Source organism: Oncorhynchus clarkii, chromosome 24 (assembly GCF_045791955.1).
Source record: "Oncorhynchus clarkii lewisi isolate Uvic-CL-2024 chromosome 24, UVic_Ocla_1.0, whole genome shotgun sequence".
Taxonomy (NCBI): Eukaryota; Metazoa; Chordata; class Actinopteri; order Salmoniformes; family Salmonidae; genus Oncorhynchus; species Oncorhynchus clarkii.
In genome coordinates, this window is record NC_092170.1 from 23,274,503 (window position 1) to 23,346,591 (window position 72,089).

The window sequence follows — 72,089 nt, forward strand, 5'->3', positions numbered from 1 at the left end:
GGCTTCTGTCAAATATGAAGACAATGCTAATGTCTCATGTTTTTATGTCTACCTTACAGATGCTTACTTAATTAACCCATCTCTCATTTGACATTTTAGTCATTTAGCAGACTGTCACGACTTCCACCGAAGGTGGCTCCTCTCCCTGTTCGGGCGGCGCTCGGCGGTCGTCATCGCCGGTCTGCTAGTTGCCACCGATCCCTTTTCTTTTTCGTTTGGTTTTCTCTGTCTTGTGTTCACCTGTGTCTAGTTTAGGTTAATCAGTGGGATATTTAATCTCGCCCTACCCGTGTTCTGTTTGGTTTGCGTTTGTTCGTGCAGTTTAACAGGTGTTTTCAAGGGACTGTTTTCCCGCAAGTTAGTTTAGTCAGAGGAGTTTTTTCCTCCGTGTTCGACTGGACTGTGTTCTTGGTTTTTTGTGGCTGTTGTTGAGGTCCTGTGGCTGTTTTTGTTGATGGACTTGAATAAAACGCCCTTCTTGCAACTCTTACTCTCCTCGCCTGACTCCACACCCACCTCTCCTAGGGAGAATCTGACACAGACACTCTTATCCAGAGCCACTCACAAGATCCATTCATCTTAAAATAGCTAGGTGGGACAAATACATATCACAGGCATAGAAAGTAAATTTTTCCTCAATAACGTAGCTGTTAGTAGAGTCAGAGATGGGGGGGGGGGGTCGAGGTGAAGAGGAGGATTATTTAAGATACTGTTTGAAGAGGTAAGGTTTCAGATGTTTATTCGGAAGATGTCCTAGCTTCAGGGGGAAGCTGGTTAAACCATTGGGCTTGGACTGGGATGAGGGGTGGGAGGGCCAACAGACTTAAGGTGGTAGAACAGAGTGCTCGAGTTGGGATGTAGAGTTTGAGCATAGCCGGAAGGTAGGGAGGGGCAGATCCTCTTGCTGTTCCGTAGGTAAAGCACTATGGTCTTGTCGTGGATGCAATCTTCGACTAAAAGCCAGTGGAGTGTGCAGAGGACTGGGGTGACATGAAAGAACTTGGGAAGGTTGAAAACCAGGCGGGCTGCTGCGTTCTGCCTAAGTTGCAGGGGTTTCATGGCACATGCATGTACCCCAGCCAACAGTGAGTTGCAGTAGTCCAGACGAGAGAGGACAAATGCCTGGATTAGGACTCTCTGGACGTTGGGGAGCATGAACCTGCAGGAGCGAGTCATTGGTTTGATGTTTGCAGAGAACAACATGGTGTTGTCCAGGGTCATGCCAAGGTTCTTGGCACTCTGGGAGTGCGACACTGTGGAGGTGTCAACCGCGATGGAGAGGTCTTTGAGAGAGTAGGTCTTCCCTGGGAGGATGAGCAGCTCCATCTTGTCGAGGTTGAGCTTGAGGTGATGGGCAAACATCCAAGTTGACATACACTATATGTACAAAAGTATGTGGACACCGCTTCAAATTAGTGGATTCAGCTATTTTAGCCATACCTGTTGCTGACAGGTGTATAAAATCCCTCACACAGTCATGCAATCTCAATAGACAAACAATTGAGAGCATCCTGTCAGGCTGTATCACCGCCTGGTACGGCAACTGCACCGCCCACAATCACAGGGCTCTCCAGAGGGTGGTGATGTCTGCACAACGCAAACCCCAGAGGGCAAACTACCTGCCCTCCAGGACACCTACAGCACCCGATGTCACAGGAAGGCCAAAAAGATCATCAAGAATAACAACCACCCAAGTCACTGCCCATTCACCCCGCTACCATCCAGAAGGCGAGGTCAGTACAGGTGCATCAAAGCTGGGACCGAGAGACTGAAAAACAGCTTCTATCTTAAGGCCATCAGACTGTTAAACAGCCATCACTAGCACAGGGAGCCTACTGCCTACATACAGACTTGTAACCATTGACCACTTAAATAAGTGGAACACCAGTCACTTTAATAATGCCACTTTAAAAATGTTTACATATCTTGCATTACCTACCTCATATGTAATCTCAGCAAAAAAAGAAACGTCCCTTTTTCAGGAACCTGTCTTTCAAAGATAATTCATAAAAATCCAAAGAACTTCACAGATCTTCATTGTAAAGAGTTTAAACACTGTTTCCCATGCTTGTTCAATGAAACATAAACAATTAATGAACATGCACCCGTGGAATGGTCGTTAAGACACTAACAGCTTACAGACGGTAGGCAATTAAGGTCACGGCTATGAAAACGTAGGAGACTAAAGAGCCATTTCTACGGACTCTGAAAAACACCAAAAGAAAGATGCCCAGGGTCCCTGCTCATCTGCTTGAACATGCCTTAGGCATGCAGCAAGGAGGCATGAGGACTGCAGATGTGGCCAGGGCAATAAATTGCAATGTCCGTACTGTGAGACTCCTAAGACAGCTCTACAGGGAGACAGGACGGACAGCTGATCATCCTCGCAGTGGCAGACCATGTGTAACAACACCTGCACCAGATCGGTACATCCGAATATCACACCTGTGGGACAGGTACAGGACGGAAACAAATCCCTCCATCAGTGCTCAGACTGTCTGCAAAAGGCTGACAGAGGCTGTACTGAGGGCCTGTTGTAGGCTGGTCCTCACCAGACATCAACGGCAACAACATTGCCTATTGGCACAAACCCACCGTCGCTGGACCAGACAGGACCAGACAGGACTGGCAAAAAGTGGTCTTCATGGACGAGTCACGATTTTATCTCTTTTATATGATGGTCGAATTCGTGTTTATTGTTGAAGGAATGAGTGTTACACCGAGGCCTGTACTCTGGAGCTGGATCGATTTGGAGGTGGATGGTCCATCATGGTCTGGGGTGGTTTGTCACAGCATCATTGGACTGAGCTTGTTGTCATTGCAGGCAATCTCAAACCTGTGCGTTACAGGGAAGACATCCTCCTCCCTCATGTGGTACCCTTCCTGCAGGCTCATCCTGACATGACCTTCCAGCATGACAATGCCACCAGCCATACTGCTCTTTCTGTGCGTGATTTCCTGAAAGACAGGAATGTTATAGGCTGACTACACTTCTCGCGTCGCATGTGCGAGCATTGCAAAATAAATGTAGAAATCTATATTATTCAATTATTGCACCCACATAACTTGCGCACGCCAACGAGCGTCTGCGTTGCCAAGGGCTAAAATAGAAGTCAGTTCTATTTCTGACGCAGATCGCGCTGCAAGTCCTGCCTCTCCAATCTCCTCAATGGTTTATAGAAGCAGGTACCCACGTGCCATCTCCTCATTGGTTATACCCACGTGGGTGACTGAAAGATGAATTAGGTCGGTGGCGGTAATGCAAGTAATTTATGAGTTGCCAATCGCAATATAAAGTCAAGAGAAGAAAAAGCCTGGAAGGAGGAGAGATGACTAGAAACGATTCGGTTTTATGTGTGGATTAATTGGTGGAGTAGAGGACCTTGTGCACTTCAGGTAAAATAACCTATGCTAGGAAAAATTATTTAATGCTGTTCGACCTTTCCCCAAATTAATATAATTGGTTCAGAGTTTGTTTTGATATTTTAACCTGTGTGTCGTGATCGCGTTTCGTGTGGGGGAACAAAATACATTTATGCACAATGGCGCACGATGGTGCAAGGACGCAGCCAGTTTGGGTTCCGTGTTAGTGTTCTGCCATGACCAGCAAAGAGCCCGGATCTTAATCCCATTGAGCATGTCTGGGACCTGTTGGATCGGAGGTTGAGGGCTAGGGCCATTCCCCCCAGAAATGTCAAGGAAATTGCAGTTGCCTTGGTGGAAGAGTGGGGTAACATCTCACAGCAAGAACTGGCAAATCTGTTGCAATCCATGAGGAGGAGATGCACTGCAGTACTTAATGCAGCTGGTGGCCACACCACTGACTGTTACTTTTGATTTTAACCCCCCTTTGTTCAGGGACACATTATTCCATTCCTATTTGTCACATGTCTGTGGAACTTGTTTAGTTTATGTCTCAGTTGTTGAATCTTGTATTGTTCATACAAATATTTACACGTTAAGTTTACTGAAAATAAACGCAGTTGACAGTGAGAGGACATTTATTTTTCTGCTGAGTTTATATACTGTATCCTATACTATCTATTGCATCTTAGCCTATGCCGCTCTGACAATGCTCATCCATATAGTTATATTTATATATTCTTATTCCATCCCTTACTTAGATTTGTGTGTATTAGGTATTTGTTGTTGAATTGTTAGATATTACCTGTTAGATATTGCTGCACTGTTGGAACTAGAAGCACAAGCATTTCTCTACACTCGCAATAACATCTGCTAACCAGGTGTATGTGACCAATAAAATTGGATTTGATTTGATTTGACAAACATTGGCTGTAGAATGGTCTTACTGAAGAGCTCAGTGACTTTCAATGTGGCACTGTTATAGAATGTCACCTTTCCAAAAGGTCAGTTCGTCAATTTTCTGCCCTGCTAGACCTGCCCAAGTCAACTGTAATTGCTTTTATTGTGAAGTGGAAACGTTTCGGAACAACAACGGCTCAGCAGCGAAGTGGTAGGCCACACAAACTCATCCTTGGTTGCAACACTCACTACCGAGTTCCAAACTGCCTCTGGATGCAACGTCAGCACAATAACTGTTTGTCTAGAGCTTCATGAAATGGGTTTCCATGGCAGAGCAGTCGCTCATGAGCCTAAGATTACCATGAGCAATGCCAACCATCGGCTAGAGTGGTGTGAAGCTTGCCGCCTTTTGACCCTGAAGCAGCAGAAAAGCGTTCTGTGAAGTGACTGCTTCACCATCTGGCAGTCCGACGGAGGAATCTGGGTTTTGTGGATGCAAGGAGAATGCTACCATAATGCCAACTGTAAAGTTTGGAGCAGGAGGAATAATTGTCTGGGGCTGTTTTTCATGGTTTGGGCTAGGCCCCTTAGTTACAGTGAAGGGAAATCTTAACGCTACAGCATACAATGACATTCTAGACGATTCTGTGCTTCCAACATTGTGGCAACAGTTTAGGGAAGGCTCTTTCCTGTTTCAGCATGACAATGCCCCCGTGCACAAAGCAAGGTCCATACAGAAAATATTTGTTGAGATTGGTGTGGAAGAACTCGACTGGCCTGCACAGAGCACTAACCTCAGCCCCATCTAACACCTTTGCTGTGAATTGGAACGCCGACTGCGAGCCAGGCCTAATCGCCCAACATCAGTGCCTGACATCACTAATGCTCTTGTGGCTGAATGGAAGGAAGTCCCCGCAGAAATGTTCCAGCATCTAAAGTATTTGAGGAGCTTTCGCACAGATGCACAGTCAAGTGTTATTGATTGTGTAGCCTCAAGCAGCAAGGCACGGCGTTTGATGTCTCTCTCTGTCGGCTATTGTACTACTGTGTTGTCTCGTAGTGAACGTGTGTAGGTTTGATATGGCTCTGGAGTTGCCAGTGGCTCAGTAGCACCCTCTTAGTAGTTTTTAGACTTTCCTCTCATCACTTTCTCTCTATTTTTCCTGCTCTTTCTCAACGTTGTAATCTCCCAGTAGGCCGTCTTCCCTGCGTTGCACTCCGAACAACACGTTAGACCAGCTCTCATAAAGCTTTCCTCTTCCTAGTTGGTTCACTCTTATGTAACTTGCACTAAGTTTCTACTTGCATTAAACTAAATCCTTCAAGGTTGTTAGATGAGACTTGTTTTGATGCTCTTGTTGTTTTATATCCCATTTTCTTTCGTGGCTTACCTCTCTGGCACAACGAGAGGCATTTGTTTTTCAATAGAAAATCTGGTGATCCCTTATGATTGGAGTCAAGGAACGGGTTCATAGCTCACTTTAAAATAGTTTGTGTATGATGATATCCTTGGATGGCTTTCTATCATACGTCTTTGAATAGATGACAGGCTCCAAGGTCAGTGTAATGTATCTGCTCCACTTGATTATTTTTCCCTGCAAAGATGGAATGGCTAAGGATGAGTGTAAACTGACACGCTGTTTGAATATCCATGGAGAGAGACACAGGAGTTGAGATGGCATCAGCCGTCCACAGAGCACAGAGGGAGGGTGAAAACGAGAGACAGTGGGTAACAATGGATGTCTGTGGAGCTGGGTCTGGGTGGGTGTATGAAATATGAAAGGCCTTGTTATCGTTGACTGTGCGAGATGCAATGTGACAGTTGAGGAGCGCTGCGAGGGTGGAGATGAATTAGCAAATGGTAGCCCCAGGGACCAGCGAGTTTGGGGGTGGGGGTGAGAATGTCTGGTTGGTAGGAAGGGAGGGAGCAAGAGAGGGCTCAGGAAGGCAAACCGTCCAGTCGGCTGGATTATCTCACTCTCTCTCTCTCTGTCTAGTGGAATGGTCATCTGACCCACCAACAGCCAGGGAACAACATGGAAAAACAAAGGCCTCCAGTACCAGAGAGACTGAATAAGATAGTTGGGGGGGGGGGGGGGGGGGGGGGTGCAACTCAATATTAGGAAGGTGTTCCAAATGTTTAGTATACTCTGTAAGTTCAGGACTAAACATGTGCTTAACAAGTCACATAATAAGTTGCCTGAACCCACTCTGTGTGCAATAATAATGTTTAACATGATTTTTAAATGACTACGCCATATCTGTACCCCACACATACTGTAAGGTCCCTCAGTCCCTCAGAATTTCAAGCACAGATTCAACCACAAAGACCAGGGAGGTTTTCCAATGGTTCAGAAAGAAGGGCACCTATTGGTAAATGGGTAAATAAAACAACAGACATTGAATATCCCTGTGAGTATGGTGCAGTTATGAATTACTTGTTGGATTATGTCAACATACACAGTCACAACAAAGATAAAGGCGGCCTTCCTAACTCAGTTGCCGGAGAGGAAGGAAACCGGTCAGGGATTCCATGAGGCCAATGGTGATTTTAAAACAGTAATTTAAGAGTAAGAGATTAATGGTTGTGATAGGAGCTAATTGAGGATGGATCAACAACATTGTAGTTACTCCACAACACTAAAATAAATTACAGAGTGAAAAGAAGGAGACTTACCCAGAAAGACTCACTGCTGTAATCACTGTAACATGTATTGACTCAGGGGGTTGAATAATTTTCTAATCAAGATGTATGTTTTATTGTCTATTAATACATACTATGCTTTCGGAAAGTATTCAGACCCCTTGACTTTTTCCACACAGCCTTATTCTGAAATGCATTAAATACCTTTTTTTCCTCATCACTCGAAACACATTACCCCATAATGACAAAGCGAAAACTGATTTTTAGAAATGTTTGCTAATTTATTAAATATAAAAAACAGAAATACATTATTTACGTAAGTATCCAGACCCTATTCTATGAGACTTGAAATTGAGCTCACTTGCATCCTGTTTCCATTGACCATCCTTGAGATGTTTCTACAACTTGATTGGAGTCCACCTGTGGTAAATTAAATTGGACATGATTTGGAAAGGCACACACCTGTCTATATAACGTCCCACAGTTGACACTACATGTCAGAGCAAAAATCAAGCCATGAAATCAAAGGAATTATCTGTAGAGCTCCGAGACAGGAATGTGTCAAGGCACAGATCTGGGGAAGAGTACAGAAAAATGTCTGCAGCATTGAAGGTCCCCAAAAACACAGTGGCCTCCATCATTCTTAAATAGAAGAAGTTTGGAACCACCAAGACACTTCCTAGAGCTGGCCGCCCGGCCAAACTGAGCAATCGGGGGAGAAGGGTCTTGGTCAGTGAAGTGACCAAGAATCCGATAGTCACTCCGACAGAGCTCCAGAGTTCCTCTGTGGAAATGGAGAACCTTCCAGAATGACAACCATCTCTGCAGCACCTCACCAATCAGGCCATTATTGTAGAGTGGACACTTGGAAGCCACTCCTCAGTAAAAGGCATAAGACAGCATACTTGGAGTTTGTCAAAAGGCACCTGAAGACTCTCAGACCATGAGAAACAAGATTCTCTGATCTGATGAAACCAAGATTGAACTCTTTGGTCTCAATGCCAAGCGTCACTTCTAGAGGAAACCTGGCACCATCCTTACGGTGAAGCACGGTGGTGGCAGCATCATACTGTGGGGTTGATTTTCAGCGGCAGGGACCGGGAGACTAGTCAGGTTTGAGGGAAAGATGAATGGAGAAAAGTACAAAGAGATCTTTGATTTAAAAGGTGCTCCAGATCACTCAGGACCTCAGACTGGGATAAAGGTTCACCTTCCAATAGGACAGCGATCCTAAGCACACAGCCAAGACAACGCAGGAGTGGCATCATGACATGTCCTTGAGTGGCCCAGCCAGAGCCCATACTTGAACCTGATCGAACATCTCTGGAGAGACCTGAAAATAGTTGTGCAGCAACGTCCCCATCCAACATGACAGAGCTTGAGAGGATCTGCAGGGAATGGGCGAAACTCACCAAATACAGGTGTGCCAAGCTTGTAGCATCATACCCAAGAAGACTCTAGGCTGTAATCACTGCCAAAGGTGTTTCAACAAAGTACTGAGTAAATGGTCTGAATACTTATGTAAATTTAATATTTCAGTTTTTTATGTTTAATACATTTGCAAACATTTCTAGAAATCTGTTTTTGCTTTGTCATTATGGGCTATTGTGTGTAGATTGATGAGGAAAATAAAAAATGTAATCAATTTTATAATAAGTGTAACGCTCGTCTGTGGTTGAAGAAGAGGAGGACCAATGCGCAGCGTGGTAAGTGTCCACATTGATTGAATAAAACAATTTATTGAACACTGAAATAAAAAACAATAAAGCGACAATGAACGAAACAAAACAGTCCTCTACGGTGAAGCACAAAACACAAAACACAAAATAATCAACTCAAGGGTGAAAACAGGCTACCTAAGTATCAGGGACAACGATTGACAGCTGCCTCTGATTGAGAAAACTGTAGGAAATTAATTTAGTTATTTCTGGTCGCTAGTGTGGATATGCGCACCTGTCTTTGCGTGCCAATGCTGATTACTGGTCATTGGTAAACAATCAAGACACGCAACTTTTGGTTCTGAAGCATAGACCTAGATGAGACTTTAACAACGTGTCATGACATGGCCCTTTCTTGGTATAGATCATGGCTCCCCCCTCTCACTCTCTCCTACACCCAGTTTATGTTATCTCAAGTCGTAAATTCCTGGCAGAGACTCTCTCCCCCTTTTTATGCAGAAAGAACACAGAGCGAACAAAGGATTTCACATGGCAAACTTCTAAATCCCCAAAATGGGAATTTTAAACAAAATGCCCACTTGTGAGAAAGTGGGAATGGTCCGTGGACACTTAAGGGATGGGCATGATGAGTTTGTTTAATTTGATGACCTCAGGGAAGACAGGAAACACACATAACTATATCTCTGAATGTGTACATTTCTCAATTATGCGGTTTGCATCTAATTATTGTATAAAATGAATGAGTAAAGATTAAACTACTTGTGAAATTATGTAATGTTATGTTAAACCTTTTAATGTGAGAGAATTGTATTCCCTTTAAAGTTTAACTAAGTCATTGGCCCGCCCCCGTGAGCACAGACATGATCTGGCGTCATGGAACAGTCCTTTCCTATTGTTATGAATAAAAACCCCTCCTGAAGGCATTGATCTTCAAGGAAAGAGAAAGAGAGAGAGAGACTCGGATGAACTCTCCAGACGACGGACCGGATTCCAACAGAAAAGATCACGACACATGGGCATAAATATATTGATTGCAATTATTCCTGAATGAGTGAGCGTTCATGTGCGAAGAATTAGCATATCAATTAGTATAATTATCAACTGTGTGTAGTGATCCCTTTTGTCTTTCCCACTCTCTCTCAGTCCACACCCACTTCCCTTTGTCCACCAAGCCGTCATATTGGCTTAACCCACTAAGGAATCTTCCCTATCATTTGTTCGTAACATATCTACTGTTTGTTTGTTTATGCATTACTGTGATTATTTTGTTAGTTACTAAATAAATGATTAAGCAATATTGGTGTATGGATGATTTATAGTAAAGGCTGGGTTCGTGCAGATAACCAACAATTTACGACGTTTGGAATAGACTGACATGAGGTAAAGAATAGTTAATTAATAGAAGACTAATTGATCAGATAAAAATATCTGAAGAGTTATATTCGCAATATATAACTTTGTAATCTGAAGATTTTCCGTGTTGCCGACTTCCTAGTTAATTACATTTACATGATTAGTTTAATCACGTAATAATAATTACAGAAAATTAATTTGATAAAATAACAGTCTTGACTTTTTATGATGCCAAAGACATGACAAACGACTTGCTTGCAGTTGGTTCAGAACAACAAAAGGAGAAAAAAAAACTTTAAAAAAACATTTGTGGGGAAATTATACCACCACTGAATAGCACACTTTGGAGACTGGAAGGGCAAAGGGACATGTGCTTTGCACAGCTATAGCCCTAACTGTGCACGTGCCTGGTGCAGGCAATCCCTGATGCCTCGCCAGCTGACCTGCACCCAGCTGGTGACGTTCCAGGGCATCTACCCACCTTATGCAGCCTGACAATATTTATCTCAAACAGTTTAAATCTGACTTTATATGGTAACAGTACTTGTCACTCTGGTTTTGGACTGATAAGAAAATAGTTTTGTTAAAAATATACATAGATGTCACAATTTGTCCAGTTAATTATAAAACTGGAAATAAATTGTCACAATTCTGGCTGGAAGCCATGCTTTGTTATATTTCAGAACGGTCAGATACCTAGCAACAATGACAGGAAGCAGCCGTGTGGGGATTTGTAGGTGGCTCATTTCAGCTATTTTTTTTGTTCTTGTTTTGATGTGTTGATTGATTGATTTCATGTCAATGCTAATGGCAAAAGTTCACTAGTTAGCTAACCAACAACCGTAGCTACATATAACTACTTACATTTTGGAAGCTAATAGATTGCATTTAGTTAAAAGATTAGACATCAATGTAATCAGAATATACTATTAACATATAAATATTATTGGTAACAGAATAAATAGCAGAAGAATAACTGCAGATTAAATAATGTTCTATTGAAAACGGTGCACCCCATGTAGTTATAATTGATTTTGTATCCTATGTTGTGATTCTCACCAAATATGTTTGTGTCATCTCACACCATTCAAACCCTACAATCGAATAAACTGCTTATACCGCTCTTTTAGCCTATAGATCACATATTGTAAACAAATGATCTGAACTAAAAACTCCACACATATTTTTGAATTTCTGTGCATCCATGACAGTCACTAATCAATAGGTCTCTCCAAAAAGAGCACACGTTTTTTTTCCGCAAACTAGCACATTATCAACTTCTCTCTTTTGTAACACCAATGTGAGAAGGTTTGTGGAAGGGGAAACGGTGTTGTAGTAGTCCAGTGTGTGGTGCGGGAATAATTACAAGTGAACCTGGGGAGCTTTGTGTTCACATTGCCCTAAAAAATTAACCAGACCACGGAATTCAAGTAAACCGAACTCAGACCATCTCTCGAGATGGTCTCAGTTCGGTTTGCCTCAGGGGCTCTTTTGAAGGGTCTGGATTCCTTTGGGGTGTTTACACAGCACAAAATATTCAGTGAACCATACTGAGTTCACAAAAAATGACTGAACGGGACCAAGTGTCAAAACACCCTTAGACAACACAGAAAAACATTTGACAAACAATGTAAGGCCTCCTTGGCAACAGGTCAAAACAGGTAAGTAGAATGGGTAATTATACCAATATGAACATACTGTACATTTGCAAATAAACACGCATAGTTATTAGCTACCATGACGAAAACAGAGGCTGCATAGCTACATTTCAATGGGGCTAGCAAATAGCTAGGCTAAACACAAGACCGTTTTGAATGGCAATCTTTTTGATGTAGGAAAGTTATATAAACGGCTAAACAACGACATGAAAGTGTTCATAAAACACAAAGGAAAGTTACATTTACAGATGGTGCCAGCATACGGGCTATGAAAAACAGGATGACGAAGGAAGGAAGATGATTACATTCGGGATTGTCAGAAACAGTAGCTAGCTAACAACAACCTGCTAACAACAAACTATTTTATCTCATTCTGCGGTCGCAAAAAGCCTGTGTAGTCAGGCAGTAGTGTTGTGACTACTTATTCACTACCAACATCAAGTAGTAAGAACTCTTTCTGATTACTATTGACAAGCCTGTGTAGTAAAGCTGTAGTGTTTTGACTACCTATTTACAACCTATTTACAACCAACATCAAGTAGTACAAATCTCTAAATGATTACTACTGGAAACACTAGTTTTCCTACTGAACACAACCAAACTCTACTTGTGCATAAACTACACATTCACTACACTACTACAAGTCTCTACATAGTCACTAGTGCACAAATAGTTTTAGTGTAGTAATTCAGCAGTACTTTTCATGTAGGTCTGCTCATGACATTGGTCAACGAGTCTATCCAATTTGCTGTCATGAATGGGACCATGGGACTGTGAGTTTGATACATTTGTAGGTAGCCTTGTACATGTTTTGCCACAAAGATGAAGACATTGAGTTTACCTAGGAGATGCTGCATTATTCACCACTGTACATGTACCTTTAAAACTTCTTCAAACTTCTTCAAAACTTCTTCTTCCTTTTTTCTCAATTTCCGCCTGACTGACGTGCCCAAAGTAAACTGCCTGATGCTCAGGCCCTGACTCCAGGATATGCATATAATTGGTACCATTGGAAAGAAGACACTTTGGCATTTGTAGAAATGTTAAAAAATGTAGGGGACTATAACCCAATAGATATGGTAGGAGAAAATCCAAAGAAAATCAACCAGAATTTCTTTTTTGAGAGCCCATGCTCTCCAATGGCATGTATAGGGAAATAATTATATCTAGCTTCTAGTATGCAATTCTTATGGCTTCCACTGGGTGTCAGAACTCAATGTTCAAGGTTTCAGGCTTGTTTCTTCCAAAACGAGTAAGAATAATGAGTTTTACTACAGGGACACAGTCTAGGAAATTTGTGTATGCGTGTGTGATGAAGAGGACACGCACCTGCTAATATCGTTTTCCTATTGAACATACTTCTTTCCGTATTAAATATTATAGTTTAATTACATTTTAAGGTATCTGAGGATTTAATAGCAACCTATTTTGACTTGTTGAAACAAAGTTTAGGGGTAGATTTTCAGATTCCTATCTTGGCATGTTGAACGAGTGGATTACTCAAATCAATGGTGCCAACTAAACTGACTTTTTGGGATATAAAGAAGGATTTTATCTAACAAAACAAAACTACATGTTATAGCTGGGATTGTTTGGATGACAAATCAGAGGAGGATTTTCAAAAAGTAAGTGAATATTTAATCGCTATTTGTGTATTTATGAAACCTGTGCCGGTGGAAAAATATTTTTATGTGGGGCGCCGTCCTCAAACAATCGCATGGCATGCTTTCGCTTTAAATCGGACAGTGCAGTTAGATTAACATGAATTTAAGCTTTCAACCGAAAGCTTCACTCGCGCCCTCCAGCTTCACCCGAAGTTGACCCGCTAGCGGAACACCTAGCCTTATTAACCATCTGTACGAAAGATATTAGATTGGGCAAAACCTTGAAGGCTCTAGTTGCAACATCTTTGTTTTTCATGCATCAATGGCCACAACTTCTTTGGGAAAACCAAAGGACCTGTGATCTTGGGACATATTGTGCAATAGTCTGTAGAAAGCATTCAGAAGTGCCTTAGCCTTCACTTTCATTTAAATTATTCTTTATTGATTTCCAGATCAATTATCCAGTCCAAGTACAGCATCATATCAAAAAACAATACAAATGGTTGCTCAAAAAATAACTAAGAGCAATTGTTAGATTACAAACACGTAGCACTTTTAATTCTAATGACTGACAAGTGTGTAGTTGGCAAAGAGGGCAATAAAACAATTGAAAACAATATTATTAATCTCAAGAGATGAACTGCCACCATTATGCCAACGACTGGTCAGAATAAAAGTCAGCCAAAATGTAAAATAATTAACATACAAATATGTGGGTTAAAACTGCAATAATATGTCATGTTTTTTGATGGAATTTGAATAATCAGTTAATACTAGTATCAAATCAATAAGTAGATAAAAAGTTAGTGTGAAAAATGAAACCTTCTATAGTTGAACATGCACTTTACTCTGTGAACACAACATATTGAGAATGCTCTGTTCAATTATTAAAGGCCCAGTGCAGTCAACATTTAGATTTTCCTGTGTTTTATGTATATTTACAGACTATGAGGTTGGAATAATACTCTGAAATTGTGAAAATGCCCTTTCAGCTGTTTTAAAAGACCGCCTGCAATTTCAGCTTGTTTAGGTGGGATGAAATTTTGGCCTGCCTGGTGACATCATTAGTTAATAGACCAATAAGAAAGGGTTCCAAACCTCTCTGCCAGCAACATATAGTTTTCAGTTTTCCTCTCCCCACTCAAACCACTCCCAGATAGTAGGAGCAAAATTCTTGCTTGAGAAATTGCTCTTTACTAAGAAGCTATTTTTCTTTATTTTTGACAATTTTAATTGAAAACAATCACACTAAGATACTTAATTGTTACCCAGAAATTATTTGATATTGAAATGAAAATGCCTGCATTTGACCTTTAATGAACAAGAGGCCTTTGACTGTCAGCTAAGAGCACAGTATGTATGATTTTGGTAATATATTGACACACACTTAAATTTTGAAATATCAATTACCTCAATGTCAAAGAATGATTATCAAGTTGTATGACAAGAGTCAGAGGGAAGGCAGTCCATTTAGACATCACATAAAATGGGACTACAGTATTGAGAGTCCTAAAACTCACTAAGTTTTTCCTGGGCCTTTTTCAGGCGGTCCAGGCGTTGATGCAGGCCTGCTCTCCTGCGGCCTTCCATAGAGTCTTCGCTCAGCAGTTTGACAACATCAGCTCCGTCTCTCTCATCCATAATCTGGATACAAAGCATCTTGGCTGACTCCTTAAGCATGAATTGCAGGATCAGCATGGGCACGTAGTCTGCCAGGCGCTGGTAGACAATCTAGGTGTGGGGTGAAGGACAGATACATTACAGTAATGTGGACAATGATTATGCACAGACAATGATGCTGCATGGTAAAACATGCAATTGAAAAGCTATGTAATTACTCCTATGTATGTCTTTTAGAAAAAAGACACCACTTGAATTCTGTTTAAGTACCACATCTGTCCCTTTTTTTCTCTCCGAATTGCTCTTGTATATCCGGTATGGACTCTAACATGCGAAGCCTGGCCCCTGGGTTCTGGGTGGGGCAGTACTTCCTGAGCTTTCCCAGTGTATGCCCTCCTTGACTAAAGGTAGAATCTCCACCCCCACCTATTATGAAAAACAAACTGCTGTCAAACATACCTCATAGTAGACCCCAAGTTTATCTGGGGTCAGCTTCCTGCTATCAAATGTGGTACTGTTGAATGTAGCAGTGATGTCCTCAATTTCCTCTGGGTCATAAAAACGCTCTTCCTCAATGGCTTCTTTGAACTGAGCTTTATGATCCTTCAAGCCCTTGATGAAAATACTGTCCTGAGTGTACACCAATCGCTCCATATTGATGTATTCTTTGATTCTCTTCTCAACTTTGGTTTCCTGTTTAGTCTGGATTTCATCAATCTTACTCTGAGGAATTTTGTTGTGTGACTGACAGTTAACTACATGAATGACTCAAACAACATTATATCATTGATTATCTATTTTAACTTCACAACCATAATCTATGATGTAAAATATATTATTTAACTTTAACTCACCAAAGCCATGGATCTGAGCTGAGGATAGCTTTTGAAACAAGCTTCACACACATTTCTAAACTCTGCTTGTACCATACCTTGAGAGAAAAAAATAAAATAAAATATGTCAATAAAGATTTGAAGGCTTGTTTACTGGTCGATATTCAACATTAGGTCTATACACTAAAAAATAAGGGTTCCTCAAGGGTTCTTTGGGACGGGTGTTGGTTCTATGGGGAACCATAATCACCCAAAGAAGCTTTGGAGCTCTTCAATGGTTCTTTGTAGTTCACAAAAGGGTTCTTTGCTCTTTTAGTAATAATTCAAATGTAGGGGAGGTGGCTCATTTAGAATATTTTGCGGCATGGTTTGTGCACAGCTCTTTTTGTGCAACTGTGAGTGCGAGTGTCATTCCAGTTTATATGACTATAGCCTTTGACGGCGTCTCGTAAAAGACTCATGTACGGCCTTGTGCCAACTGAGAAAGTCTGACCAAATCATTCAGAGGTTCTCAATTCTCTCCCCAGGGACACCCAGCTGTTCCAGAGGTAGCTCACTTGATTCAACTTTTCGATTAACACAATAAAAACACCAATGGGATTTTAACAAAATTATATAAAAACCTAAAACAACTGTGGTACTTCAAAAGGAAGTACAAATAACTTTTCAGACTGAGAAAGGGTTATTTATAAACTAAAAAGTAGCGTCCTCTCACTGTCAACTGAGTTTATTTTCAGCAAACTTAACATGTGTAAAGATTTGTATGAACATGACAAAATTCAACAACTGAAACATAAACTGAACAAGTTCCATAGACACAGACATCCCTGAACAAAGGGGGGAGGGGTTCAAAAACAAAAGTAACAGTCAGTATCTGGTGTGGCCACCAGCTGCATTAAGTACTGCAGTGCATCTCCTCCTCATGGACTGCATCAGATTTGCCCGTTCTTGCTTTGCAATGTTACCCCACTCTTTCACCAAGGCACCTGCAAGTTCCCGGACATTTCTGGAGGGAATGGCCCTTGCCCTCACCCTTCGATCCAACAGGTCTCAGACATGCTCAAAGGGATTGAGATCCGTTCTCTTCGCTGGCCATTGCAGAACACTGACATTCCTGTTTTGCAGGAAATCACTCACAGAACGAGCAGTATGGCTGGTGGCATTGTCATAATGGATGGTCATGTCAGGATGAGCCTGCAGGCAGGGTACCACATGAGGGAGGAGGATGTATTCCCTGTAACGCACAGCGTTGAGATAGCCTTTCATGACAACAAGCTCAGTCCGATGATGCTGTGACACACCGCCCCAGACCATAATGAACCCTCCACCTTCAAATCAATCCCGCTCCAGTGTACAGGCCTCGGTGTAACGCTCATTCCTTCGACGATAAACGTGAATCCGACCATCACCCCTGGTGAGACAAAACTGCGACTCTTCAGTGAAGAGCACATTTTGCCAGTCCTGTCTGGTCCAGTGACGGTGGGTTAGTGCCCATAGGCAATGTTGGAGGCCGGTGATGTCTGGTGAGGACCTGCCTTACAACAAGCCTACAAGCCATCAGTCCAGCCTCTGTCAGCATATTGCGCACAGTCTGAGCACTGATGGAGGGATTGTGTGTTCCTGATGTAACTCGGGCAGTTGTTGCCATCCTGTACCTGTCCCGCAGGTGTGATGTTCGGGTGTAGCGATCCTGTGCAGATGTTTTTACACATGGTTTGCCACTGCGAGGATGGTCAGCTGTTGCCCTGGCCACATCTGCTGTCCTCATGCCTCCTAGCAGCAAGCCTAAGGCACATTCACACAGAGGAGCAGGGACCCTGGGCATCTTTCTTTTGGTGTTTTTCAGAGTCAGTAGAAAGGCCTCTTTAGTGTCCTACGTTTTCATAGCTGTGACCTTAATTGCCTACCATCTGTAAGCTGTTAGTGTCTTAATGATCGTTCCACAGGTGCATGTTCATTAATTGTTTACTTTACTGTAATTCTATTGGTCAACAACTCAGTTTTTTAATCCAAACAACTCAGATGCTTATTAAAGGTGCTTAGAGTCATTGTTCTTTCTCTTATGTTCCTGTCCTGCTGTGCTGAGATACACTCTTTCTCTATCTCTTTCTTTATTTCTCTTTCCCTCTCCCTTAAGCCATGGTACAAACCATGGATTCTTTGTCTTTCTCTCTCTCTAAACATGCTTGAAATGATGCTTTGTAATGCTTGTTAATGTTTTGTAACTTTAGCTTTATGCCTTGTATGTGAATCAATTAATTTTACAAAGTAATTAAATACACTTGTATTTAGAATTCCATTCCCAATTCCGTATTACTGTAACTCAACTATAGAGTTCTTGCATATTGATATGTATGTTATGGAATCAGATAATTCCTTTCATGAGCTAGTTGCATAGTCTTCTGAGTCGCATGTGAGGGATATATATACAGTGCCTTGCGAAAGTATTCGGCCCCCTTGAACTTTGCGACCTTTTGCCACATTTCAGGCTTCAAACATAAAGATATAAAACTGTAATTCTTTGTGAAGAATCAACAACAAGTGGGACACAATCATGAAGTGGAACGACATTTATTGGATATTTCAAACTTTTTTAACAAATCAAAAACTGAACAATTGGGCGTGCAAAATTATTCAGCCCCTTTACTTTCAGTGCAGCAAACTCTCTCCAGAAGTTCAGTGAGGATCTCTGAATGATCCAATGTTGACCTAAATGACTATTGATGATAAATACAATCCACCTGTGTGTAATCAAGTCTCCGTATAAATGCACCTGCACTGTATTAACTTAAGGGGGCTGAATAATTTTGCACGCCCAATTTTTCAGTTTTTGATTTGTTAAAAAAGTTTGAAATATCCAATAAATGTCATTCCACTTCATGATTGTGTCCCACTTGTTGTTGATTCTTCACAAAAAAATACAGTTTTATATCTTTATGTTTGAAGCCTGAAATGTGTCAAAAGGTTGCAAAGTTCAAGGGGGCCGAATACTTTCGCAAGGCACTGTATATTGTACTACATATACACATACACTACATATCAAATATTACTGTCCATTGCAGACCAGTGGAGGCTCCTCAGAGGAGGAAGGGGAGGACCGTCATCCCCAGTGAAATTTCAAATAAATAAAAATAGTGAAACATAAAAACAAAATCATTTTTAGATAAAACTATACTAAATATATTAATATGTCACCAAAGATTTGGTTAAAATACAATGTTTTGCAATGGTCTACAGTAACTTCAACAGCACTGTCTGGGCTAGCTTCCATCCTCCTCTGGAAGCTTTTTCAGTATGACATGTTGTCCATCCAATCATAGATGTAGGATCAGAGAATGAACCAAGTGTCTTGTATTGGGATTGTGCCACAGAGCATTATGAGGTTTCTATGTGTTGAGAAGCTTGGTGACATTGTTAGATAGAGATTAAGAGTGAAGTGTGATAGTTGAGTATTTTGTGGACATTATTCAAATTTCAAATTACAGGAGATGGAGGACGTATATCATACATTGTTTTCTTGGGTTTTGAACTTTATTTTTGTGTCCAGTTAGTGCAATTTATTACAATTTTCCTTGGTAACTTCAGTAGCTAGCTAGCTACTAGTACGAGTGTTCATTTTTCTCCACCAGAATGGTAGAATGGCCAACGCTGTAGAAAATGTTGTGGACTTTTTTGTTGAAGAACCCCTTTCATTATCTGGGGTACAAGGAAAAGGTGCGAATTAAAAGTGAGGGTCGACCTCTGCCTGAGATCAGTTTCATGAAGAAGGATGAAAAGATGAGAGCATTCAATACCAACTGGTATCAAATGTATAGCAGGTTAACAGAGAGCCTATCATCAAGCCGCCTGTAATTGCCCGTTAAGGTTCTTTACATGCTGAACATCTTTTCTCGGATGTAAAAAAAACAATTCAGAATGATTTGATAGCTTCCATCCCATCATCCGTTAAAAGTTCAATTAAAGAGAGAGGTTGACGCAGCAATTTTTTTCAAGTGATCTCAAGGAGGCTTTGCACTTTCCTCCGGTATTTATTTAGCAAAGATGATAGCACATATTCACGCCGGACAGACACAAGCAAAAACTCATGACATAAATGTTGCCTCAGCCTAGGCTACACCTAAACATTAGAGATTCGACATGCTGTATGGGATGAAAACAAGACTATTTTTCCGTCTGATCAACTGTAGGCTACTAATAAGAGCAGCTGCATACTGCCTACGCACCCTGTCCATCTGGTCAGGAAAACTAATTGGTAACGTTATGTATTTATAATCCATTTGTGTGTCAGGAGAAAATGTGAATGTGATCAAATTTAGATTATATTAAAAATTGGACTAGCTAGGCTGCCAATATGTTTTAAATCCAAAATTATTACCTGTAATGAATTACTCAAAATAATAGTTGTAAAGTATGCGCTGGGAGTTGGGAAGCAAGTTCAGGGAGCGCATAATTGAATAAACAAAACAAAAACCACGAACAACGCACAGACAGAAAACTGAAACAGAAACAATGACACCTGGGGAAGGAACCAAAGGGAGTGACATATACAGGGAATGTAATCAAGGAGGTGATGGAGTCCAGGTGAGTCTGATAACGATGGTGACAGGTGTGCGCCATAATGAGCAGCGTGGTGACCTAGAGGCCGGAGAAGGAATTTTGAAATGTCTGAGTTTAACTTCACAGAGAAACTCGCTGTCCAAACCTACGATGGCGTAGCTGTATTGGAATGTATCTGCTATTTGTATTTACAGCTAAGTCCCCTCATGTGCCATGATTAAGAGGTACTACTCTACTCCACTACTATTGTCAACTTTCTCCTGACATGAACTGAAGTCATGACGTCTCATCCACTGGCATATTGAATGTTTTCCCTTCCAAGCACTGAGTACCCCTATCAATTATCTCTCATTATTGTACAGACCTGACCAAAAGTTTTGAGAATGACACAAATATTAATTTTCACAGTCTTTTCACAGATATGAGTCTCCAGCTTCAGTGATATTTGCTGTTCGCTCCAGTCATTGGCAGCAGAGAACTGGAAGGAAAGGCGACCAAAGGAGGAATTGGCTTTGGGGGTGACCAGTGAGATAAACCTGCTGGAGCACGTGCTACGAGTGGGTGCTGCTATGATGACCAGTGAGCTGAGATAAGGTGGGGCTTTACCTAGCAGAGACTTGTAGATAACCTGTTGCCAGTTGTTTTGGCGACGAGTATGAAGCGAGGGCCAACCAACGAGTGTCACGTCTTGACCTTAGTTCCTTTTGTATGTCTCTGTTTTAGGTTGGTCAGGGAGTGAGCTGGGGTGGGTATTCTATGTTTTGTGTTCTATGTTTTCTATGTGTTTGGCCTGGTATGGTTCCCAATCAGAGGCAGCTGTCAATCATTGTCTCTGATTGAGAACCATACTTAGGTAGCCTGTGTTCCCACTATGATTTGTGGGTAGTTGTTTTCTGTTGTGTGTCTGCACCAGCCAGAACCGTTTCATTCATTCTCTTTGTTATTTTTGTTATTTCAGGGTTCCTTTAATAAATATGGACACATACCATGCTGCAACTTGGTCCTCTCCTTCCAACAGCTGTTAGAACGAGAGCGTACAGGTCGCAGTGGTGGGTAGTATATGGGGCTTTGGTGACAAAATGGATGACACTGTGATAGACTGCATCCAATTTGTTGAGTAGAGTGTTGGAGGCTATTTTATAGATGACATCGTCGAGGATCGGGAGGATGATCAGTTTTACAAGGGTATGTTTGGCAGTATGAGTGAAGGATGCTTTGTTGCAATATAACAAGCCAATTCTAGATTAAATTTTGGATTGGAGATGCTTAATGTGAGTCTGAAAGGAGAGTTTACAGTCTAACCAGACACCTAGGTATTTGTAGTTGTCCACGTATTCTAGGTCAGAACCGTCCAGAGTAGTGATGCTAGACGGGCGGGCAGGTGTGGGCAGTGATCGATTGAATAGCATGCATTTAGTTTTACTTGCATTTAATAGCAGTTGGAGGCCATGGAAGGAGTTGTATGGCATTGAAACTCATCCGGAGGTTAGTTAACACAGTGTCCAAAGAAGGGCCAGAAGTATACAGAATGGTGTCATCTGCGTAGAGGTGGATCAGAGAATCACCTGCAGCAAGAGCGACATCATTGATGTATACAGAGAAAAGAGTCAGCCCGAGAATTGAACCCTGTGGCACCCCCATAGAGACTGCCAGAGGTCCAGACAACAGGCCCTCCCATTTGACACACTGAACTCTATGAGAGAAGTAGTTGGTAAATCAGGCGAGGCAATCATTTGAAAAACCAAGGCTGTGGTGATTGACAGAGTCGAAAGCCTTGGCCAGGTCGATGAATACGGCTGCACAGTAATGTCTCTTATCGATGGCGTTTATGATATCGTTTAGGACCTTGAGCATGGCTGAGGTGCACCCATGACCAGCTTTGAAACCAGATTGCATAGCGGAGAAGGTATGGTGGGATTCGAAGTGGTCGGTAATCTGTTTGTTAACTTGGCTTTTATAAGACCTTAGAAAGACAAGGTAGGATAGATATAGGTCTATAGCAGTTTGGGTCTAGATTGTCTCCCCCTTTGAAGAGGGGGATGACCGCGGCAGCTTTCCAATCTTTGGGAATCTCAGACGATACGAAAGAGAGGTTAAAAAGTCTGCTGCCTCAGTTTGTATGATGGCAATTTGCATATACTCCAGAATGCATTTCAGCCCTGCCACAAAAGGACCAGCTGACATCATGTCAGTGATTATCTCATTAACACAGGTGTGAGTGTTGACGAGGACAAGGCTGGAAACCACTATGTCATGCTGATTGAGTTCAAATAACAGACTGGAAGCTTAAAAGGGAGGGTGGTGCTTGGAATCATTGTTCTTCCTCTGTCAATCATGGTTACCTGCAAGGAAACAAGTGCTGTCGTCATTGCTTTGCGTAAAAAGGGTGTCACAGTCAAGGAAATTGCTGCCAGTAAGATTGCACCTAAATCAACCATTTCTCGGATCATCAAGAACTTCAAGGAAAGCGGTTCAATTGTTGTGATGAAAGCTTCAGGGCTCCCAAGAAAGTCCAGCAAGCGCCAGGACTGTCTCCTAAAGTTGATTCAGCTGCGGGATCGGGGCACCACCAGTACAGAGCCTGTTCAGGAATGGCAGCAGGCAGGTGTGAGTGCATCTGCACACACAGTGAGGGAAAGACTTTTGGCCGATGGCCTGGTGTCAAGAAGGGCAGCAAAGAAGCCACTTCTCTCCAGGAAAAACTTCAGGGATAGACTGATATTCTGCAAAAGGTACAGGGATTGGACTGCTGAGGACAGAAGTAAAGTCATTCTCTGATTAATCCCCTTTCTGATTGTTTGGGGCATCCGGAAAAATGCTTGTCCGGAGAAGACAATGTGAGCTCCATCAGTCCTGTGACATGCCAACAGTAAAGCATCCTGAGACCATTCATGTGTGGGGTTGCTTCTCAGCCAAGGGAGTGGGCTCACTCACAATTTTGCCTAAGAACACAGTCATGAATAAAGAATGGTACAAACACATCCTCCGAGGGCAACTTCTCCCAACTATCCAGGAACAGTTTTGTGACGAACAATGCATTTTCCAGCATGATGTAGCACCTTGCCATAAGGCAAACATCATAACTAAGTGGCTCGGGGAACAAAACATCGATATTTTGGGTCCATGGCCAGGAAACTCCCCAGACCTTAATCCCATTGAGAACTTGTGGTCAATCCTCAAGAGGCGGGTGGACAAACAAAAACCCACAAATTCTGACAAACTCAAAAAGCATTGATTATGGAAGAATGGACTGCCATCAGTCAGGATGTGGCCCAGAAGTTAATTGACAGCATGCCAGGGAGAATTGCAGAGGTCTTGAAATAGAAGGGTCAACACTGCAAATATTGACTCTTTGCATCAGCTTGTAATTGTCAATAAAAGCCTTTGACACTTATGAAATGCTTGTAATTATACTTCAGTATTCCATAGTAACATCTGACAAAAATATCTAAAGACAATGAAGCAGCAAACTTTGTGAAAATTAACATTTGTGTCATTCTCAAAACTTTTGGCCACGACTGAGTCAATCACATACACAATAACATTATTACATATCAAAGATTTTACTCATTGCTTGGACTAACTCATTCTTAGCTCTATTGTCTAACTGTGTAGTGTCTTTAGTTATTGTTTTTTGTCTTCCCAGTAAAATCCTGTCGTGCACTTATCAAGCCTCTGAACACCTCAGCTCATGCCTCATACCCTCATTCAATCACTGCTGTGATCCCTTTCTAACACTGTGTAAGTAGCCCTCTCATTCCCATGAGACAAACAGAGTGTGATGTCATACCACCGAATGTCAGTTTAAATAATACCTCCAATGGCTTTCAGGACATCCAAGGCCGGCTCTTGAAGTCCAAGGATGTGCTTTTGAACTGCATGTTCATATACACAATAGTCACTGAAAGTCATCAGCTCTCTCCCACGATGTTCTTTATCATAGTTTTTTATCATGGCTGCCACTTTGTTGAGGACTGAAATGATACCAAGAACCAAGACAGAACAAACAACTCTGTGAGTGGAATACAATTGTGTGAGGATATAAAGTCGCAAGCAGCCTTACATCCTGTAAAATGCAAAGCATTAACTCTTATCAGTACAACATGCATCTTTATTTGCATTACATGAAATCTAATGAATACAGGACTTAGGTCTTACATGATCCTTTGGTGTTACTGAGATAACTATCCCACTGTTGGAATACAGGACGTAGGCAAGTATGCAGATTCTTCTCACTTGAGTTCCCAATTCTGCACAGTTCATGAATCTTCTCAATGAAATCAATTAGTCTCTAGAAATGTAGACACAACCACTTTGTAATTTATCTAATAAGAATTTAAAGGGTAAAGATCTTTCTAATTCTGTTTTCCACAGAAAGCTTATATAATGTGTATAATGGTGCCAGAGGGGATTGCTGCTGTTTTATTGGCTCTTAACCTAACGTGCTATTTTGTTAGTTTTTTCGCATTGTTTGTAACTTATTTTGTACCTAATGTTACTGCTACCGTCTCTTATGACCGAAAAGAGCTTCTGGACATCAGAACAGCGATTGCTCACCTTGATTTGGACTAATAATTTTTCTTTAATGAGTTCTTACGAGAGAGATTTACTCCAGAAACCTGATCAGGCCCTCATCCCCGTCATTCACAGGAGAAAGAGACAGAGGTTTCATGGAAGGAGATCCAGGTGAGGATCAGGCGACGAGTGGCAAATCTGCCTTTGCCATCAGTACTATTTGCCTACTTACAATCGCTGGATAATAAAATGGATGAACTAAAAGTACGTATATCCTACCAATGGGACATTAAAAACTGTAATATCTTATGTTTCATCGAGTCGTGGCTGAACGACGACATGAATAACACACAGCTAGCGGGTTATACACTGTTTTGGCAGGATAGAACAGCAAGGGGTGGCTGTCTATGTATATTTGTAAACAACAGCTGGTGCACAATATCGAAGTCTTGAGGTTTTGCTCGCCTGAGGTAGAGTATCTCATGATAAGCTGTAAACCAGACTATCTACTATGGTGGAAAAATTATGTTATAATACTTTTATTGCATCAAATGGTTGTTTTATGCAACAGAATAGAGTACTGTTAACTATTGTTTGTGTGTTCTACTGAGGATGGGCCTCTGGGAGATAACACTGACAGGAGATTTATGATGTCTTTTGGGTGATAAAACCTAAAGAGCATTCCAGAGCATTAGTTAATGTTTCTGTTCTATACCGTACCAGGGAGAGATGGTTCCAGTTTGGAGTCGGAGGGCCAGACACTGGTCTCTCTATACAATGAAAACTGTTGACACAGCAGATTCTGTCTGCTATGTATTATAGGTATCTTTCATACAGATCTTAGCCTTGCGATCCATTCTATATATCTGTTGTTCATCATGTAGGTTGAAAGAGGTGTATCTTGGCTATAAAAGACCTTTGTAATTTTGTCTCGGGCTCTCAACGAATCATCTGTGCGTGAATCGTCGACCAGCCATGACCAGCCATCATTATCGTAGAGCACTCAATCGATTCACTTTATATGTGTGCATTGTATTGACCTGCTCCCTTATTAATAAGTGATTAAAGTTTTAGGTTAAGTATAACTATGACTTGTGTGATTAGTTTGTCTCTCCTCATTTGATAGTAAATAAATTAACCCCCACACTACCGAGAGCGTTTTCATCTATATACTTTGTAGCTGACTATTTACCACCACAAACCGATGATAGCACTAGACCACACTCAACGAGCCGTATACGGCCATAAGCAAACAGGAAAATGCTCATCCTGAGGCGGCTCTCCTAGTGGCAGGGGACTTTAATGCAGGAAAACTTAAATCCGTTTTACCTAATTTCTACCAGCATGTTAAATGTGCAACCAGAGGGACAAAAACGCGTACAAAGCTATCCCTCACCCTCCATTTGGAAAATCTGACCATAATTCTATCCTCCTGATTCCTACTTGCAAGCAGATATTTAAACAGGAAGCACCAGAGACTCAGTCAATAAAAAAAGTGTTCAGATGAAGCAGATGCTAAGCTACAGGACTGTTTACTAGCACAGACTGGAATATGTTTCGGTATTCTTCTGATGGCATTGAGGTGGACACCACATCAGTCACTGGCTTAATCAACAAGTGCATCGATGACTTTGTCCCCACAGTGACTGTACGCACATGCCCCAACCAGAAGCCATGGATTACAGGCAACATCCGCACTGAGATAAAGGGTAGAGCTGATGCTTTCAAGGAGCGGTACTTTAACCTGGAAGCTTATAAGAAATCCCGCTATGCCCTCCGACGAACCATCAAACAGGCAAAGCATCAATACAGGACTAAGATCAAATCGTACAATACCAGCTCCGACAGTCGTCGGATGTGGCAGGGCTTGCAAACTATTACAGACTAAAAAGGGAAACACAGTGGAGAGCTGCCCAGTGACAGAAGCCTACCAGACGAGCTAAATTACTTATATGATCGTTTCGAGGCAAGTAACACTGAAACATGCATGAGAGGATCAGCTGTTTCGGATGACTGTGTGATCACGCTATCCGCAGCCGATGTGAGTAAGAACTTTAAACAGGTCAACATTCACAAGGCCGCAAGAACAGATGGATTACCAGGACGGACGTGTACTCCGAACATGCGCTGACCAACTGACAAGTGTCTTCACTGACATTTTCAACCTGTACCTGTTTGAGTCTGTAATACCAACACGTTTCAAGTAGACCAGCATAGTTCCTGTGCCCAAGAACACTAAGGTAACCTGCCTAAATGACTAACGACCTGTAGCACTCACATATGTAGTCATGAAGTGCTTTGAAAGGCTGATCATGGCTCACATCAACATCATTATCCAATAAACCCCCGACCCACTCCAATTTGCATACCGCCCCAACAGATCCACAGATTATGCCATCTCTATTGCACTCCACACTGCCCATTCACACCTGTACAAAAGGAACACCGATGTGAGAATGCTATTCATTGACAACAGCTCAGCGTTCAACACCATAGTGCCCTAAAAGCTCATCATTAAGCTAAGGACCCTAGAACTAAACACCTCCCTCTGCAACTGGATCCTGGACTTCCTTACAGGCCGCCGCCAGGTGGTGACGGTAGGTAACAACACATCCACCATTCTGATCCTCAACACGGGGGCCCCTCAGGGGTGCGTGCTCAGTCCCCTCCTATACTCCCTGTTTACTCATGACTGCACTGGCAGGCAGGACTCCAACACCATCAGTACAGCCCAGTACATCACTGGGGCCAGGCTTCGTGCCACCCAGGACCTCTATACCAGGCGGTGTCAGAGGAAGGCCCTAAAAATTGTCAGACTCCAGCCACCCTAGTCATAAACTGTTCTCTCTGCCACCGCACAGCAAGCGCTACCGGAGCGCCAAGTCTAGGTCCAAGAGGCTTCTATAAACAGCTTCTACACCCAAGCCATAAGACTCCTGAACATCTAATCAAATGGCCAGCCAGACTATTTGCATTTCCCCCCCTTTACGCTGCCACTACTCTCTTTTATTATCTATGTATAGTCACTTTAATAACTCTACCTACATGTACATATTATCTCAATTACCTCGACTAACCGGTTCCCCTGCACATTTACTCTGCAACGGTACACCCTGTATATAGCCTCGCTATTGTTATTTTACTGATGCGCTTTAATTATTTGTTACTTTTATTTCTTTTTTAAAGGTATTTTCCATAATTGAATTGTTGGTTAAGGGCTTGTAAGTAATCATTTCACTGTAAGGTAATAATAACCTGCTGTATTAGGCGCATGTGACAAATACAATTTGATTTGATTTGAAAGCATTTTATTCTAGATTTTCTTGTATCTAGAAACACTCGCTAGTTTCTCTGTTTATACCTCTGGTACCAGAATTTGTTCTGGGTTCTGAGATTAGTGACAATATAAACCTAATTTCAACAGTGTAACATAGATTTGAACAATTCTATGAAAATAGTATTTTGCCCTTTTTTTCCTCAGGTTTCTATGCACTCACCTCCGTCAGATAGGGCCCCATCTTTTTACGTTCCAGTGGAGGACCAGTGCTATACTTCTTCAGTTCTGTTTTAACAGTCTCAAGATGCTCTCTGATTTGGTCTGTCAAGTATGGAAGTGATGTCTGTTGGTAAACAATTCAATTAATTGATTTAGCATTCTTAGCATTGAATGTAATAGTCAATGGCAAGTTTACAGTCAACTTACCTTTATATGATCTACCAGGTCTTGTGTGAGCTTAGTGGCAAGGCATTGTGTTGTAACTTTGTTTTGCTCAAGAAGTGGACTGTAATTGAGAGGCACAGAAAAGTTTTAGTTGACTTGTGTACTAGTGAGCCAACAACCAATGTGAGAATATGTTTGTTTCCACATGCCCTTAGCACTAGTACCGCCATGGCCGTTTTGAGGCCTTTTGTGAGTCCTAATAACTCTGCCATTGTGAAAGTTATTTCCAAAAACACTTGGCGACCCATTTTAAAACCCCTGTAGGTCTAAGCCCTTAGATCGCAATTCCTATTAAGCTAACATATGGAAAAGCTTTATTCCATATGTATAATGTATAATTTAGCCATTTGATAATGACCCCTATAATTCTAATAAAATATAAAAGTTAGCAACTTAGACATTTCCTTGTTGTTTTTCTGTCCATTCCAATAACACCAAATTTATCAGAAATACAGTGTCGACATTGTTAATGCTGTAAATTACTATTGTAGCTGGAAATGGATGATGTTTTTAATGGAATATCTACATAGGCATACAGAGGCCCATTATCAGCAAACATCACTCCTGTGTTCCAATGGCATGTTGTTTTAGCTAATCCAAGTTTATAATTTTAAAAAGGCTAACTGAACATTAGAAAACCCTTTTGCAATTATGTTAGCACAGCTGAAAACTGTTGTCCTGATTAAAGAAGCAATACAACTGTCCTTTAGACTAATTGAGTATCTGGAGCATCAGCATGTGTGGGTTCGATTACAGACTCAAAATGGCCAGAAACAAAGAACTTTCTTCTGAAACTCGTCAGTCTATTCTTGTTCTGAGAAATTAAGGCAATTCCATGCGAGAAATTGACAAGAAACTGAAGATCTCGTACAACGCTCTGTACTACTCCTTTCACAGAACAGCGCAAACTGTCTCTAACCAGAATAGAAAGAGGAGTGGGAGGCCCCAGTGCACAACTGAGCAAGAGGACAAGTACATTGGAGTGTTTAGTTTGAGAAACAGATGCCTCACAAGTCCTCAACTGGCAGCTTCATTAAATAGTACCCGCAAAACACCAGTCTCAACGTCAACAGTGAAGAGGCGACTCCAGGATGCTGGCCTTTTTAGACCCATGACCGCCCCTTTTTACCTCCTTATGCCTTTTTACAGCCCAGTACTGGGTTACATTTAGAATGACTTTCAGACACCTTTGTGTTCGTCAGAGTCTCCCCTTTTCGATATTGGTGACATATTAGTTTGTAGCTCAAACAGTTCGGTCAGGACAGTAGGTTTTTTCAGAAGACCTCTGAAATTAGAACATCTGCAACAGAGTTCAGAGGACTGGCGTAAAGCTTGTGGATGTCTTAGAGACAAACAACATACACTGTCATATTCGAGAGCGTCTCATCTTTAGATGGTGGTGACTTATTTGTTTGTTGCTCAAACGGTTTGTGTTGTAAACGGTTTGTGTTGTGTTATGATTTTCTTGTGTAGAAAACTACCACTTTCACAAGCCCCATGTCATGCAATAGGTGCAACTTTATTTTGCCAGGAAGATGTGATTGAGCTGCAGCCACTACAAGAAACGGTAAGTCTCTAGCCTGAACACACAGGGAGACCCAAAAAACCTACTCCCGTTGCATCTTCTATATTTTGTGTTTGGTAAGAAAAACCAGGCTTATCACTTTTGTTTGACCATGGAATTTAAAGATAACTATTTGTAAATGTTCAATTCTCAAATGTAAGAACAGTTGATAAGGGCAAGTTAGCGGATCTCACACTCAGATGGGAAATGTCTGGTAGTTATGCAATTATAGGAGACCTTTGAGACCAGCTGGGATGACTGACAAACAGTGACAATTAAACTACCTAGACAATCAGTGACTTTTATAGCTGACTGATATGTTAAGGGTAGTGAAAGCAGCTGATGCTGTGGCATTTTAGTGATCAACATTGACCCCCTGGTGTGAAATGGGGATACTAAAGTTACCTAAAGTGGTGGTGGTTTTTGAAGAATTCCATTTCCAGTCGAGTGGCGTCCGCCAAAGAGATCTTCTGGTTGATATCATTCTGGCCACGGCATTTTACGATGATGTAGCCCTTGTTCAGGTGAACAACTTGGCCATTAACAATTTTTAAGATGTCTGGTTCTGCCCCTTTGTCAACCAAGTCTGGCTTGGTCAGAATTGCTTGTAAACACAGAACGTATATATTAAAAAGTAATTTTCATGAGGGAAAAGGGTGAGGAGTTCAAATAAACAGTCGTGATATGGTGAAGAATTTACCCAGTGTCCTTGCACCTTCTGGATCCACTGATTGTGCCATTCTCAATGCTTCAGTTGTTGCTATGTCAACATTGCATGGCACTACAACCAGGTTAATGGTCTCTTGTTTCTTAATAAACTTCAAAATAAGACGTCTGATCTAAATGGAAATGAAAGGCAAACATTGGTAAGACTATTATCTGTTGAAACAGACTGCTTACATCTGTCAGCGATACTTAGTGAATCTGAGATAAGGAGAACTTACCATTCAGTTACTGTAGGGCAAGACATGACCCAAAACACACTGGAAATGCATCTAAAGAGTTGAGTGCCAGGCTTGATGCATTGATGGACAAAATACTAACCTTTAAATTACTTTAACATACATTGTGTTAATTTGTCCAAATACTTAACTGCTTCAAATGAGGGGTGGGTAGATACATAAAGTGCTTTAATTTCTAAACGGTAAAACAAATACATGAAAATACCCTGACATAAAGATGACATTCTGTACTTGTGCCTCATTTTCGTCAAAAACAAAGCCACATTCCTGGAGTATAAAGCCACTGTCCAAATAAATGTGGAAAGCACTGTATATGATTCAGTGAAGTTAAGGTTCAAAATGCACACTGATTACAGATACATTGTCTATATAGAGTATCTACTTCCTCCTAACCCACACTCATAATAGTTACATTGTCTACATAGAGTATCTACTTTTTCCTAACCCACATTCATAATAGTTACATTGTCTACATAGAGTATCTACTTCTTCCTAACCCTCATTCATAATAGTTACATTGTCTACATAGAGTATCTAATTCCTCCTAACCCACATTCATTTTGAGACACTAACCTGATCACCAATATCCTCTGGTTGGCCTGTGACAGGTACTCTGGTAATCCCAGGTAGATCAATAAGTGTGAGGTCACATACATCAGGAGAAGTGATCTCCAGCGTGATCAGGTCATCACAGATCCCAACACCATCTCCGGCTAGAGTATTTTGAGCTTTAAAACAAGTAATTTGGCAACGTTATTCACCCCTGTGAATTTGACATCTAATGAAACCTATAAGCCAACACAAAATGGCACTGTACTGTATATTGTGGGGAGTATACAGTGAAACGCTATGCTTTGAATTCAGTTGAAACTTGCATACCAGTTTTGACATGAATCTCAACCAATGAGGGGTCCTCAAAAGTCTCCACTACCCCTTGATAGCTGATCTTTGCCTTCCATTTTCCTCCAAAACACTTCCTTAGTTTCAATTCCAATGGACACCTGGTGACAATACCTAAGAGAAAATAGATTTATTTTAAATAAAAGTTGCACCCAATTGGAACATGTTATGATACGTGTTATGCAATATAAGAAATGCAGCCTATAAATTGTAAAGAGAACATTTACTGATCTGCCTGATAAAATGATGCAGTAGCAGATGCATGACATGTTTCCGCTCATGCAGCGCTGACTTGAGGAAGACCCAGTTGGGTAGAAACATGTTTCTTCATGCATCTGCTACTCTCTACTCAAAGATAGTTTTTAACTGATCCATCTTACCACTTCCTCTGGGTAGTGCCACCCCAGATAAAGCCTCAAGCACTGAGCTCTTCCCTGAGCTCTGGTCTCCAACCACAGCAATGGCTGGCAATGCCAAGTCCTTCTCGATTCCGATCGATCTCAGAAAGTCAATGAGTTCGATGAATGGTCGCACGTGTCTATCCAAATGGCTGTAGAATACCCCCCTTTGTATACCATCTCTATATTCGCAGATAAATAAATATACCAAGCAAATGTAGGAAAACCAAGATATGTTTGATCAAATTCAAAGCCAATCAGTTATGAATGAAGCTGGAAATTAAGTCTTAAATTAGAAAATTGCAAACGAACATGGACCAATTGTTTGGATTTCAACTTACCTTTCCTCATCCTCAGAACCTGCATCTGGTCTATGCATTTCTTGATGAAACACACATGCACCAAGAATACATGTAAGGTTAGATGTTATTTGTTCTTTGGTTAAAACTTACAATTTCCATAACAAAAAAATTGACTTACTCAGTATTGCTCAGCTGTGTTTGTCAGAGTAGAAAGAGCACACTGCAGAGAACTGTCAGTATACCTTTGTACTGCAACAATATGCGAAAAGGTTACAACCCTAGAATGGACACAGTCTGTTGCATCATAACAATGTCCAAAGTACGGTAAATGAGTTGCTTTATATGAGCATCTTATATGAGCATCTTATAAAGGTGCTGATTTCAAAGAAATATAAACTGGATGCTCAAGTTTACAATAAAGGATGAGGGTCAATCTATGCACTTATCTAGATCTGACCACTATTCATTCCTATGATAAAACGATTCAGTTTTATCATTGGAATGTGATACCAAACAAGGCAACTGTGTGCATTATTATATATGCCTTGCGAAAGTATTCGGGCCCCCTTGAACTTTGCGACCTTTTGCCACATTTCAGGCTTCAAACATAAAGATATAAAACTGTATTTTTTTGTGAAGAATCAACAACAAGTGGGACACAATCATGAAGTGGAACGACATTTATTGGATATTTCAAACTTTTTTAACAAATCAAAAACTGAAAAATTGGGCGTGCAAAATTATTCAGCCCCCTTAAGTTAATACTTTGTAGCGCCACCTTTTGCTGCGATTACAGCTGTAAGTCGCTTGGGGTATGTCTCTATCAGTTTTGCACATCGAGAGACTGACATTTTTTCCCATTCCTCCTTGCAAAACAGCTCGAGCTCAGTGAGGTTGGATGGAGAGCATTTGTGAACAGCAGTTTTCAGTTCTTTCCACAGATTCTCGATTGGATTCAGGTCTGGACTTTGACTTGGCCATTCTAACACCTGGATATGTTTATTTTTGAACCATTCCATTGTAGATTTTGCTTTATGTTTTGGATCATTGTCTTGTTGGAAGACAAATCTCCGTCCCAGTCTCAGGTCTTTTGCAGACTCCATCAGGTTTTCGTCCAGAATGGTCCTGTATTTGGCTCCATCCATCTTCCCATCAATTTTAACCATCTTCCCTGTCCCTGCTGAAGAAAAGCAGGCCCAAACCATGATGCTGCCACCACCATGTTTGACAGTGGGGATGGTGTGTTCAGCTGTGTTGCTTTTACGCCAAACATAACGTTTTGCATTGTTGCCAAAAAGTTCAATTTTGGTTTCATCTGACCAGAGCACCTTCTTCCACGTTTGGTGTGTCTCCCATGTGGCTTGTGGCAAACTTTAAACAACACTTTTTATGGATATCTTTAAGAAATGGCTTTCTTCTTGCCACTCACACGCCCAATTTTTCAGTTTTTGATTTGTTAAAAAAGTTTGAAATATCCAATAAATGTCGTTACACTTCATGATTATGTCCCACTTGTTGTTGATTCTTCACAAAAAAATACAGTTTTATATCTTTATGTTTGAAGCCTGAAATGTGGCAAAAGGTCGCAAAGTTCAAGGGGGCCGAATACTTTCGCAAGGCACTGTATATATATAACAGCCTGCCAGACTGCTCGGAGGTGTCCGCATGGCCCTAAAGCACACAGTTGCCTTTCATTTCCATTTAGATCAGACGTCTTATTTTGAAGTTTATTAAGAAACAAGAGACCATTAACCTGGTTGTAGTGCCATGCAATGTTGACATAGCAACAACTGAAGCATTGAGAATGGCACAATCAGTGGATCCAGAAGGTGCAAGGACACTGGGTAAATTCTTCACCATATCACAACTGTTTATTTGAACTCCTCACCCTTTTCCCTAATGAAAATGACTTTTTAATATATACGTTCTGTGTTTACAAGCAATTCTGACCAAGCCAGACTTGGTTGACAAAGGGGCAGAACCAGACATCTTAAAAATGATTAATGGCCAAGTTGTTCACCTGAACAAGGGCTACATCATCGTAAAATGCCGTGGCCAGAATGATATCAACCAGAAGATCTCTTTGGCGGACGCCACTAGACAGACTGGTAATGGAATTCTTCAAAAACCACCACCACTTTAGGTAACTTTAGTATCACCACTTCACACCAGGGGGTCAATGTTGATCACTAAAATGCCACAGCATCAGCTGCTTTCACTACCCTTAACATATCAGTCAGCTATAAAAGTCACTGATTGTCTAGGTAGTTTAATTGTCACTGTATGTCAGTCATACCAGCTGGTCTCAAAGGTCTCCTATAATTGCATAACTACCAGACATTTCCCATCTGAGTGTGAGATCCGCTAACTTGCCCTTATCAACTGTTCTTACATTTGAGAATTGAACATTTACAAATAGTTATCTTTAAATTCCACAGTCAAACAAAAGTGATAAGCCTGGTTTTTCTTACCAAACCCGAAATATAGTAGATGCAATGGTAGTAGGTTTTTTGGCTCTCCCTGTGTGTTCAGGCTAGAGACTTACCGTTTCTTGTAGTGGCTGCAGCTCAATCCCATCTTTCCGTCAAAATAAAGTTGCACCTATTGCATGACATGGGGCTTGTGAAAGTGGTATTTTTCTACACAAGACAATCATCACACAACACAAACCGTTTACCTCCGAGCAGTCCGTCAGGCTGTTTGGCTTGTTTATCTGACTGGATAAGAAAATATATAAATATAATAATAATAATAATAATAATAATAATATTGACGTCACCACTTTTAAAACCAAAGTTGCGCCCCTGATCTTGGGAGTACCATTACTGTTGAATGTCACCATTTCAGACAAGGCAGTATTTTAAGAGAGCCCTTACTTACATTCAAAGTCAACTAACATTAAAACGCCATTTAGCTAACAGCTGTTCATTGATCATGATTGATGTAAATCTGCTAGTTAGCCAACTCTGCTGTGTGTATCATCCAACCAGACTGAATATTGATGATGATGTAAGCTAAATCAAGTGTTATCAAGTGTTAATCAAATGTTATGCTGCTTTGGCAGTACTGTTGAAATTTAAACTAGGTAGCTAGCTACACACACACTTGACCGTGTGACCAAATCTCTGAAGTCATGCATGTTGGATACCTGGCACGCAATCGCCGTACAGGGCAGACTGGGGAAAGGGCTCCTACGGATCAATACAGAGCAGATCAACAGGTGCAACTAGCGGACAGGGTAGGGTTTGGCGAACTTGACAAAGACTTGTGGGCAGTGGGTTCTGAACAACAATGAAAAAAAAATATTTTGGGGGAAATTATACCACCACCCAAAAGGGCACTTGAGGCTGGAAGGGCAAAGGGATATGTGCTCTGCACAGGTAGAGCCCTATCTGTGCACGTGCCTGGGTGACATATAACAGGCTGTCTGAGGGAGATATAGCCATAAAGCCCTTAAGAACCAGGATCAATATCAAATATTTGTGATTTCCACAGTGGAAGACAATCAATTTCCAGCTGACTGCATCTGTGATCCATGTGGTATTTTCATATTATTTGTTTTATGTTTCAGGAACCATGGCCCTCTGATTTAAAACACGTTTGACTGGGATCGATTTATAAGGGCTTGGCACAATGCTATGGTCCAACCAGAAGGATTCCCTCTCTACCATGTATGGTGCTATTATGTTGTTGCACTGAATTACTAGTAGAAGAAATTCAGAAATGGCATAAAATCAAAATGTAGGTTAAAAATGATATTGTTCTTATTAATAATGTCCCTGTTGTCCTTATCCAGAAAAAGGACCATCCCACATAGTTAAAAATATTAGCTCTGATCCATTGCGGGGACAAAGTCACCAGATGCTTGCTGAGCGTGCATTCAGTTGTGTTGAGGCCTGTCGTGCTCCAGCTCTATTTCTGCCCCATGCAGCCTCCTTCCTTCTCCCTTCTCCCTCTGCGCTGGGTCTCTGGACCCCTATTAATCACCACCGTGACACCAGATTGCAAATGACATTAGGTATCAATCTATCAACCCATCACTGTTCTACTCCCTTACCACCAGTCCTAGAGGAACAGCCAACCGGTGCTCTCAGCTTAGGAAAGGTTCATCACAAATAACACAAATAGGGTGAGAGAGAGAGAGAGAGAGAGAGAGGGAGAGGGAGGGAAAAGTTTGACAAAAATCAGAAATAACATTTAGCATTTTAAATAGCTGCCCAATCAACCGATCCCCATTAATTAAAGGACACGGTCCGTCACAGCTGAACTGAAATCTCACTCAAATTTACTGTAAAACAGAGTCAGGGAGAAATCTATTTTTTCTCCCTCACGGTAAACCACGTAACCTGGGCTACAGACTTCATCATAATTGGATGAGGACGATTTATGCTGGGCAGAGCGAGAGCAATGATATGGAACCCCCCTGACTGAGTCAGTCAGTGAGGTATAGTAAGTGGATTTCATACACTGGCCAGTTATTAACTCACATCCATCCCCATCTCCATCCCATCTCGGAGGATGAATTATCAATGACTTATTCTGGCATTGTTGCATTTTTTGAGGAGAGTTTAATATGCAAACCATTTATTTAGTGGAGCTGAAGTTGGAACCAGATGTGAAGGGGAATAGGATAATCATGTGCTCGAAGACTGAAACCACAACCAACAGAATACACAGTATCCTGCTCTAAAGTGTGAGGTGCGCAAGCCTCAAGCCTATCCTATATGGCCAGTGGAAAGAATTTCCATTTAGAAGTACACCACCAGCATGTGTGGGCGACCTGTAGTACTATGGCTGTTGCATGCTGGGATTCTGCTCCTGGCAATCTACTCCCGACCGTTCCCCAGCTACCTTCCCTCCATCTTCTGCCTTGCGACTTTTCCCCAGAGACACCTTATTGTTTGAAGAAAACTTTCCACAGTGGTCTGTCTGACTTTTCAGTGGAATGGAGGTTGGCACTTTGGCTTGGACTGAGTGCAGTGAAGTGAACAGCTGAGAGAAAGGAAGGCGTTAAAAATACATTCACAAATGGCTTTTAACAGATCGACTGCGACAGCAGCATTGTACCAATGGCCTCCTCCCTAAAGCTTTCTCATACAAATTGTGACAGCACTTGTTTTTTGTAGACAGCGGGGTATCCTAGCTGTAGTGGTGCATGGGTAAAATCACTGGGGAAGCCAGAAAAAAAAGCCATATTACCCCCCCAAAAAATATATACAGATGTTTAGCAGAGGTTATTACAGGTGTAGAGAAATGCTTGTGTACTCTGGTGTTGAAGGCTGAGCTGTAGTCAATGAACAGCATTCTTACATAGGTATTCCTCTTGTCCAGATGGGATAGGGCAGTGTGCAGTGCTATGGTGATTGCTATGGTGACAGCTGATCTGCGCATGCTCTGAGGACACGGCTAGGGATGCCGTCTGGGCCGGCTTGTGTTGTGATAATTGCGTCGTTTGCTCTATAATCTGTTAGTTCATATGCCTTGCGACCATGATATATAGGGCTAAAGGCCAAGACAATAGGAAGACACAGTGGCAGAATAAATTTAACCACACATTTGTTTCTTCACAAAACTGGAGAGCAACCTCTGGTGAAGTCCACAAAGCATATTTCATGTAACAAACAGTTACAAGACCTACAGTATGGTCAAGCAAGTTAATGTTTCCAACATTTTCGGACCACTAAACAACTATTGATTTAGAACCACAGAGAGTTATCACAAGCCGCAAAGAAAACAAGAGCTGCCTCCACTATTCCAGCACCATTTCAACTTGCAACATTTCAACATCATCAAATCACCTATGCTTAGTCTAATACAGTGACAACTAAAAGATACCAAAAACAATTTAGTCCAATCAACGTAAGCTAAATATGATGTGGCTGTCCATGGTTCTAATTTGTGTGCGTGCGTAAGTTTGTGCAAGTAGAAAAACATGTTAACTCCCCATACTTGTAGAGAAATGCAAAATCCATCCTCTCTTTCATTTTGACGAAACGGTTTATCACTCTGTCATACACTACACACTTATTTTTGGTTGTCATAGGCTACCTGGCTAAAATGCTTGCTCGCTAGCCTAACTTACACTCATGGAAAAAGTTAGGTAGTTAACATTAGACTTCTACATATTGAACGTCCATCCTCTCAGACCAGGGGCACAATGTATGTTAATGTTCGGATCAGAATCTGTAATATAATCCTCAGCCAGTATAGAGAATTAAGTAAAACCACAAGTCCAAATCCCTGAGTGGCGCAGCAGTCTAAGGCATTGCATCATAGTGCTAGAGGCTCCACAACAGACCCTGGTTTGATCCCGGGCTGTATCACAACTGCCATGATTGGGAATCCCACAGGCCGGTGCACAATTGGCCCAGCGTCGTCCGGGTTAGGGGAGGGTTTGGTCGGGGTAGACCATCATTGTAAAATAAGAATTTTTTCCAAACTGACCTTCCAAGTTAAATAAAACATAAAGCTGGTTAGCAGGCCATCGGAGGACAACAACACAACGAGATGCAACAATTCAAGATGTTTCTGTCAATGACGTATTCCTCTTGATGCGTTGTGTTAAGAGTGACTCCAAATCCAAACTGGCTTCCCTTGACAATTTTTTTTGGGGTGCCAGGACCATTCACAGTTTAGCTCAACGCTGATAGGCTATTATTTAAAAAAAAAAAATTATCAAGGGAGACCAAATGCTCACTGGCTTCCCTTGCATTCAATGCTACGGGTGGCAACAATGTCGTGCTCTTTTGGATCAGACAGCATCAGATAGATGGCCTACACATACAGAGACAGAGGGGTGCTGTTTCCCTTGCTCTGAAGCTTTCTCCGCTGAGATACATTCGGAAAGTACTCAGACCCCTTGACTTTTTCGACATTTTGTTACGTTAGATCCTTATTCTAAAACTGATTAAATTGTTTTTTTCCCCTCACCAATCCACAAACAATACCCCATGATGACAAACAAAAAACTGAAATATCATAATTTGCATAAGTATTCAGAACCATTTACTCAGTACTTTGTTGAAGCACCTTTGGCAGTGATTACAGCCTCAAGTCTTATTGAGTATGACGCTACAAGCTTGGCACACCTGTAGTTGTGGAGTTTCTCCTATTCCTCTCTGCAGATCCTCTCAAGCACTGTCAGGTTGGATGGGGGCGTTGCTGCATGAGATGTTCGAGTGGGTTCAAGTCCGGACTCTGGCTGGGCCACTCAAGGACATTCAGAGACTTGTCCCGAAGCCACTCCTGCGTTGTCTTGGCTGTGTTCTTAGGGTTGTTGTCTTGTTGGATGGTGAACCATCACCCCAGTCTGAGGTCCTGAGTGCTCTGAAGCAGGTTTTTATCAAGGATCTCTCTGTATTTTGCTCTATTCATCTTTCCCTCGATCCTGACTAGTCTTCCAGTCCCTGCCACTGAAAAACATCCCCACAGCATGATGCTGCCACCACCATGCTTCACCGTAGGGATGGTGCCAGGTTTCGTCTAGACGTGACACTTGGCATTCAGCCAACAGAGTTCAGTCTTGGTTTCATCAGACCAGAGAATCTTGTTTGTCATGGTCTGAGAGTCCTTTAGGTGCCTTTTGGCAAACTCCAAGCGGGCGGTCATGTGTCTTTTACTGAGGAATGGCTTCCATCTGGCCACTCAACCGTAAAGGCCTGATTGGTGGAGTGTTGCAGAGATGGTTGTCATTCTGGAAGGTTCTGCCATCTCCACAGAGGAACTCTGGAGCACAGTCAGAGTGACCATCAGGATCTTCTCCCCCGATAGCTCAGTTTGGTCAGGGGGCCAGCTCTAGGAAGAGTCTTGGTGGTTCCAAACATCTTCCATTTAAGAATGATGAAGGCCACAGTGTTCTTGGGGACCTTCAATGGTGCAAAAATGTTGCCTCGACACGTTCCTGTCTCAGAGCTTTAAGGACAATCCTTCGACCTCATGGCTAGGTTTTTGCTCTGACATACACTGTCAACTGTGGCACAGGTGTGTGCCTTTCCTAATCATGTCCAATCAATTAAATTTACCACAAGTGGACTCCAATCAAGTTACAGAAACATTTCAAGGATGATCAATGTTTTTAAGGATGCACCTGAGCTCGATTTTTGAGTCTCATAGCAAAGGGTCTTAATACTGATGCCAATAAGGTATTTCCATATTTTTTTTCTTAATACATTTTCACAAAAAAAAACGTAACCTGTTTTTGCTTTGTAATTATGGGGTATTGTGTTTCGATTGATGAGGATTTTTATTCATTTAATCCATTTTAGAATAAGGGTGTAACATAACAAAATGTGGAAAAAGTCAACGGGTCTGAATACTTTCTGAATACTTACATTCAGCCGAATTTAAGGAAAATGATCAAACACAGAGAGACAAAAGACAAATTATTTTATATGTTTTTTTATTTTCCTTTTTGGGGGGGGGGGCGGCTGGCTTCCCTTGGCATCCATGAATACACGCCACTGTGGCCTAGTATTAATTTACACAACGTTCTATGTTGCACCTTGTATAGAAGAACTCACAGGACTAGGCGGAATAATTATCATATCACACAATTCTTGTAGCCTACATTAAAGCCAATGCATGAGAATTGTGAATACAAAATGTACTTTTCCCGACCAATGAGTGGAAAATGTAAATGTCCCATACCTCGAGTCAATTTCCCCTCCTTACGTTTCATATGTTGAGGCCTGATAAAGTGATAACTATGCTATATACAGCTTGTTAAACCATCAGAGCCAGAAGAAATATATTATAAATAAGCAGGAAAGTAACAGAGTGGTGATAACATTTCCCCTACTGTTTGGGGAGGATGCGTGGCTAATGAAATGGACCATACGGGAGACATACTGCTGATACAGGGGTAAGTACAGAGTTACTGCTGCTCCTCACCTCCCCCGGGCAAGACTTAGGCATAACTAGGAGCAGCCTACGGATGGGCTCCTCCATATTCACCATCCACCATCCAACCTCTTATCTAAAAACCACTAATAACAGCCAGAATATAGGTTGCCTTGCATTGCCTTCTCAAGTGCATCAGCCCTCCGCAAGAGGCACAGCGTATGTTCCACACGGAGCTGTTTTAATCAGGGGAGGGCGTAGCACCACACTGCAGAGCCATACATTCTGCAGATTGTTCATAATCAGCCCATCCTGAGAGGAGCCAGGCAGCTACACAGGCCTGTCGTTCCAGCAGCAATTAGCATACCGGTACGCTAATAGGGATGTGTGTGGAACTCTTCATAGTAATTAAAGTGTTGACTCACAAAAGGGTTCTGAGGGTTGGATACAACAGCTCATCGATTACTGCGAAGAGTGGAACAAAATCCCAAATCCCCTATTACAGGGGCTGAGTCACTGGCTTACTGGTGCTCTTCCATGCCGTCCCTAGGAGGGGTGCATCACTTGAGTGGGTTGAGTCACTGACGTGATCTTCCTGTCTGGGTATGGCACCCCCCCTTCGGTTCTGCCGTGGGGGCGATCTTTGCGGGCTATACTCAACCTTGTCTCAGGATGGTAAGTTGGTGGTTGAAGATATCCCTCTAGTGGTGTGGGGGATGTGCTTTGGCAAAGTGGGTGGGGTTATATCCTGCCTGTTTGACCCTGTCTGGGGCTATCATTGGATGGGACCACAGTGTCTCTTGACCCCTCCTGTCTCAGCCTCCAGTAATTATGCTGCAGTAGTTTATGTGTTGGGGGGCTAGGGTCAGTCTGTTATATCTGGAGTACTTCTCCTGTCCTATCCGGTGTCCTGTGTGAATTTAAGTATGCTCTCTCTAATTCTCTCTTTCTCTCTTTCTTTCTCTCTCTCGGAGGACCTGAGCCCTAGGACCATGCCTCAGGACTACCTGGCATGATGACTCCTTGCTGTCCCAAGTCCACCTGGCCGTACTGCTGCTCCAGTTTCAACTGTTTTGCCTTCGGCTATGGAACCCTGACCTGTTCACCGGACGTGCTACCTGTCCCAGACCTGCTATTTTCTACTCTCTAGAAACAGCAGGAGCGGTAGAGATACTCTTAATGATTGGCTATGAAGAGCCAACTGACATTTACTCCTGAGGTGCTGACTTGCTACACCCTCGACAACTACTGTGAATATTATTATTTGGCCATGCTGGTCATTTATGAACATTTTAACATCTTGGCCATGTTCTGTTATTATCTCCACCTGGCACAGCCAGAAGAGGACTGGCCACCCCTCATAGCCTGGTTCCTCTCTAGGTTTCTTCCTAGGTTTTGGCCTTTCTAGGGAGTTTTTCCTAGGGGTTTTAGGCTGGGTTTCTGTATAGCACTTTGAGATATCAGCTGATGTAAGTAGGGCTATATAAATACATTTGATTTGATTTGATATACAGCCGGAATATAGTTGTGAAGTCAGTGAAGCTATCGAATACAGTGTTTCTGTTGAGTGAATCGCCTCCATGAAAAGAAACAAGAGAGATATAAATATGACAGTCAATGGGTCAATGTCTTTGTTGTTTCAAGCCCTCCAGATGGCCCATTAAGTGAAGAATCAAGATTTAACAACAACGATTATGTTAAGATCCCAACAGTATGACTAGAATTTAAACACCTGCAGAGGTCCTTACAACTAATTTGGCACCAATCCTTTGAGTGAGACAATAACTCAGGACAAATTATATGAAGAAACTCAATTAAAATTTAGCCAAGTGATAAAACAGAACAACACAAACAACTGCACCTTCTGGGCACAGTGGAAATAAGGCCTCATTAGGCAGATGGAAATTATTAAAATGAGTTAATATGAAGTAGTCCCCCAGTGCAAGGCTGTATGGGTAAAAAGAGCAGAGTTTAGTTTATTTGCTCATAGCCCCAAAAAACATACAAAATAAGATGAAAATAGAGAGAGAAAATCAAAAAACTGTACATGCACAGTTGAGGTTTAAACATATAAAAGAAAACAGGCTTATGAAAACCTCCGAGTGCATAAATGATAGCATGCTGTGTTTAACTTACATGCCAAAAGCTATAGAAGTCTTATCAAGTTGTAAAGTGACCACCTTGTGACCGCCTTGATCTGCTTACAATCAAAACCAAATCCTATCCATAAAACCTAATGCTCATGGTATATTTAAATAAGATAACAAGACTTATAACATTCCACCACATTACTACTTCTACTGTATCCCCATCCTCTCAAATCAAAAACCTAGCCATTGGGTAGGCTAGATAGCTTCATTGATTCAATCCATGTCTATTTCCCTTAGACAGCAGCTTATCTATTCCTAGAATCATAATAGAATAGAAAAGATGTCAGGGACAAGAGGCTGGGAAGGGATGGGGGAATGTTCATCCCTGGTAACGCCTAGTCCTAATGTCTCCTCTCCTTTATGATATTTTAATAAAGTAATATGTCATTGTAACAGCATTGGGTGTCTATTCATGTGGCTGTTCCTGTGAACTACATAGCCATCCCCAATCTCCTACTACACCACTTTGTCCTGGCAGTACCTTGACCCCCCTTCATTATCATCATCTCTGAGTTCCATTTCCAGTCATTTCCCAGATAAATACAGTGACTCCATTCTTCAATTTGTTCCTGGCACTGCCTGCAGGCATGATATTGATTTACTGTTTTTTCCTATGCAGCTTATGGCTTTGTCCAGACATATTGTAAAACACAATAGCGAAAAGCAGTAAATCTGCAATTTACACTTCCTCCTGCACAACAATGTGCTTGCATCATCTCCATTTTTCAGGTTGCAGGCCTTGAGTGTGCTGTCATAAAACCACAGATAGCCCATGTGATGTTATTAGATACATGTGCTGTGTAAGAAACAGATTTGGTTTATGGAACACTCCCATCATCCCTCCATTCCCCATCCATATCCAGTGTTATAATTATACTTAAAGGCATTTTTATTGCACTTTCAGACCGTTTCTAAATAAGAAGCACCAAACCCAGGCATATCTTCAAAGTGCAGTCATGTCGCTGTAACTTTGAGAAAAAGAGTGGGGATATGCAAACCTGATGGCGTCCTATAAACATGATGGTGACTTCCTCTTCTGTCATCCACAAGTAGGCTACTCGTATGAATCAAATCAAATCAAAGTGTATTTGTCACGTGCGCTGAATACAACAGGCTCTAACCAATTGTGCAAAAAAGGTATTAGGTGAACAATAGGTAGGTAAAGAAATAAAACAACAGTAAAAAGACAGGCTATATACAGTAGCGAGGCTATAAAAGTAGCGAGGCTACATACAGACACCGGTTATCAAATCAAATCAAATTTTATTTGTCACATACACATGGTTAGCAGATGTTAATGCGAGTGTAGCGAAATGCTTGTGCTTCTAGTTCCGACAATGCAGTAATAACAAGTAATCTAACTAACAATTCCAAAACTACTGTCTTGTACACAGTGTAAGGGGATAAAGAATATGTACATAAGGATATATGAATGAGTGATGGTACAGAGCAGCATAGGCAAGATACAGTAGATGGTATCGGGTACAGTATGTACAAATGAGATGAGTATGTAAACAAAGTGGCATAGTATAGTATAAAGTGGCTAGTGATACATGTATTACATAAGGATACCGTCGATGATATAGAGTACAGTATATACGTATGCGTATGAGATGAATAATGTAGGGTAAGTAACATTTATATAAGGTAGCATTGTTTAAAGTGGCTAGTGATATATTTACATCATTTCCCATCAATTCCCATTATTAAAGTGGCTGGAGTTGAGTCAGTGTCAGTGTGTTGGCAGCAGCCACTCAGTGTTAGTGGTGGCTGTTTAACAGTCTGATGGCCTTGAGATAGAAGCTGTTTTTCAGTCTCTCGGTCCCAGCTTTGATGCACCTGTACTGACCTCGCCTTCTGGATGATAGCGGGGTGAACAGGCAGTGGCTCGGGTGGTTGATGTCCTTGATGATCTTTATGGCCTTCCTGTGACATCGGGTGGTGTAGGTGTCCTGGAGGGCAGGTAGTTTGCCCCCGGTGATGCGTTGTGCAGACCTCACTACCCTCTGGAGAGCCTTACGGTTGAGGGCGGTGCAGTTGCCATACCAGGCGGTGATACAGCCCGCCAGGATGCTCTCGATTGTGCATCTGTAGAAGTTTGTGAGTGCTTTTGGTGACAAGCCGAATTTCTTCAGCCTCCTGAGGTTGAAGAGGCGCTGCTGCGCCTTCTTCACGATGCTGTCTGTGTGAGTGGACCAATTCAGTTTGTCTGTGATGTGTATGCCGAGGAACTTAAAACTTGCTACCCTCTCCACTACTGTTCCATCGATGTGGATAGGGGGGTGTTCCCTCTGCTGTTTCCTGAAGTCCACAATCATCTCCTTAGTTTTGTTGACGTTGAGTGTGAGGTTGTTTTCCTGACACCACACTCCGAGGGCCCTCACCTCCTCCCTGTAGGCCGTCTCATCGTTGTTGGTAATCAAGCCTACCACTGTTGTGTCGTCCGCAAACTTGATGATTGAGTTGGAGGCGTGCGTGGCCACGCAGTCGTGGGTGAACAGGGAGTACAGGAGAGGGCTCAGAACGCAACCTTGTGGGGCCCCAGTGTTGAGGATCAGCGGGGAGGAGATGTTGTTGCCTACCCTCACCACCTGGGGGCGGCCCGTCAGGAAGTCCAGTACCCAGTTGCACAGGGCGGGGTCGAGACCCAGGGTCTCGAGCTTGATGACGAGCTTGGAGGGTACTATGGTGTTGAATGCCGAGCTGTAGTCGATGAACAGCATTCTCACATAGGTATTCCTCTTGTCCAGATGGGTTAGGGCAGTGTGCAGTGTGGTTGAGATTGCATCGTCTGTGGACCTATTTGGGCGGTAAGCAAATTGGAGTGGGTCTAGGGTGTCAGGTAGGGTGGAGGTGATATGGTCCTTGACTAGTCTCTCAAAGCACTTCATGATGACGGATGTGAGTGCTACGGGGCGGTAGTCATTTAGCTCAGTTACCTTAGCTTTCTTGGGAACAGGAACAATGGTGGCCCTCTTGAAGCATGTGGGAACAGCAGACTGGTATAGGGATTGATTGAATATGTCCGTAAACACACCGGCCAGCTGGTCTGCGCATGCTCTGAGGGCGCGGCTGGGGATGCCATCTGGGCCTGCAGCCTTGCGAGGGTTAACACGTTTAAATGTCTTACTCACCTCGGCTGCAGTGAAGGAGAGACCGCATGTTTTCGTTGCAGGCCGTGTCAGTGGCACTGTATTGTCCTCAAAGCGGGCAAAAAAGTTATTTAGTCTGCCTGGGAGCAAGACATCCTGGTCCGTGACTGGGCTGGGTTTCTTCCTGTAGTCCGTGATTGACTGTAGACCCTGCCACATGCCTCTTGTGTCTGAGCCGTTGAATTGAGATTCTACTTTGTCTCTGTACTGGCGCTTAGCTTGTTTGATAGCCTTGCGGAGGGAATAGCTGCACTGTTTGTATTCGGTCATGTTACCAGACACCTTGCCCTGATTAAAAGCAGTGGTTCGCGCTTTCAGTTTCACACGAATGCTGCCATCAATCCACGGTTTCTGGTTAGGGAATGTTTTAATCGTTGCTATGGGAACGACATCTTCAACGCACGTTCTAATGAACTCGCACACCGAATCAGCGTATTCGTCAATGTTGTTATCTGACGCAATACGAAACATCTCCCAGTCCACGTGATGGAAGCAGTCTTGGAGTGTGGAGTCAGCTTGGTCGGACCAGCGTTGGACAGACCTCAGCGTGGGAGCCTCTTGTTTTAGTTTCTGTCTGTAGGCAGGGATCAACAAAATGGAGTCGTGGTCAGCTTTTCCGAAAGGGGGGCGGGGCAGGGCCTTATATGCGTCGCGGAAGTTAGAGTAACAATGGTCCAAGGTCTTTCCTCCCCTGGTTGCGCAATCGATATGCTGATAAAATTTGGGGAGTCTTGTTTTCAGATTAGCCTTGTTAAAATCCCCAGCTACAATGAATGCAGCCTCCGGATAAATTGTTTCCAGTTTGCAGAGAGTTAAATAAAGTTCGTTCAGAGCCATCGATGTGTCTGCTTGGGGGGGGATATATACGGCTGTGATTATAATCGAAGAGAATTCTCTTGGTAGATAATGCGGTCTACATTTGATTGTGAGGAATTCTAAATCAGGTGAACAGAAGGATTTGAGTTCCTGTATGTTTCTTTCATCGCACCATGTCACGTTAGTCATAAGGCATACGCCCCCGCCCCTCTTTTTACCAGAAAGATGTTTTTTTCTGTCTGCGCGATGCGTGGAGAAACCTGTTGGCTGCACCGCTTCGGATTGCGTCTCTCCAGTAAGCCACGTTTCCGTGAAGCAAAGAACGTTACAGTCTCTGATGTCCCCCTGGTTAGTCAGGCTGATTGAGGTAGTATGTACATGTAGATATGGTTAAAGTGACTATTCATATATGATGAACAGAGAGTAGCAGTAGCGTAAAAGAGGGGTTGGCGGGTGGTGGGTGGGACACAATGCAGATAGCCTGGTTAGCCAATGTGCGGGAGCCCTGGTTGGTTGGCCCAATTGAGGTAATATGTACATGAATGTATAGTTAAAGGGACTATGCATAAATGATAAACAGAGAGTAGCAGCAGCTTAAAAATAGGGGTTGGGGGAAGCACACAATGTAAATTGTCCGGGTAGCCATTTGATTACCTGTTCAGCAGTCGTATGGCTTTGTCCTAGACTTGGAACTCCGGTACCGCGTGCCATACGGTAGTAGAGAGAACAGTCTATGACTAGGGTGGCTTGGGTCTTTTACCATTTTTTGGGCCTTCCTCTGACACCGCCTGGTGTAGAGGTCCTGAATGGCAGGCAGCTTAGCCCCAGTGATGTACTGGGCCGTACTCACTACCCTCTGTAGTGCCTTGCGGTCAGAGGCCAAGCAATTGCCATACCAGTCAGGATGCTCTCGATGTTGCAGCTGTAGAACCTTTTAAACATCTCAGGACCCATGCCAAATCTTTTTAGTTTCCTGAGGGGAATAGGCTTTGTCGTGCCATCTTCACGACTGTCTTGGTGTGTTTGGACCATTCTTTATGTGTTTGGACCATTCATGTTTGGACCATTTGTTGTTGATGTGGACACCAAGGAATTTGACGCTCTCAATCTGCTCCACTACAGCCCCGTCAATGAGACTGGGGGCATCCTCCTTTTCCTGTAGTCCACAATAATCTGCTTAGTCTTGGATACGTTGAGGGATAGGTGGTTTTTCTGGCACCACCCGGCCAGGTCTCTGACTTCCTCCCTATAGGCTGTCTCGTCGTTCAGGCCTACCAGTGTTGTGTCGTCAGCAAACTTAACGCAGGTGTTGGAGTCATGCCTGGCCATGCAGTCGTGGGTGAACAGGGAGTACAGGAGGGGATTGAGCACGCACCCCTGGGGAGCTTCAGTGCTGAGGATCAGCGTGGCAGATGTGTTGCTACCTACCCTCACCACCAGGGGGCGGACCGTCAGGAAGTCCTGGATCCAGTTGCAGAGGGAGGTGTTTAGTCCCAGGATCCTTAGCTTAGTGATGAGCTTTGAGGGTACTATGGTGTTGAACGCTGAGCTGTAGTCAATGAATAGCATTCACACATAAGTGTTCCTTTTGTCCAGGTGGGAAAGGGCAGTGTGGAGTGCAATAGAGATTGCATCATCTGTGGATCTGTTTGGGTGGTATGCAAATTGGAGTGGGTCTAGGGTTTCTGGGATAATGGTTGTTGATGTGAGCCATTACCAACCTTTGAAAGCACTTCATGGCTACGGATGTGAGTGCTACAGATCTGTAGTCATTTAGGCAGGTTGCCTTTGTGCTCTTGGGCACAGGGACTATGGTGGTCTGCTTGAAACATGTTGCTATTACAGACTTAATCAGGGACATGTTGAAAATGTAATCCGGAACAGCTGATGCTCTCATGCATACCTCAGTGTTGCTTGCCTCGAAGCGAGCATAGAAGTGATTTAGCTCATCTGGTAGGCTCGTGTCACTGGGCAGCAGCTTGCGGCTGTGCTTCCCTTTGTAGTCTGTAATAGCTTGCAAGCCTTGCCACATAAGATGAGCGTTGGAGCCGGTATAGTATCATTAAATCTTAGCCCTGTATTGAAGCTTATCTTGTTTGATGGTTCATCGCAGGGCATAGCAGGATTTCTTGTAAGCTTCTGGGTTAGAGTCCCGCACCTTGAAAGCGGAAGCTCTACCCTCTACCTTAGCTCAGTGCGAATGTTGCCTGCAATCCACGGCTTTTGGTTGGGGCATGTACGTACAGTTCCTGTTGGTACGCCGTCCTCAATGCACTTATTGATTAAGCCAGTGACTGATGTGGTGTACTCCTCAATGCCATCGGAAGAATCCCAGAACATGTTCCAATCTCTGATAGCAAAACAGTCCTGTAGTTTAGCATCTGCTTCCTCTGACCACTTTTTTTATAGACCGAGTCACTGGTGCTTCCTGCTTTAATTTTTGCTTGTAAGCAGGAATCAGGAGGATAGAGTTGTGTTCGGATTTACCAAATGGAGGGTGAGGGAGAGCTTTGTACACGTCTCTTTGTACACGTCTCTGGTTGCACATTTAAGATGTTGATCGAAATTTGGTAGAACTGATTTAAGTTTCCCAGCATTAAAGTCTCCAGCCACTAGGAGCGCCGCCTCTGGGTGAGTTGTTTCCTGTTTGCTTATTTCCTTATACAGCTGACTGAGTGCTGTCTTATTGCCAGCATCTGTCTATAGTGGTAAATAAACAGCCATGAAAAGTATAGCTGAAAACTCTCTAGGCAAATAGTGTGGCCTGCAATTTATCACAATATACTCTACTTCAGGCGAGCAAAATCTAGAGACTTCCTTAGACTCCGTGCGCCAGCTGTTGTTTACAAATATGCAGAGACCGCCCCCCCCTCGTCTTACCAGAGTGTGCTGTTCTATCTTGCCAGTGCAGCGTGTATCCCGCTAGCTGAATATCCATGTCGTCATTCAGCCACGATTCCGTGAAACATAGGATATTACAGTTTTTGGTGTCCCGTTGGTAGGATATTCGTGATCGTACCTCGTCTAGTTTATTGTCCAATGATTGCCCATTGGCGAGTAGTATTGACGGTAACGGCAGCTTTTCCACTCGCCTTTTCCGGGTCCTGACCAGGCATCCGTCTCTTTGTCCTCTGTACCTGCGTCGCTTCCTCTTGCAAATAACGGGAATGTCGGCCCTGCTGGGTGTTTGGAGAATGTCTTGTGCGTCTTGTTTGTTGAAGAAAAAAAACGTTGTCTAATCCGAGGTGAGTGATCGCTGTCCTGATATCCAGGAGCTATTTTTTGCCATAAGATACGGTTGCAGAAACATTATGTACAAAATAAGTTACAAATAACCAGAGAAAACCCAACACATAATAGCACAAATGGTTGGGCGCCAGTAAAACTGCTACCATTTCTTCCGGAGCCATTTTATAACCAATATGGCCATTATAAGTCTTTCCATTATGATGCTTTTAATATGAAAGTTTATGGGTCGTATATAAGTGGACATGGAAATGTCACATAAATAGAGATGAGAGCCGTCAAACTGTAATTAAGGAAGAGCCCTAATGTCATCACTGCTGACGTCTGATTTCAACACCCAGGAAAGGTAGTCAGGAGAGAGCAACACTTTTACTCAGTTTACTATGGGACTTCCACATAACTCTTCCCAGTCCACTACATGTTGTGTTTACAGCATGGGTAGTAGTGACCGGCAGACCGCCCAACATTAATAGGCCTACGTGTCCTACTGTTCCACTCCCCTTAGCCATTAATGTATGAATTGGTTGCTAGAGGGAAGATTTTTGTCCCCACATCTAGGAATAAAATCATATTTAATAGCGCTGCATCGCCTGTCAGACTAAATTGTGTGGACATCCCGTCAGTAAATGGCTGAAAGATTGATGAAATTTGATGTCCCCAGGCCGAGCATGAACCAGCTTGTGGGGGTGTTGAAACACAAGCTATTTTGGAGGATTTGTAGTTCTCTCCTCTGAGCTACTAGTGGGCTGGCCGACTGACTGACGTATTGTTGCCCACACCACAGTGGTCCAGTAAATGAAAAGCAATGTCACAATAACTTCCAATCTTTGTGCCGGTCCAAATAAAATCACTGGCTCCTCATTGCTATGTAATTGACATGGAGTACTCAGCGAATAAACCATATTATCTCTCAATTCAACTTAGAACTCTTTTTTTGTGAAGGAAAGCACCAATACATGCATTGACTAAGAAAATTTTTTCCTCAAATGTATTTAAATTCCAATTTGGTTAACACAATGAAGTCAATGTTCTGTACATTTAATTACCATAATGATAGATTTCACACAGAAAGTCAATATATTTCACTCGTGAAAATGCAATATTATAAATGTAGAGTAATAAAAATGTGCTTTGTTTATCAAGGAAATTGTGTGTGCAACTCTGCCTCAAATGCCTGACTGTTTTTTGTTTATCTATGACAGATTGAAGGATTAAGGTGATATTATTGCTCCCGAGTGGCGCAGCGGGCTAAGGCACTGCATCTCAGTGCAATAGGTGTTTGGTGGTTTGATTCCAGGCTGTATCACATCCAACTGTGATTGGGAGTCTGATAGGGCAGTGCACAACTGGCCCAGGGTAGGCCATCATTATAAATAATAATTTGTTCTTAGCTGTCTTGCCTAGTTATATTAAGGTTCCATTAGAGAACAATCTAATTGTATCTGCCTCAAAGCAACAGTTCCTCTGTTGTACCTCAAAACAAATTATAGATGAGAAGTAAATGATTAAATGCTAATTAATATCGCCAATCATCTTTTCCTGTTTAATTCCACACTTCCTTTGGCATGTATTCCCTTGTTTAAATTGTTTCCAATTTCCAATTCTTAGCATGAATGCATAAAACACCAATTATTGTGACTAGATTAGGCACTGCAGTGAACAATGAATGTGGAAAGAAATCAGACAAACCAAAAGTACCGGAAACAATCATCATATTGGTTTTGACAATGACAGATCCTAGCTGTGGAACAGCAGAATCTCACAGATTCGACATGGTCCTATCTTGCTGAATCTGTCAAAATGGCTCTTGAACTTTCACTCTAGAGTTTAAAACACACAGCCCAAAGGAGCTCCTGCTCCTGCATGGGTTTTAAGTAATGCGGTTTATCCCGACAGTGAAGATAAAAAGGTAGAGCTTGGGGGTGAGGAGAAAAAAACGACAGAGGTCTCCTGAGAGCTCACTGAAGGTTAGCTGTGCAATTTTTGGCCGAGATAAGGCCGGTAGTAAATTCAATTATTCCTTAAAGCCTCTACCAGCAATTAATTTACACACAGAGCGTTACCAACACGATTGAGGGTTCTTTGACCTTCTTTTGCACTCCATAAATGCCCCGGCTATACAAATAGATTCTCCATGAAATTACATGTCTAAATGCAGTCTTATTTCACTCCTGCAATTGCATCACTAACTTCTTGTGGAGGTGGCAATTTGGCCCCAAGGCTGGACCATGGTAGATAAGCATCCTGTCATGTATGTACGTATTAAATGGTAGACATGGTCCATCATTGTCTTTACCATGTATGTTCACCCTTTGGATAGATATTAATGTCATCCAGTTGAATATACCAAGTTTGTAGCATGGAAAGAAACATTCTCAATCATGGCACGTGCCAGTGGGATGTACACTTCGAAGGCTTCTCCAGTGGTTTGATGGGAATTCCTCAGTGGGGTTGTTTAAACATCTGACATTTGATTGTAAGGGAACCAAGATATCTTCCTGGGACTAACCATTGATCCCTAATTTGTACCAACTAATTTCCTCTCTAGATGGTCATCAGAGAAATGATTGTGGGTTGGTTATCAAAGAACAAACAAGCAACCAATTTCAGATCCACTGACAGAACAAATAGTTAGTGTTAGCTGATCGTACCCCTGATCACCTGATTACCATACTGATGATGCCTTCAAAGGAAAACTGGGTCATTTTTCCCCCTCAGAGGACATTCAGATCTGAAGCCCTCTCTTCCTGAATGCAATGTTGTCTCAACTGTGATATTGACTGGTTCTGATGCAATCTTTTGCTCAACAGCTGAAATGTGGGACACCACACTGTCGGTTATATGAATTTTAAAAAAGTGTATTTAAAATAAAAATACATATTTTGATAGAGCTCATTATCTTCTCCAAAGGCATTTTCGGCTTCAAAAGCAGCGGGAGTGGAGGAGAGGGAGTGGGAGTGGGATCTTAAGAGCCGCTGTGAGATGCGATGGGCTTGATACTCTGGATATCCATCTCTTATTAATTATTCCTGCAGGCTTGTCGTTATCCCCCCATCCTCCCTCTATAAAGTACTCTCCATATGGCTCCTTAGGCAGAGGGCATTATTTTGTGTCTCAACAGGCGGTCATGGTGAGAGGGTTTGCAGAGCGTGAGAAATGTGCTGACGCTTCAACTCCATGAAACAGTGAAGAGGAAAAGGAGGTGGGCTATGTAAAAAACGAACTGCCACCCCCTTGATTCATTTTATTACGACCTACGCTCCTTCCCAAGCTCATAATTATTTAAGTTAATTTAAGTAATTAAACACCTCCTGAGACTAAAGGAGGGCTCTCAGACGTAAGTGATGTGGGGCTGGTAAGCTTGTCGCCTAGCCACAGTTGGTGGCAAGGTGCTGATGCCAAGCGCTTCTACTCAGCACTCCAGTAGCCTAGTACTATGGCAACAGGCAGGGTGGAACTCTTCTGCCTACACAATAGTTCTGTGCATTCAGAGTCACAGTCTGGAAACAGCCACAGCATATCAGGGTGGCAGCATGCAGCAGTGATATTCAGATAACAAACATGGTGCAATATGAAATAAATAAATAAATTGATTGGAGACCTGCCTCAGTATCTTCCTCCATCCATCCTTGGAGACCTTGAAATTGGCTGATACAATGTCACAAGAACTAACTGTGTGTGTGGTGTGTTTCTGTGTGTCCTGTTCACTCATCAAATATGTAATAAAAGCTAGAGTACACCAGTGGTGGAAAAAGTACCCAATTGTCATACTTGAGTAAAAGTAAAGATACTTAAAAGAAAATGAACCAAGTAAAAGTTCTAGTCACCAAGTAAAATACGACTTGAGTAAAAGTCTAAAAGTAAAGGTTTTAAATATACAGTACCAGTCAAACGTTTGGACACGCCAACACATTCGAAGGTTTTTCTTTATTTTTACTATTTTCTACATTGTAGAAAAATAGTGAAGACATCAAAACTATGAAATAACACATTTGGAATCATATACTAACCAAAAAAGTGTTAAACAAATCAAAACATATTTTAGATTTTAGATTATTCAAAATAGCCACCCTTTTCTAGTGATGACACTCTTGGCATTATCTCAACCAGCTTTTCCAACTGTCTTGAAGGAGTCCGCACATATGCTAAGCACTTGTTGGCTGCTTTTCCTTCACTCTGCGGTACAACTCACCCAAACCATCTCAATTGGGTTGAGGTCGGGTGATTGTGGAGGCTAGGTAATCTGATGCAGCACTCCATCACTCTCCTTCTTCGTCAAATAGCCCTTACACAGCCTGGAGATGTGTTGGGTCATTGTCCTGTTGTAAAACAAATGACAGTCCCAATAAGTGCAGATGGGATGGCGTATCGCTGAAGAATGCTTTTGTGGCCATGCTGGTCAAGTGTGTCTTGCATTCTAAATAAATCACATACAGTGTCACCAGCAAAGCATCCCCACACCATCACACCTCCTCCTCCATGCTTCATGGTGAGAACCACACATGTGGAGATCATCTGTTCACCTACTCTGCGTCTCACAAAGACAGCGGTTAGAACCAAAAATCTCAAATTTGGACTCATCAGACCAAAGGACAGATTTCCACCTGTCTAATGTCCATTGCTCGTGTTTCTTGGCCCAAGCAAGTCTCTTCTTCTTATTGGTGTCATTTAGTAGTGGTTTCTTTGCAGCAGCTCTACCATGAAGGCCTGATTCACGCAGTCTCTTCTGAACAGTCTCCTCTGAACAGTTGATGCTGAGATGTGTCTGTTACTTGAACTCTGTGAAGCATTTATTTGGGCTGCAATTTCTGAGGTGCAGTTAACCCTAATGAACTTATCCTCTGCAGCAGAGGCAACTCTGCGTCTTCCTCCATGAGAGCCAATTTCATTATTGCGATTGATGGTTTTTGCGACTGCACTTGATTAAACTTTAAAAGTTCTTGAAATTTTCCAGATTGACTGACCTTCATGTCTTCAAGTGATGATGGACTGTTGCTTCTCTTTGCTTATTTGAGCTGTTCTTGTCATAATATGGGCTTGGTCTTTTACCAAATAGGGCTGTCTTCTGTATACCACACATATCTTGTCACAACACAACTGATTGGCTCAAACATATTTACTTTTAACAATGGCTATCTCATGAAGCTGGTTGAGAGAATGCCAAGAGTATGCAAGCTGTTTTTAAGGCAAAGGGTGGCTACTTTGAAGAATCCCAAATATAAAAAATATTTGTTTATTAACACTTTTTCAGTTACTACATGATTCCATGTGTTATTTCATAGTTTTGATGTCTTCACTATTATTCTACAATGTAGAAAATAGTAAAAATAAAGAAAAACCCTTGAATGAGTAGGTGTCCAACAATTTGACTGGTAATGTACTTAAGTATCAAAAGTAAAAGTATAAATAATTTCAAATTCCTTACATTAAGCAAACCAGATGGCATTTTCTTTTTTTATTATTTATTCACGGATAGCCAGGGGCACATTCCAACACTCATTTACAAACAAAGCATGTGTGTTTAGGGAGTCCGCCAGATCAGAGGCAGTAGGGATGACCATGGATGTTCTCTTGATAAGCGCATAAATTGGACCATTTACTTTTGGGTGTTAGGGAAAATGTGAAGTAAAAAATACATTATTTTATTTAGGAATGTAGTGAAGTACAAGTAAAAGTTGTCAAAATTATAAACAGTAAAGTGCAGATACTCCAAAAAACTACTTAAGTAGTACTTTGAAGTATTTTTACTTAAGTAATTTACGCCACCTCAGTACGCACAGCACTTATATCCAAATGTACACAAAATCACCCTCCATGAATACAGGGAATAATTACTGACATTTGCATGAAATGGACAAAAAGTGCAAGGCTCTGCCACTGAATTAAGTGTGATTGATCTACACCCTCTCAGTACCACCTAAAACCATTCAAAATCATCTTAGACTAGACTGGCCAGTCAGAGTGCAAGAAGTGTAAAATAAGGAGGAGCTGGCATGGTGGGATAAGCACTGAGTAGCACTTATAAAAGGTACAGGCCATTAAACCAGAGCTGAGCGCATTGAACTGGAAGCCGATTGATGACATCATGCGCCGTTGGAGAGGGATGGCTTAATTAAAGTTTAATCCGACAAATATTCATGTACATTTAATGATCCCAAATCACTTCATTCTACATGAATGATGAATGTTAATGAACCAAAGGATGGATAAATTGAGGCAGAGGCAAGGGCCAAGGGATGTGACCAGCCACGAGTGTATCGGCACATCAACAGTCACTTCTTCCCAGGGGTTAAAGGAGAGGGGACTAATGTAGAGGAACAAAACCCATACGTGACGTCACCATAGGCGGGTGGCCTAGTTCTTGGGCTGGCCTGGTCATCGTGTCTCACTTCTTTAAATGCTCATTCACTCTCATCTCGCACCACAGTGATATTCCCCTTTGGTCTTGTTCTTCACTTCAATCAAAAATAATGCAGGTTCCAAGATATGGGGGCAGAGACCGAAACCAAAGTGGCCAATGTTAATCATGCTAATTGTGTAACATTTTGATATTTCATTTCTCTGGCAAGAAGTGCAATGCCAACATTTCAATCTTTCTATACACTTACTGTAAGTGTCTCCTTAATTAGTATACACATTTACAATTGCATAGTGCATGTTATATGCTGTGCTTACTAGATTAAGATGAGAGATACAGCTAGGGCCAACATGTCAATTTATCTTACCATAGCGAGACAAGAGATGAGGTATATACTATACCTGTGGGTGTTTACTAAGTGAATGCATATTGCTTACAGCAAGTACTGTGTAAATCTAGATGATTATTTACATAGTTAAATATGCCATGAGGTCATTCTGATAATAATTAGTTGAACAGTTTACAATTTACCAAGCTAGTTGCATTTTTTCAACGTTGACACAATGTTGCTGTTCCAATATATTCAATCCCTATCTGCACTCCATCATTGGTCAGTTCCACTATCTAAAGCTGTGTTATGTACGAATGAGATTGTCTATGAAACAGAATCCAGGAACACCCAGTAAAGCTAGACTAAAAAGTGCATATTTATTTTTCCATTAAGATTGTTTTCTTTTTTGCTTTTACAAAAGCTCAATAGTAGGCTATGCCCTTGTTACCGCAAGCAAATGAAACCAGTGTGTTCTTCATGGGGATGCAGTCTATCATCGGAACAACACTGCCATCTGCTGCCACTCCTGAGAGAAACCAATGGGTTGACTCCCTGCCACGACAAAATAATGCTATGCCACTTGAATAGATAGCAATCCCAATTGGTATTTCATATTATGAACCGAAATATGACAAGATTTAGATTTCATCCAAAATTCCATGGAAAAACTACTAAACAGACGTATTTGTAAAATAAAAAAGGTCAGCAGAACCTTTGTTTTCTTTCAGCATCTCTTAGTTTTTTTTCTTACTCAAAGCAACTAGATCAGCCTGTCTGCTTGTTGTTCCCCACTTTACTCCAATTTCCGCCAATTTTCTGGTTCTGTGGAACTGCTGTTCCTTAGTGCTCTCCTGAATTCCATCCAATGCTATAAAAAGGGAAAAGGCATCCGGGAGATATATGGGTTAATAGCTACTGGGTCCAAAAATAGATTAATGTGCCTTAGTCATCGGAGTGCATTTCTGCACAGGTGTGGTTTTATGGTATAGATTTTTTATCGCTACCAACTGACAAAGATTTGATGCATTTGAAATCATAAATATTTCATCTGAAAGTGCTGATACATCAAGTGTTAACTACCCTATACTGTACACGACACGTGATGCCCATAACAAACTGGCCTGTAAAAAAGTGGATGATTTTAGTATTAAACTATATATTTTACTGCCACATTATGAATGACAGCTATAAATCCTGTGACAATAAATGCTCTAGTGGGGATCCTGTAAATAAGAACAGCCTTCAATAGAGTCCCATTGATATTCTACTCTTATCTTTCCAGTGTGGTCCTTATACCCAGCCACAATCACAATCGCTATGGGATTTCTCCAGGGATGGGGGAAATCATTAGACTTTTAATGAAACTAATTAATATAGCAGCCACACACAAGTGCCATCTGATTAGGGAGGAAGTCAAGCTTTTCACATGGCTCATTTGACCTCGACACTATAATGATGCTGCCATCACCACAAGGCCAGGGGCATACATCGCAGTGTACTTGAGTCAGTGATCCGATCGCATGCACTGGACTGGGGAATGTACATGTCCAGGAAAATCTCATCAGCATGCACATCGACTTCCAAGGGGCTGAGGAGACCTGTTGACAGAGTGTGAGGAGGGCACACTATTACAGCATGTCTGAATCATCACCCTCTCTACTCTATAGACGTGTTAGTAAGGATAGGCACTTGCTGCAGGAAATGTCAGCGATCTACAGAAGAAGTTAGGCATGTGGTCCCATGGCAATTCGCATTCATCAGCATGTAAATCTGTGACACTCCATTTAGTATGATATGTTGCACAATTTCATACGAATTAGAGTACGTATATTGCTCAGTCCCTTCCTGTACTCCCTGTTCACTCATGACTGCACGACCAGCCACAACTCCAACACCATCATTAAATTTGATGATGACAACAACTAGACAGCCTATAGGGAAGAGGTCAGACACCTGACCGTGTGGTGCCAGGACAACAACCTCTCCCTCAACGTGATCAAGACAAAGGAGATGATTGTGGACTACAGCAAAAAGAGGATGACCCCATTCTCATCGACGGGGCTGTAGTGGAGCAGGTTGAGAGCTTCAAGTTCCTCGGTCACCAACTAACATGGTCTAAGCACACAAAGACAGTCGTGAAGAGGGCACAACAAAACATATTCCCCCTCAGGAGACTAAAAAGTTTTGGCATTGGTCCTCAGATCCTCAAAAGGTTCTGCAGCTGCACCATCGAGAGCACTGGTTGCATCACTGCCTGGTATGGCAAATGCTCTGCCTCCGACCGCAAGGCACTACATAGGGTAGTGCGAACGTCCCAGTACATCACTGGGACCAAGCTTCCTGGCATCCTGGACCTCTATACCAGGTGGTGTCAGAGAAAGAACCAAAATGCGTCAAAGACTCCAGCAACCCTAGTCATAGACTGTTCTCTCTGCTTCTGCACATCAAGCGGTACCGGAGCTCCAAGTCAAAGTCCAAGAGGCTTCTAAACAGCTTCTATCCCCAAGCCATAATACTCCTGAACATATAATCGAATGGCTACTCAGACTATTTGGATTGCCCCCCCTCTCTTTTACACCGCTGCTACTCTCTGTTGTCATCTATGCATAGTCACTTTAATAACTCTACCTACAGTTGAAGTCGGACGTTTACATAGACTTTTGTTGAAGTCATTAAAACTTGTTTTTCAACCACTCCACAAATTTCTTGTTAACAAACAATTGTTTTGGCAAGTCGGTTAGGACATCTACTTTGTGCATGACACAAGTAATTTTTCCAACAACTGTTTACAGACAAATTATTTCACTTCTAATTCACTGTATCACAATTCCAGTGGGTCAGAAGTTTACATACACTTAGTTGACTGTGCCATTAACTTCTTGGTGACAGGGTGGCAGTATTGAGTAGCTTGGATGAATAAGGTGCCCAGAGTAAACTGCCTGCTACTCTGTCCCAGATGCTAATATATGCATATTATTAGTCGTATTGGATAGAAATCACTCTGAAGTTTCTAAAACTGTTTGAATGATGTCTGTGAGTATAACAGAACTCATATGGCAGGTGAAAACCTGAGAAAAATCCAACCAGGAAGTGGGAAATCTGAGGCTTGTAGTTTTGTAACCCAGTCCCCATTGAATATACAGTGGGATATTGGTTATGTTCCACTTCCTAAGGCTTCCACTAGATGTCAACAGTCTTTAGAATGTTTGAGGCTTCTACTGTGAAGTGGGACCGAATGAGAGAGGAATGAGTCAGAGGTCTGCCAGCAGTCACACGCTGATCATGCGCATTTCACATGAGAGGTATCTGCAATTCCTTTGCTTTTCTGAAGACAAAGGAATTCTCCAGTTGGAATATTATTGAAGATTTATGTTAAAATCATCCTAAAGATTGATTCCATACATCGTTTGACAAGTTTCTAGGGGCTGTAATGGAACTTTTTGAACTTTTCGTCCGATGTTCTGCTGGACCTGAACGCGCTTTTGGATTTGTTTACAAAACACCCTAACAAAAGAAGCTATTTGGACATAAATGATGGACATTATCAAACAAAACAAACTGCGATTCCTGGAAGTGCATTCTGATGAAGATCATCAAAGGTAAGTGAATATGTATCATGCTAATTTTGACTGATGTTGACTACCCAATATGGTGGATATATTTTTGGCTGCTTTGTTGTCTGAACGCTGTACTCAGATTATTGCATGGTTTGCTTTTTCTGTAAGTAAAAAAAAAATCTGACACAGCGGTTGCATTAAGGAGAAGTATATCTCTAATTCCATGCATAACACTTGTATTTTCAACAACATTTATAAGGAGTATTTCTGTAAATAGATGTGGCTCTCTGCACAATCACCGCATGTTTTAGAACTACTGAACGTAACGCGCCAATGTAAAATGATTTTTTTTTAATATAAAAATGCACTTTATCGAACAAAACATAAATCTATTGTGTAACATGAAGTCCTATGAGTCTCATCTGATGAAGATGCTACCATCCCACATATCCAAGAGAGGTTTTAAACAGCTTGGAAAATTCCAGAAAATGATGTCATGGCTTTATAAGTTCTGACATCCTTTGAGTCAATTGGAGGTGTACCTGTGGATGTATTTCAAGGCCTACTTTTAAAATCAGTGCCTCTTTGCTTAACATCATGGGGAAATCAAAAGAAATCAGCCAAGACCTCAGAAAATAAATTGTAGACCTCCACAAGTCTTGTTCATCCTTGGGAGCTATTTCCAAATGCCAGTAGGTACCACGTTCATCTGTACAAACAATAGCAAGTATAAACAAACACCATGGGACCACGCAGCTGTCATACCACTCAGGAAGGAGATGCGGTCTGTCTCCTAGAGATGAACCTACTTTGGTGCAAAAAGTGCAAATCAATCCCAGAACAACAGCAAAGGACCTTGTAAAGATGCTGGAGGAAACAGGTACAAAAGTATCTATAGCCACAGTAAAACGAGTCCTATATCAACATAACCTGAAAGGCCGCTCAACAAGGAAGAAGCCTCTGCTCCAAAACCGCCATAAAAAAGTCAGACTACGGTTTGCAACTGCACATGGGGATAAAGATCGTACTTTTTGGAAAATGTCCTCTGGTCTTATGAAACAAAAATAAAACTGTTTGACCATTGTTACAGTTGGAGGAAAAATGGGGAGGCTTGCAATCCAAAGAACACCAATCCAACCGTGAAGCACGGGGGTGGCAGTATCATGTTGTGGGGGTGCTTTGCAGCAGGAGGGACTGGTGAACACAAAATAGATGGTATCATGAGGTAGGAAAATGATGTGGATATATTAAAGCAACATCTCAAGACATCATGTAAGGGTTTTCCTGTGGTGAAGGAGAAGCGGACCAAAATGCAGCGTGGTGGTTATTAATGTTCTTTAATAAAGGAACTAGACATGAAATAACTAACAAAACAATAAATGTGCCAAAATCTAAACAGTCCTATCTGGTGCAAACACAGAGACAGGAACAATCACCCACAAACACACAGTGAAACCCAGGCTACCTAAGTATGATTCTCAATCAGAGACAACTACTGACACCTGCCTCTGATTGAGAACCATACTAGGCCGAAACATAGAAATACCCAAAACCTAGAAAAACAAACATAGACTGCCCACCCAACTCACGCCCTGACCATACTAAATAAATACAAAACAAAGGAAATAAAGGTCAGAACGTGACACATCAGTTAAAGCTTGGTCGCAAATGGGTCTTCCAAATGGACAATGACCCCACGCATACTTCCAAAGTTGTGACAAAATGGTTTAAGGACAACAAAGTCAAGGTATTGGAGTGGCCATCACCAACCTTGACCTCAATCCTATAGAAAATGTGTGGGCAGAACTGAAAAGGCTGGTGCGAGCAAGGAGGCATACAAATCTGACTCAGTTCTGTCAGGAGAAATTGGCCAAAATTCACCGAACTTATTGTGGGAAGCTTGTGGAAGGCTACTCGAAACGTTTGACCCACGTTAAACAATTTAAAGGCAATGCTACCAAATACTAATTGAGTGTATGTAAACTTCTGACCCGCTGGGAATGTGATGAAAGCTGAAATAAAAGCTGAAAGAAATCATTCTCTCTACTTCTATTCTGACATTTCACATTCTTAAAATAAAGTTGTGATCCTAACTGACCTAAGACAGATCATTTTTACTAGGATTAAATGTCAGGAATTGTGAAACACTAAGTTTAAATGTATTTGGCTAAGGTGTACTTCAACTGTACATCTACATATTACTTCAACTAACACGTGCCCCCGCACATTGTCTCTGTGCTGGTACCCCCCTGTATATAGTCTCGCTATTGTTATTTTACTGCTGCTCTTTAATTCCTTGTTACTTTTATTTCTTATTCTTATCTGTATTTTTTAAACTGCATTGTTGGTTAGGGGCTCGTAAGTAAGCATTTCACTGTAAAGTTGTTACACCTGTTGTATTCGGCGCAAGTGACTAATACAATTTCATATTATCGTAAGTCTTAACTGATTGTACAATAACATACGAATTGAATGATGTTAATGTTTCATATGTCTTAAAGGATGTCTTATTATATGTCTTTCTCTGAGACCAGGTTGCTTGTTGTGTCGAAACAAAGGAGAATTAGGGGTAGAATTTAGGTTGGTGGTTAGGTGAACTAACAACAAAGGTTTGGATAATTTATGTGAAAGATTAGGGGATCTAATACAAATTTGGTTAGGTGAATTACGTAGCAGGTTAGGTGTTACATTTAGAATAATAAGGTTAGCTAAAATGTTACAGTTGTTTTCACTGTGTATTAATTTCTCATGTCACTATTTAAAAAAAAATATATATATATATCTTTATCTTATCTCTGCATTGTTGGAAAAGGACCCGTACATAAGCATTTCACTGTTAGGCTACCCTTTTTTTTACGGCAAATGTGACAAATAAAATTTGATTTGATTCCCTGACATGACTAGAAAACAACACCTTTAGATTGCTAGAAGGTCCCGGATTACTCCCACCCATCCTCCCTGACCAACTTCCCTACTTTCCTTTCTTTATAGACCATTAGTATGTGTCTTAAGTCTTGGAGCTGTTAAGCTGTCTTAAAGTATATTTCATATGACTCTGAGGCCAGGATGAGTTATCACCAGTGTATTGGTTTCACACCTTGCCCACCGGCACATCGGAAAGCTGGGGACAGTCAATCAAATCAATCAATCAAGCTCTTTTTACATCAGCAGATTTCACAAAGTGCTTATACATAAACCCAGCCTAAAACCCCAAAGAGCAATCAATTCAGATGTAGAAGCACAGTGAAAGGGAAAAACTCCCTAGAAAGTTAGGAACCTAGGAAGACAACCTAGAGAGGAACCAGGCTCTGAGAGTGGTACATACTTTTCTTTAGGAATGTAGTGAAGTAAAAGTAGTCAAAAATATAAATAGTAAACTATCTGTACATTTTTAAAAAATCGTGCCATCTGGTTTGCTTAATATAAGGAATTTGAAATTATTTATACTTTTACTTTTGATAAGGAAGTATATTTTAACAAAGACATTTACTTTTGATACTTACGTATATGTAAAACCATTTATTTTTATTTTTACTTTTACTCAAGTAGGATTTTACTGGGTGACTTTCACTTCAGTTATTTTCAATCTTTACTTGTACTTTAATATGACAATTAGGTCATTTTTCCACCACTGGTTTATTTGATGGCATGCCCTTTTTTTTTAACGGAGCTCAATGGCATATGTCGCAAAACATCATGGTTATTGCAACTCGAGTTGACGAATGATGGCAGTTTTACTTTACGGTCGTACCACGGAACAACTGTATAAAAATCGTGCATTGTAATTTGTTTACATACTGATAAAGTGCATTAGATATCATTAAAGCAAGATGGGAGTAGCGGATGAAGCAGACCGGACTCTCTTTGTTGGAAATTTGGATCCAAAAGTGACGGAAGAACTTTTATTCGAGCTCTTTTTACAGGTGCAGTAGCTTTGAACTATTTAGATACGATATAACTAATGTTAGCTAGCTAAATGAATTGCGATAATTTCTCTAACTTATTCGACAAATAATTATGTGGAAGCTTCTAGCTTGTAATTATCTAGCTATCCAGATCAATATAGTTAATTCAGCCTTAGCTAGCTAACTACCTACTAGTATGCAGCAACGACGTTAGCTAGCTATATTAGCGAACAAATATCTAGCTCTGGTCCATTGTACGACAACTACAAGTTGCCTCTGATCTGTCGCCTTTCATAGATCCCCAGCGCGCAGGGTTTCGTTTCTCCAAAACACGAAATAAAACACTTGAGCAGGCCCCGGATGCACATGCAGTTCAGATCCGATGCAATCCGCGTGGACCAGAGCTAGCACACAAAGTCCGCGAGCACAGTGGCTAACTTTTATTTTTGTGTTCTCCATCGTCTGTTTTGTCTTCTCTTTGACGCAGGCAGGACCTATGTTCAAAGTGAAAATTCCAAAAGACAATGATGGAAAACAGAAAGCGTTTGGATTTGTCTGTTTCAAGCATGAGGTGTCTGTACCCTATGGCATGAACCTGCTCAATGGGGCAACTCTATTTGGAAGAACTCTCAAAGTACAGTTCAGAGCAGGTAAACTAATGTAAACCCCATACTAGTCATAGAAATGTATTTGCTAATGTTTTACTAGGGTCTGCCTGCAATTGAAATGTCATTATTTGGATAAATATTTACAGGAAGCAGTCACATTAACAGCCCAGGGAACTCCCAGAATCAAAGCCCTGTGAATACTCCCAATCCACATGGGGCTGGGGGCAGGTATGTTGTAACATAATGCAAAATCCTACAACAATGTTAGTATGCATATGTAGGGAATGTATTGTGCATCAATAGCCTCTATTTGTCTGTGATATAGAATGACATGTTTCTTGTGCAGATATGACAAGAGCCCAGACCAGGGGTCCATCCAGAGGACCTTCTCCTCTCCTGATAGTCTGCAGAGACAGGCAATGGTGAGCATACCTTCATCCACACTGACATTACTCTTGTCAAGCCATTCAATTACACACTATCCTCATCTCCAGTAGTGACACTTATGTCACATTGTTGTGACGTGAACCTGCAAGTAACCATTTCATTGTATCCTGAGCATATGACAAACTGTACTACATAGTGGCCTGTATCATGATCATTTAACCAGTTGACATGGATCAGTAAAAGTGAATTCAACAGATGAACAACATGTGGCAGATGCAGCAGCTCCTGGGCGTGAATGGAGGTTTCCCAGCCGGCGGCATCGGGCTTCTGGGGCAGCCACCACCACAGCAGCTACAGAGTGGTGGAGGTGGTGGGTCCTGGCAACAGGACAGCTCCTCACCTCGAGGCAACAGGCAGGGGTACCAGCAGGACAGCGGCAGGGACCAGCGCTACCCAGGAGGCTCTGAAACCGGCTCCAACCGGCACCACCGCAGCCAGCGGGATGACCAGCGAGGTGAACACTATCACCATGACGACAGGAGCGGGAGCAGCGGAGGCGGCCGTAGCAGAGATGACAGGTGGAGGGACGGCTCCAGAGATGGTCGGTGGAGACGATACTGATGCACTATGGAAATTAAGGACTATTGTGAATATTTTTCACTTTAAAGGACATATATTTTACAGGATGCCACACTCAATGTGTAAATCCTGATCATATTGAGGGGGAAAAAAACACAATTACAAGCTCAGGAGATGCATTGTTTTTAAACAATCTGTTAGTCATATGTTTAGGATAATGACTTTATTTTTTAAATACACTGGACTGTGTCCAAGTAAAAACAAGATTGATTTATTTTTAATTACCAATGAGGTTTTCTAGTTTTACTGTGACAAATTGAAAAAAATGTATTGGGAGATGAATTTGATTTTCATACCATCCTCTGGAGAATTGTTAAATCTATCAAAACTGATTATTATACCCCTTAGAAGGGGCGGTTGTCTGTTTTTAAAAAAATATTGTTTGAAAAGCTGAGCCGTTTGTCAATAATTGTTATTTAATTTCTACAAGGTATGGTGCTCAACTGTTTGTGGTAAATTGCTCAGGTATTTAAAAACAATTTGGTGCTATGTAATCTAATTCCACCCGCAGCACTCTATAGGCTGAAATTTACTGTGACATTTGTTTCTTATGTTACAACTTTAAATGGCAAATGTGATTTTTGGATTAGTCTATTTTAAATTTGATGACTTTACAATTGTAAGATACCCAACAGGTTCCATGTACATGTGAAACTAGATATTTTCATGAAATATTGGCATAAAAATAATTTGTCTACCATTTTTTTTCTCTTTTCCTTCTGTTTACAGGAAAAGCATTACTCTGAAAACATCCATTGAAATGTTGCTACAACTGGTACTTCTTACAGATGTGCCTGAGATGTGAACTATGCAGTTAATCACGCACACATGCCTGACTCGTCTGTCTTTTAATGGACCATGTGTAACCAATATGCTTATGCAGTGGGTTAAAGTAATCTGCAGGTTGTGCCACACACACCCCTTTATTGACGCAGGAAGATGACCAAGCCAACTGTAGTCAACTCTATTTAGCATGCTCATTTAAGTGAAGGTTTATATCTTTGGCACTAACTGCTTACATAGTCAAGTTACAAAGTGTGACAGATATTCTATGCAATCTAACTTGTCAAGATGGTGGAACAATCATATCATTGCTGACATGTATCATTGAAGTGTCACCTTTCCATCAATTGAGCAACCAAATTAGGTGTTATTTATGGTAGGCTTTAGCGTTAATGCCTGGTCACCTTTGGATATGATTATAAACAATTTTTCAGCCATGGAATTAGTCCTACTTTGGGCATTGTTTTAGCCCAGGCTTGAAACTTCACGTTACAATTAGTGGCCCTGCTGTATGTGATGCCCTTTGAAAAGGTTTGCTTACAACAAAGTGCCTGCAGAAATCCCTTAATGTCCATGTTGAGGTCATAGTATACCCTTCCAAAAGTGCTTAGGCTGCTAACAACTGCTCCCGTTGTGTATCAACATGTACATCCCCCATAATGCTCTGGGTCCAAAGGTGGAAGTGCATTTGCTCCCACTACACTAAATCCTTTGTCTTGCTTAATCTGGCAAGTGTCAGATTCCGCGCCGATGCTTGGAAGTGACTCTAATGAAGAGTATCCTCAGTTCCCTGTCACAGGCAGTACTGGAAAGGCTGTAATTACCCTTGCTGGCTTGGGCCTAACTGTTTTAATTGATTGATCTGCTTGGCGTCTCTAGCACTAGAGCAGACGGATTAGAGGCACAGTCAGTGGCCGCTCCTGTGTGCATTTATAGACGGATGCGTCATGCCCATAGGGGGTACAGGTACGTACTGCCTCAGATTTGTCCTGTTTAACAACAAAAAATACATATTTTTGTTTCTCTATAATACTACTGCCACCTAGGAATTTTATGAAGTTTATCCCAGATAGGTTCCCAATCTTCCAACCTCACAACTAGATACCAATAATCCATCTCAGGCTATCAATCAAGTTAGAATAGCTATTGTCAAACTATCTGGCAAGGTTGGTAGACATTAGAAAAACAGGCAATTACTAAATGTACTTAAGAATCATTCCTTTCAATCTTTTACCCAGATTTTAGCATAGAAGTATATCTTGTTTCTTATTTTTTTTTAAAACCAGTCAAGATGATATAGACTGCTCAAGAGGTATGCTTAGATATGCAGAAAAAAAATGCATTTTTTTTTACTTGAACTTAATGATTATGGCTCTAGATTGCAGGAAAAAGCTGTTTCAAGTGAAAAATGCTAAATTATAAAAATGTACAGATGGTGCTGACCAGATAGTCCAGCCATCCTCACACTTTGTGCCCCCTCAGATTTTCTGGGGTGCATGATGCGCCTTTATATAGAAGCACACCCCTTTCCCTTCCCTCCCTGCAGCCCAGGATTCTGCTTCCATCAACTCAAATTCTTGCACTCAGGTTGCAGGGTTCATTGGTGCCAAAGTATCCAAACCCCCAATGTACCCAAACCCCATTGACCCCCCCCCCCCCCCCCGCCATCCAGCCTCCCAACTTTAAAGACAGCAGCAGCCTCTCACAGTTGTTCTCATCTTTTCCCTTTGATCAATCCATCAAACCCAGAAAAGCCCAATCTTTCCCATGCTGAGCTCCATGTTTTCTTCCCCATAATCCTTCACACTTTGAACATGGCGGCTGTGATCTACATAGGGTCTGCAGTAGCGGTGCATGGGTAAAATCACTGGGGAAGCCAACTCTATCCCCCAAAAAAGTAATATTACAACCTATGTGTTGTGATAATTGCATTGTTTGCTCTATAACCTGTTAATTCCTTGTGACCGTGATAGACAGTGCATTCGGAAAGTATTCAGATCCCTTAGCTTTTTCCACATTTTGTTACTTTACAGCCTTATTGTAAAATGGATTCAATTCTTTTGTTTTTTTCTCATCAATATTCACGCAATAAAAATTGGAGTCCATCTGTGGTAAATTCAATTGATTGGAAATTATTTGGAAAGGCCTGTCTCTATCAGGTCCCACAGTTGACAGTGTATGTCAGAGCAAAAACAAAGCCATAAGTTCGAAGGAATTTTCCGGATTGTGTCGAGGCACAGATCTGGGGAAGGGTACCAAAACATTTCTGCAGCATTGAAGGTCCCCAAGAACACAGTGGCCTCCATCGTTCTTAAATGGAAGAAGTTTGGAACCTCCAAGACTCTTCCTAATGTTGGCTGCCCGGCCAAACTGAGCAATCGTGGAGAAGGGCCTTGGTCAGAGAGGTGACCAAGAACCCGATGGTCACACTGACAGAGCTCCAGAGCTACTCTGTGGTGATGGGAGAACCTTCCAGAAGGACAACCATCTCTGTAGCACTCCGCCAATCAGGCCTTTAAAAAATATATATTTCACCTTTATTTAACCAGGTAGGCTAGTTGAAAACAAGTTCTCACTTAGAACCGCAACCTGGCCAAGATAGAGCAAAGCAGTGCGACCAAACAACAACACAGAATTACACATGGAATAAACATACAGTCAATAGAAAAAGTATATATACAGTGTGTGGAAATGAGGTAAGATAAGGGAGGAAAGGCAATAAATAGGCCATAGTGGCGAAATAATTACAATTTAGTAATTAAGCACAGGAGTGGTAGATGTGCAGAAGATAAATGTGCAATTAGAGATACTGGGTGCAAAGGAGCAAAAAAATCTAATAAACAAATAACAGTATGGGGATGAGGTAGTTGGATGGGCTATGTACAGGTGCAATGATCTGTAAGCTGCTCTGACAGCTGGTGCTTAACGTTAGTGAGGGAGATATGAGTCTCCAGCTTCAGTGATTTTTGCAATTCGTTCCAGTCATTGGCAGCAGAGAACTGTAAGGAAAGGCTGCCAAAGGAGGAATTGGCTTTGCGGGTGACCAGTGAAATATACCTGCTGGAGTGCGTGCTACAGGTGGGTGCTGCTATGGTGACCAGTGAGCTGAGATAAGGCGGGGCTTTACCAAGCAAAGACTTATAGATGACCTGGAGCCAGTGGGTTTGGTGACGAATATGAAGCGAGGGCCAGCCAACGAGAGCATACAGGTCGCAGTGGTGGGTTGTATATGGGGCTTTGGTGACAAAATGGATGGCACTGTGATAGACTGCATCCAATTTGCTGAGTAGAGTGTTGGAGGCTATTTTGTAAATGACATCGCCGATGTCAAGGACTGGTAGGATGGTCAGTTTTACGAGGGTATGTTTGGCAGCATGAGTGAAGGAGGCTTTGTTGCGAAATAGGAAGCCAATTAGAGATTTAAATTTGGATTGGAGATGCTTGATGTGAGTCTGGAAGGAGATTTTACAGTCTAACCAGACACCTAAGTATTTGTAGTTGTCCACATATTCTAAGTCTGAACCGTCCAGAGTAGTGATGCTGGACGGGCGGATAGGTGCGGGCAGCAATTGGTTGAAGAGCATCCATTTAGTTTTACTTGCATTTAAGAGCAGTTGGAGGCCAAGGAAGGAGAGTTGTATGGCATTGAAGCTTGTCTGGAGGTTAGTTAACACAGTGTCCAAAGAGGGGCCAGAAGTATACAGAATGGTGTCGTCTGCGTACAGGTGGGTGGGAGAATCACCAGCAGCAAGAGCGACATCATTGATGTATACAGAGAAGAGAGTTGGCCCGGGAATTGAACCCTGTGGCTCCCCATAGAGATTGCCAGAGGTCAACAGGCCCTCCCATTTGACACACTGAACTCTGTCTGAGAAGTAGTTGGTGAACCAGGCGAGGCAGTCATTTGAGAAACCAAGGCTGTTGAATCTGCCGATAAGAATGTGGTGATTGACAGAATCAAAAGCCTTGGCCTGGTCAATGAATACAGCTGCACAGTATTGCCTCTTATCGATGGCGGATATTATATTGTTTAGGACCTTAAGCGTGGCTTAGGTGCACCCATGACCAGCTCGGAAAACAGATTGCATAGCGGAGAAGTTACGGTGGGATTTGAAATGGTCGGTGATCTGTATTAACTTGGCTTTCGAAAACCTTAGAAAGGCAGGGTAGGATAGATATAGGTCTGTAGCAGTTTAGATCTAGATTGTCTCCCCCTTTGAAGAGGGGGATGCCCGCAGCAGCTTTCCAATCTTTGGTGATCTCGGACGATACGAATGAGAGGTTGAACAGGCTAGTAATAGGGGTTGCAACAATTTTGGCGGATCATTTTAGAAAGAGAGGGTCCAGATTGTCTAGCCCGACTGATTTGTAGGGGTCCAGATTTTGCAGATCTCTCAGAACATCAGCTATCTGGATTTGGGTGAAAGAGAAATGAGGGAGGCTTGGGCAAGTTGCTGTGGGGGGTGCAGGGTTGTTGACCGGGGTAGGGGTAGCCAGGTGGAAAGCATGGCCAGCCGTAGAAAAATGCTTGTTGAAATTCTCAAATATCATGGATTTATCGATGGTGACAGTGTTTCCTAGCCTCAGTGCAGTGGGCAGCTGGGAGTAGGTGCTCTTATTCTCCATGGACTTTACAGTGTCCCAGAACTTTTTGGAGTTTGTGCTACAGGATGCAAACTTCTGTTTGAAAAACATAGACTTTGCTTTCCTAACTGCCTGTGTAAATTGTTTCCTAACATCCCTGAA

At 41.9% G+C, this 72,089-nt stretch overlaps 2 protein-coding genes across 4 annotated transcripts; one reads left to right on the forward strand and one right to left on the reverse strand.

Moving 5' to 3' along the window:
* Positions 1-14,710: 14,710 nt before the first annotated feature.
* On the reverse strand, positions 14,711-32,650 carry LOC139382714 (myxovirus (influenza virus) resistance H). The gene is made up of 13 exons (XM_071126817.1): positions 32,613-32,650; positions 32,254-32,453; positions 31,853-31,987; positions 31,547-31,701; positions 30,712-30,850; positions 30,417-30,615; positions 28,430-28,508; positions 28,224-28,346; positions 24,370-24,502; positions 24,027-24,185; positions 15,676-15,752; positions 15,281-15,544; positions 14,711-14,932 (listed from the first exon to the last, which is right to left on the reverse strand). Exons 1-13 carry the CDS (start codon positions 32,648-32,650, stop codon positions 14,711-14,713), a joined length of 1,923 nt encoding a protein of 640 aa, XP_070982918.1.
* Positions 32,651-64,723: 32,073 nt separating this feature from the next.
* LOC139383047 (RNA-binding protein 7-like) lies at positions 64,724-67,505 on the forward strand. Of its 3 annotated transcripts, XM_071127345.1 has the most exons (6): positions 64,749-64,944; positions 65,414-65,576; positions 65,681-65,762; positions 65,881-65,956; positions 66,177-66,522; positions 67,290-67,505. In XM_071127345.1, exons 1-6 carry the CDS (start codon positions 64,852-64,854, stop codon positions 67,304-67,306), a joined length of 777 nt encoding a protein of 258 aa, XP_070983446.1. In that variant the 5' UTR covers positions 64,749-64,851; the 3' UTR covers positions 67,307-67,505. The 3 variants fall into 3 exon arrangements, with proteins under 3 accessions (XP_070983445.1, XP_070983446.1, XP_070983447.1); XM_071127344.1 differs by lacking the exon at positions 67,290-67,505 and having other exon boundaries at positions 64,724-64,944; positions 66,177-67,260; XM_071127346.1 differs by lacking the exon at positions 67,290-67,505 and having other exon boundaries at positions 66,195-67,260.
* Positions 67,506-72,089: the final 4,584 nt, after the last annotated feature.

Excerpts from the sequence above, each read along its gene's own strand:
- LOC139382714 (XM_071126817.1), bottom strand. The coding sequence starts at position 32,650 with ATGCATAGACCAGATGCAGGTTCTGAGGATGAGGAAAG. Across the intron at positions 28,347-28,429 it reads ACCTGGTAGATCATATAAAG|ACATCACTTCCATACTTGAC; the intron begins GTAAGTTGACTG and ends GTTTACCAACAG. Across the intron at positions 24,503-28,223 it reads TGGGGCCCTATCTGACGGAG|AGACTAATTGATTTCATTGA; the intron begins GTGAGTGCATAG and ends CTACATTTCTAG.
- LOC139383047 (XM_071127344.1), top strand. The coding sequence starts at position 64,852 with ATGGGAGTAGCGGATGAAGCAGACCGGACTCTCTTTGTTGGAAATTTG. Across the intron at positions 64,945-65,413 it reads TATTCGAGCTCTTTTTACAG|GCAGGACCTATGTTCAAAGT; the intron begins GTGCAGTAGCTT and ends TCTTTGACGCAG. Across the intron at positions 65,763-65,880 it reads CCACATGGGGCTGGGGGCAG|ATATGACAAGAGCCCAGACC; the intron begins GTATGTTGTAAC and ends TTTCTTGTGCAG.